General features: G+C 39.6%; 2 protein-coding genes, 1 long non-coding RNA gene and 1 pseudogene across 3 annotated transcripts; 3 read left to right on the plus strand and 1 right to left on the minus strand.

Annotated features, from left to right (window-relative positions):
* The first annotated feature begins 19,425 nt into the window (after positions 1-19,425).
* On the plus strand, positions 19,426-20,190 carry LOC113334617 (uncharacterized mitochondrial protein AtMg00310-like). Its single transcript, XM_026580831.1, has one exon. It carries the CDS (start codon positions 19,426-19,428, stop codon positions 20,188-20,190), a length of 765 nt encoding a protein of 254 aa, XP_026436616.1.
* Positions 20,191-20,212: 22 nt separating this feature from the next.
* Positions 20,213-21,382, plus strand: LOC113334619. Its single transcript, XM_026580832.1, has one exon. The coding sequence runs from the start codon at positions 20,213-20,215 to the stop codon at positions 21,380-21,382; it is 1,170 nt and encodes a 389-aa protein (XP_026436617.1).
* An 88-nt stretch (positions 21,383-21,470) lies between these two features.
* On the minus strand, positions 21,471-27,598 carry LOC113334467 (annotated as a pseudogene).
* An 8,638-nt stretch (positions 27,599-36,236) lies between these two features.
* On the plus strand, positions 36,237-39,154 carry LOC113334468. The gene is made up of 2 exons (XR_003352823.1): positions 36,237-36,306; positions 36,408-39,154. It is a non-coding gene; the product is annotated as an uncharacterized LOC113334468 (long non-coding RNA).
* Positions 39,155-72,089: the final 32,935 nt, after the last annotated feature.

Consider the following 72,089-nt stretch of genomic DNA (forward strand, 5'->3'; position numbering starts at 1 on the left):
AGCTTTCATTCCGCAAGCCAGATCCAAATTCTGATACAAGTCATAAAATAGCCACACCTTCAGAATTAACCATTCAGGTCTCAACACCTTCTTCGCTTCCCTCCCTAAGACCAACCCTTCTCCTTCATTTTGTGATCGAAGCAAGACTGGAACGACCAATTCTTGGTTTAGGCCAGTATTGTACAGATTGATCTCTCGAATCTAAAGTACATTGTACAGATTGATCTCTCGAATCTAAAGTACTCCCGTGCAGTGCATTTGTTTTAGGTTTAGATTTGTTTCTCATCCGCACACCCAAATGTACCAAAACCAGCAGAAACAATTTTTACCCATCAACAACTGGCGACCACAGTGGGAGGTTAATCTCTCGGTTACAATTTCAATTTTCAATTTCATTTTTTCATATCCATATTTCAAGATGGTAGAGCTCAGATCCGGATCAGAAACAAGCCCTGATGCCACCAGCGCTGAGAATGTCCCTGGTATCAACGTCCCTTCCAGTGGCATCAATGTACCACCTGTCAGCATGATCAGCACCGGCGGCACAGGAAGCATTCCCTCAGGCGTTACACCTCCAATCACCAGGGACAGAGCCGCTGCCGCCACCCCCAATATTTCTTCAATCATGACGCCCCCAGTTATCACCAGAGCCGCCGCCACTCCACCATCGGGACGAGAGACTGAAGGAACCAGAGGAGGCCAACCCCCTGTCACCATTGCTGATTTGATGGAAAGACAAGAAGTTCTTGATAAGGCTCAGGCGGACATGGCTTCAACTCAGAAGGAGGTAATTTACTCAAGACACTAACGGAGCGGTTACCGCAGGAACCACGCCCACCAGACCCAATGAGGAGCACTTTTAATACCCCTGGAGCCAGTACCTCAGCAGGGCGCACCCTTGTAGATGAAGAGGCCCGCCCATTGGAGAGGCATCAACCATCCAATTTCATCACACGTGAAGATTTGGAACGACTTCTCCGAAATTGATACAAAGAAAACCCGGTGTACATGCACCAGCATCAACCCCCGTATCCTCCTCATGTGCAAAGAGTTCCTCTTCCGAGGGGATATTCTTTGTGACGGACCGGAAAATTACGCCTTTGGCGCGTTGCCCCGCAGGCCGTAACTCCCCCGGTGCACGATGATGATGCTACGATCCGGGCCTCATCCCTAGGAAAATGCACATCCATCTGCCCTTGCAAGCATGCTCGTGGAGCATGATGCAGCTAACTTAGCTTCCACACCGTTCCAAAATCACCTTGTCCGCTAAAGGGTGTAAGGCCATAAGGCCAAGGCCAATGCATATCACATGCATTACTGGCTTGCCTCTACGTAGGAATTTCATCGCTAAATTTTCTATCTAGCTGAGCAACCGTCATACCACCGAGTCTTGTCCAGGCGTGAGCCTTGGACTTTGGCATAGGCCGCACCAATCCCTTGCCATTTCCTACCTTATCTCGCGTACCAACTCTTTGTAGCTTGATAGGAAGTATGAGCATCCATTCGATAGCATGCAACTAAGCCTCATCAAGCATGGCCGCAATCATCTCTTGTATCGAGCTACCGGTCTTAGATGATATGAGGGGACAACGTGCTGGACCGACAATGCTGCAAATCATTGCGGCTGCCTACGTACCCTTCCCTACTCTAAAGGGATCAAGCATAGACCGTAGTTCATCCTCGAATGGACCAAAACTTAACCAACTCGTTTGCAAGGCCGTAGCCTAGCAAAAATGGTAATGGCCTGGTCCGTAAGCCATTCCGTCAAAGATGCACAATGATTATGCATCATCTGGTCTGCAGCGTGGCATAGTGATGCCTAAGCAGCAAATGCCCTCTTCGCAAGGCTATGCAACTATAAATGAGCTTAGACATCATTTATACTCTTCTGGCTAAGATATGAATCTTACTTGGTACATAGTCCTCATATGGACCTTCAACCAAGTACCCCTCCCTATGTATGTCTTAATGGAATTTCTACAAGTATGTTTTAGGGAGCAAAATGACATGCCTGCTTCACTGTTCATCTCAATGATTGCGCAACATTCGTTCGGTCATCCTTCTCTGGCATGATGCATAATGATTACGCACCAGTCATTCTGTCGTATTGCATAATGATTATGTAATATTCTCTAGGCCAGCCCGCTCTCGCCTGATGCACAATGATTGTGCGATATTGGCTAATGCGCAATGATTACGCTGCGATATCGAGGCCACCTACCCAACTGGCCTAATGCATCGTGGTGATGCGAGATTTTTCTTGGCCAAATGCCACACATAATGCACCATTTTGGCGCGGTATTGGCCTCAAGCTAATCTACCTCTTACCGAGCATCAAAAGCTTTGGATGAAGCTTCATATCAGGCCATGGCGCATCGTTTAGCATGCGCCATGCTAAAAACACTGGGTGTTACATTCTTCTTCCCAATTATCCCTTTATGGCAGCACTGGTAATGCGCGTGAACATATCTCTCAATTTTTAGAATCCTTGGGTGAGTACGAATACAATCATGTCCTCCGCTTGAAAGAATTTTCAAAGTCACTTACTGGAAGAGCGTACACCTAGTAGAACAACATAACACCAACCCGCATATCCAACTGGTGTGAAGTGGTTGCAGCTTTCTACAAGAAGTATTTCTTTGTGTCTGAGCAAATCACCTTTTCAGACTTAGGAAGGATGTTCCAACGAAACAATGAACATCCAAATGATTACGTCAAAAGATTCAGAATTCAGGCACTAGATTGTCACGACCCAAACGTGACTGAGCAACAATTGTTGGAGTCTTTCATCAATGGCATGGTTCCCATTTACCGCGCCTTATTGGAGAATCTACGCTTCCAGACATTCTCTGAACTTCATGAAGCCGTTAAGCGGTCGTCCACAACAGTACCAACATTGTTAGAAAGAACCAGGCCGACCAAGAGTGAAGACGCACGCGAAACTCGAGGAAAAAGACGCCTCATCAACAAGCAATATAACACTGGCCACTCTGTAAGCGTGGTGGGTGAAGGAGGAAAAAGGAAAGTTCGAGCAGCAGAACAGCCACCCAAGCGTGCAACACCAACACATCAGGCGGCTCCACCTTGAAAGGGCGCGACTAAAGCTCCTTGCAACACCAAGAAGCCGAAGAAGCTTCCCTGGATTATGTATAGATATGATCAGGGTGAACCTGACAGAAACCTGATGATGAAAAGTAAAGATATCCGACAAACAAACGGTAAGAGAAGTAAAAAAAATAACACTCCTACACTCTAGTAATATCACTAAATAACTTTATCATTGTACAATTATGATATCATCATAATCATATATTCATTAGAGGAGGGGTCCATAAACAAACTCCTTATCTATCAAGATTTTATGACCATCGATGAGATGATACAAATGGTCCAGATTTTATATACACTAGTAAATGATATCTGGATAATTTAGGATATCCGCGACCCAGATTAAATATTTCATCATTTTTTTTCTCTGTCGGGATGATTCTCTTTGTTTTTTCTTCTACCGAGTTTATGTTCTAGCTGCATGGCTCTCACAAGTCAATTATATATCACATAGTTTTTCATGTAGGAGGAGTCGTATTTCTCCAGATGGAACTTACATAATTGGAACTTGAATGAATTAAAGTCTAAAGAGGTTGAGTTCGTAACGAGATTTTCTTTCTTGAATCTTATGAAATGCAAACAAAGCTTGACATAAAAGGTTTCCTCCTGTCTCCTTCCATACCTTAGGCTAAGAACTATGGTAATGCATTTTGTTTGTCTATAGCCACATTATAGCTAAGGCCAACCACCATGGGCCATCACTTAGCTAATGTTGCCATATCTATTAGCTTAGCTTAAGAGGAGAACCCCTATGTTCTTCCTAGTTGTCCTTCCGTCATAAAGTAAATTTTTGGTGTCCACAATTAAAATTATTTTTTGCGGTTTATTAGTTGTGGACCCAAAACCCATAAGAAAATATTTTTTGGTTAGATATTTCGTGGTTGTAACCAAGAAAAGCTGCTAATCATGGCCTTACAAACTTGACGTACGTAGATGCTAGGTCTAATCATCTCACCAGAATACTTCGGCAACAATGGTATGGTTTGGAACCATAACACCGTCATATAAACAAGTCTCTCAACCTTGCTTAAATCCAGTTGGTGGTCGATAATTAATGGCTCAATTGAACTCATTCAGGCGCCAATCACAAATTAATAGCAGCAACAACGACAAGAAAAAAATTGAATTTGTGATTTTGCATTTGAATACTACTCTTTATATCTGAGTAGTAGACATTGGATAACTATTAGAAATTACACAAAATTGGTTCAAAAGACCAAAATCAATAATTTCTGCGTGAAAAGGACATTTAGATTTTGATATTGTTTAAATGGACAAAAATGTAAAAATAGTCAGGACGTAACCAGTTTCATCCTGCCAATTTTCAAATGCTTTTTCTTATTTTCTAATTTACACAGGATGCATCCAGTTTCATCCTCGCTATTTTTTAAGTTTAAGCCAGAATGAATCCAGTTTCATCCTTGCTATTTTTTTTGTCCATTTCATCCATACTAATTTTTACTCGTTCATTTGAACCATGTTTTAAAAATATTTGGACAAATGACCCATTTCGGTAGAAATTAGTATGGGGGTTTTAAAAATGAAAACAGAAAAAGAAAAACTGATTAACTAGGAAACTACTACTTGATAATACGTGTTCGTGCACACTTAAATTAATTTTAATGTAATATTTTTAGAGTTTTAGATGGATTTTGAAAAATCCAAAAAAGTACAGTCTTAGAGGTTGGCAAATGAAAATCAGTTGAAAATTCTCTTGTTAACAAAAACGTTAAATTCTTAGCCAAATTAAACAAACATACCGAAAGGTTGTACTCGGAAACAGTAAGGGCAAATCTTGTGGTGAAAGAATTGCATATTTCAACGGTGACTTTAATGGTGGAGTCCAACAAAATGCAGAAAGATTAACACTTTATGCTTCAAATGGCGTTTTTTGAATTTATATACAACCTAAATTACCTTGGTACACACGTTTTTAACAACTTTTCAAGCAGTAAGAAGAATTGAGGCCCCACGTCTAACCAGTGGAAAATTTGAGTGTCCTTTTCTTTTATTTTCTACTAAGGTAGAGTAGGTTTTAGTTGTCTGATAATGTCATGAAATTGGTAAGCGACATTCAAATTTGTGTTTGAAGGTAATTCCGAATTGCGTTTTTGTTTTCTCCAAAAACATTGAGCGCAATTTCGTATTGCGATTTGCACGAATCGTATTACCACTTTCATTTGGATTCCACGGTCCACCCACGAAACCACGGAGCATGTTTTAGAAAAATTGCGGATGATCCCTATTTAAAGCTATCAGACTTGACATTTTACATTTTTTCCAAGCTTGAAATAGATTGGACTCCACCATAAAACTAGAAGAGAAACCGAAAAGAAAATTGAAGAAGAAATTAAATACTGAAAAGTCTATTGAGTTGCGCATCCCATTTTAGAAAATCTGAACCATCTCTGTCTTTTTGTCCGATGATAATACACCTTGGTAGATATTGTCAAATGAGATATCTCAATATATACTGCATTCACCAAAAAGATTTTTTATGACCGCATTCACAACCAATTTTTTTTATGACAATAACATTCACCAAAAAGAAAAGTTTTTTTATATTTCCACACTCACTTTTCCTATTTCTCATCCCCTTGTAATTTTATTCATTAATAATGATTTTTGTTAAAAGGAGAGCAAAAATGAATCCGAAGAGAGCAAAAATCGTAATCAACTCACTAACTAGGCCGATTCCTATATTGAGTTTTGACTCGGACAAGTTTACCCTTCACACGCTCCGCTTGCATGCTTACTGATCAAATCCAATTCAATCCAAAAATCAAGAAGTCGAACCCTTCTTTTCTTCTTTCTTCTTACTTCTTCTATACAGTGGACGTCTATAATTCACCATAAGAGAAATCCATGTTATGTACTGATCATTGAAACCAACATCCAATAAGTGGTTCACGTTTTAATAAGCTTTGACGAAATCTATGTATTTCAGTGAGTTAAAAACAAACATTTATAGCCAATTATGTAGTGATCATTGATCGATGCCAAAAAGTCATTACCAGAAAGAATGGGTTGGAAGCGCCTGTACGGTAAATGTTCTCATTGTAGAACAGACCTTCGTATTATCATTTTTGATATTAGTGAAAGTTTCCCGAGGTCAACAACCATATTTTTTTTGTTGTCAATTTTGATATATTTTCATATTTGATTCAGAAAGACTTAATTGTGTTGAAATGTTAAACGTACCTGAAATTATTGGTTCCCTGTAAAGTAACGCATATTTCAAGGCATAGATTCTTGGTTTGTGTCAATTAATTCCTAGTTTTCTACCAAATCACTGGTAGAAGTCATGACTTCGGATTTAGGGTTTAACTGTGTTTTTGGTTGTTGTTGATAATAACCGTTTCAGTAATAATACCTGGGGCTAACTTAATTAGATACGTTAGGTTAATAATAAGTGTGGTTAGGTTAAAGGGTATATTAGGCTAAAACTTGACTCAATATAGGAATCAGTTTGGTTAGTGAGTCAACTACGATTTTCTCTCTCCTCGGATCCAATTTTGCTCTCCCTTAAATAAAAATCTTAATAATATTTATTAACTAATTAAATAATAAAATTATTTAATATATTGCGACGGAATAGAGATTATAGTGGATGGAGAAGAAGAAGTAGTAAATTGCAACTAAGGGTTATTTCCTGTCCAAAGGACTCAATACTCCTGCAACCAGAGATCATCTTAGGGATTTAATTAGAACTCAAGACCCTGATATCATCTTTTTATGTGAAACTTGTTTTTGGGTAAAAACTGATTCTGATGTTTTTTGGTAATTTGGGGTGTGTTGATGAGAAACGAGTTCAAACCCTAAAAAAATGCACAACACGAGAATGCTTTTAGGTTCGAGAAATCAATATGTAAGACTCTGTCCTAAATCAAGAAATGGTCGTTCCAGATTCAATTCGGTCACAAGGTGAAGGAGAAGGGTTGATCTTAGGGAGGGAAGCGGAGAAGGTGTTTGAGATCAGATTGTTGAATTATGAAGGTGTGGCTGTTTATGACTTGTGTATCAGAAAATGGTTTCTGGCTACTTGTGTTGATAACACTTGTCCCCCTTTTTTTTTAAAATAGTTTGAAAATCTATTTATACAAGTCATTAGAGTGCAACCCTGATCTCGTAGGAAGTGGAAGAAGTTAAGTAGTGGAGTAATGGAGTTGTGTAAGAGGTAGTGATCATTGCGTGATCACACCTTCACCCACTACTCCATCATTGCTAACCGTCCGTCTTTTCCTAACATGTTCTCGTAATGGGTGTGTTGCACGCTGTAAAACGTCAGCCCAATACCCAAGTAAGCATCCCCCAGTTTGTGACATGTTTGATGTCTCGAATAAGTGGGTCAAGTCGTGGGACCCGCCGCGGATAATAGCATGCGCTATTAGGTGAAACAACTAAGTTGTTTATGAGGCCAATATAAAATATTGTATGTATTCGATGCATGTGAAACATCGCATTTAAGCAGCTCAAACTAATCGATGTGTATGAAACATCGTTTTTTTAGAGCCTGATTGAATAATTCGCGGATAGGAGTCTTAAAAAAGACAGCATGATCGACCACCTTTGGGTGATCGTTTGAGGACCCTACGGTCAAATCATCACTTGGCCGATCGCCTCATGTGGAAGAGGGAGTCTTCACAATGTTTCTTTGCTTGTTTTCGGAAAACAAATCCACACCATCCAACGAGGTTAGCAAAGTTGGATGGACGAGATGATTTGCGACAGTTGCATACTGCCATTGACGCAACTTTAGGGTTTAGGGAGCCGTGTGGCCCACCCCTCTTTGGGCGTGCGCTTCGAGGCATTGATCCCTAATTTGCGTAAGCCGGTCAATCACGTGTAAAGGTGGGTCCACCGTGATCACGTTGATATCTTCGGGGTCGTTTAAGATTAAATCTAAGCCACTCAAATCAGCTGGCGAAGATGAGTGGTCAAGATCGATTTGCGGCAGTAATGTGTCGCCGCAAAGTAATTTTAGGTTTCTGAAAACAGCTTGCTCACGCTACTTTGGGACGGCGATTTGGTGCGCCTTTGACTTGCTATGAGCAAGTCGATCAGCCATGTGTGGAGTGGTTCGATGGTGAACGCGTTGGCATCTCCTCGATCGTTTGAAACACGATCTAAGCCGTCCAACTAGGTTGGCGAAGTTGGACGGATATGATCGATTAGCGGCAGTTGTATAACGCTGCTTATTAAATTTAGGGTTTTCAAGGCTGCGCGATCATCCTAGTTTGGGTGAACGATTCTATACGTTCTCGGCTTGCTGTGAGCAAGTCGATCAATCATGGGTGTAGCTGTGTCGCAGGTGTACATGCCAGTACTTCTCTGGTCGTTCAAGATGCTATCTAATCCGTCCAACTAGGCCGACTAAGTTGGAAGGACGTGATGTGTTTTGAGACTGTCTTTGCTGGTCTCAATTCGTTTGAGCTATTTTACACAGCTTGAACGCCCATGTTTGGGTAAGAGATTGAGCACCCTATAGGTTTTCTGCATGCGAGTCGATCGACTAGGGCACTAGTGGGCCCGCTGATGATCTGCTTGCGCTTCCTTTACTTTTCGTAGGAGGATCCAAGCCATCCAACTAGGATGGCAATGTTGGACGTTCGTGATTCTTTCTAAGACCGTTTTGAACAGCCTAGTTCGTTCGAGCTTCTTCCAAACAACGCGATCAACCTACTTAGGGTTAGCGTTTGACAACGTTGGGATATACTTGGGCATGGTCCGATCGGTTGGGACGTTGGTGGGCCCACAACCGGTCAATACATTAATTACTTAGTTCTGCCAGGAGTGGTCTAGGTTTGTTGAATTATGCGGCCAAATTGTGTGATCGTTTCTGAGACTGATATAATCAGTCTAGATTTTTCTTTAAGGAATTCAAGCGCGATTAAGCTGACTTAAAAGCGCGTTGATATGAGATTCTCCTTGTCAGAGAGTGATGTAGCCCGTGGGGTATTTTCATGCAAATCTCAATACTGGCATTTCGGGAGATTAATGTTACTCTGCTGAGAGTGAACACTTCATCGTCATGTCATGTCAATAATGAGAGTTCGGCTGAGAACATAGCATAATAAAATATCAGGCATGTCAATGCATTAGTAACTAATGCGTTGAACTTTATAGAATATCTGAGATTGACGCACCATTCCAATAAATTTCACAAATATGTTGAATTGCTCAATACATATATAAGTAAAGAGACTTGAACACTCATCACTTTCAAGTGGCTTTTGTTCCTTTTTGCAGGATGACAGCGTATTAAACACAGGGTTTTACGGTTTTGACCCTGAACTAAAAACCACCATCAACATTAAATTCCCTGCTTAGCTCATAACAGTGACATTGTTGCGGGGTAAGCAATAGATGGTGACATACAAGATGGAATAGAGATGAAGAAGATAAGCTTACAAGAAAAGGCAGCATCGTCCCTTGAACCGAGGGCCGCATGACTAGCGATCTCGGTATTGGGGCGCCACTAGTCCCGTCCATAGAGTTTAGCTTGGCAGGTCCAGCTGCCTTCGTCCGTGCGCGAGTCCAAGATGGATTCCTTTTCCCGTTCGAACTTCCAACATGCTGCGTGTATAAAAGGGCATCGACTTCCTTTTTTTTTTTAATCTTTCGTTGGCTTCACTTCCGTGTCTTCGTGTTAGCAGCAAGGACATGTCGATCGAGACAACCAGCAGGAGAAACAACAACAATACGAGGAAGCAAGCGTTGTTCAGGTATGTACTCCACCGTTTCCTCTTTATCTCCGGCATTCTTCTTCTTTCTCTTCTTTCTCGTGTAGATGCAAACCCTAATATTAGGTTTATCCTTCATGAAAACTTGGAAATATTTTCTTTATGAAGGACATTTTCCCATTAATATTGTAATGAGCTTTTAGAGCAACAACAATGACAGTATTCTTAGAATTATGAACAAATAATCCTGTATGAATGCCACTGTTTTCTCCACCTCCCTCTTTGCATGCGAAATAAGTTCTAAATTTTGGTCGCGAATGCAACGTCCGCGGCAAGAATTTTGTGGACGAAAACCCTATTGGGCACGGTTGTGTGTGTTCGTTCCATAGCCAGCGCAATCGAGTAGGCCAAGAGAGTGACCGGGCATACCACGGTCGATAAAATGAACGAGCGTGCCATGGTGAATAGAGTGAACGAACAGGCTAAGGGGATGATCGAGCCTGCGTCGGTTCGACCCCGAACGTTCATCCCGCGGGCAATTTTTTTTCCGCCCTTAATAGCTCGCTTTATCTGTATGGGTCTTTGATCATTAACGGGTTGTGTAGCATGGAGTAATGACTCTTTTCCATTTTTCTTTATTGTAGTTATTTTAAAGTGAACAAAGAAGATCTCGTTAAGATGTCACCTGGATATAATCTTGCTGCCTAACCGAGAGGTGTTAATAACTCCAAAGACATGTCGAATATAGATGATGAGCTATTCACCGTGCCTTTCCCAAACGTTAGAACTTATCCTGGCCATAAGTGGGTCCTGCTCACAGGCTCAGAAAATGAAGTGACTGCTCCATCCGCTCCCCCAACACATGTGATGAGGTTCTGTCTTCGGAAAAATGAATATCCGGCTTCTCCTATTGATTTCAAGGTTTGACACAATCCACTGAAATCTTATGAAGGATGGATGAGGCATATGTTGAGTAATGAGCGCATCAGAGATAACTCGGCCAAGGCGCAAATTGTTGAAGCTATCATGGTGTCTGCAATACTTCACATCAATAAAGACGTTGTAGGTTTGATTACTTTCATTTATTGATGGCGTCCTTCCACACACACGACTATATGTAGATGGAGAGAAATGACTATTACTCTGGAAAGCGTAGCCGTGTTGCTGAATCTCCCCATTGCGGGAAGTTTCCACTATAAACTATCCACCAAAGAAAATTCCACCCTCGATGCTATACTTCAGAAGGCATAAGAGTATGATCAGCAGAAAAAGGACGAGAAATGCTTTTACACTTGGTGGGTGTCTCAATGGTTTCCTACAAAACCAAGGTCGGGACAAGCACTGGATGATGAACTCAGCGTGGCCGCATTTCTGTCTTTTTGGCTGTCTAGGTACATCTTTGATGATGGATCTGGGAAGAATACTATAAGACACGATCTTGTCATGTTTTCCACAAAGTTAGCGAAAGGCGTGGTTATCCCCTTAGGGAGTTTATTCCTTGGATCGCTGCACTCTCATCTAGATGCTTTGGCAGCAGACATGCACGCCTCCAACGGGTACAAGAAAGTGGAGTCGCATATTCACATAGCTTTCCTCTAAGCATGCTTATGGGAACATTTCAAAGATTATGCCCCCGTTCCTACAACTTCGTTTTCTAGCTTGTATGGTGGTTCGAGAATACTCAGTTGCAAAACAGACGACAAAAACCGGGGGTAAGGCTTGTCGATTTTCTCGATAACGTGTACGCCATAGATTTTCGTCCATGGGGACCGGTTCATTCTTCTGTGGTTCAACCAAAGACCTTCGACACTGCTTCTGACGCTGTGTTTCACCCCGATGGAAAGGATATGAGCTCTGGAGAGATTATATTTTTGCGAAGCTGTATTCTGGGATATGTTCCATCTTATTTTGATGAATTCCTCAATGCGGTTCCTTATAATATTGACAGAGCCTCCCGTCATATGGGATTTGATCAAGGCATCCCGTTTGATCGCCCGCCAATGCCCTCAAAGGGGCTTGTGTCGTCTGTTGTTGATGCTATCCTATTTGCAATGAAGCAGAGCCTTCCATTCATTCCTCTTGGAAGAAGACCAGCCCCGAATGGTAGGTATAAAATTTTTTGGCGAGAAGAGTTGCTAGCTTTTCAAAAATTCTCGAAAGAAATCGTGACAGTTCCTCGTGGTGAGCCCACCCTCACAATTTTGGAGAAGCGCAAACGATTGAAGCCACTTCCGGGCAAGCGAACCAGGGCTAGAGCTTCTAGTGACTGCAGTCCCCAGGATAAAGGAGCAATGTCTAAGAGGCAGGAAAATGGACCGATGGTTTTCAATTCTTCCCATATGCAGGTACTTTAAACTTTTCCTTTGATCTTCCGATGTTATCTATCTTGCGCCATTTCCATTAAACGTGATATTTATTCAAAATAAGGGCACCAAGAAGGAAAATGCTTTGACGAGGTTGGCACATAGTCGTAATGCGGCTTTAGAGAAATCCGGTGAGACCGAATCTCTCGAAGGGGATGACAATGATGATGCAAACTCGGTCGGCGATGAAGGAAGCGTCTTCCAGAGTGGCAAGGAGTCTGATCGTTTCAGTGAGCTTGTGGATGAGACCGTGGCAGAAATCAACCTCCAGGGTGAAGCGAACGACGTGGGGAATGCTGGAGAGGCTACATCTATGATTGTAGTGGCGCTTCCCTTTAAGGATCCCCTGTGACTGAAAAACATTGGTTGTGCACTCCGCTGTTGTTCACTCTGCTGCTGGGGTCACTTTTGACCCCCTTTTGATGTCCCTTTTGAGGATCATGTGCTGGTTGGAGGGTTCAGTGTGCCAGCTAAGTATTAAAAGTTATACACCAAGATATGGAAGAAGTACAGACACATAGATACTTCCAAGAAGCTTAAAAGTCGTTTTGCATTAGTCAATCGAGTCCAAGAAGCTTTATCCTCCATTTATGGTATGAGCATCGTGACTGGGAGCACCGTTTCCGAGGAAGTAATTGAAATCTGGAAGTTTCATCGAGACGTGTTCGTGCTGTATGAGTTTAATGCCTCCTGGTTCTGCAAAGGACTTTCTGAAATCCATAAGCTGCAAGGCAAAATGAATGAAGTTCCTTCCATGGATTGCATTGCTCTTCAGAAGGAAGATATCGATAGGTTTTCTAAGGAGTGGAAGCTGAAGCAAGCCGCCCTTAAAAACGTAAAAGATTCTCTTTCCAAAAAGAGCGAGTTGTTGCTGAAATACTTCCCTTGATACTTTGCGTCTTCTTTTCTTATACTTCTCTTTTAGATGTTTTGAGTGATGTGAGGAATTCCTTTCATGGTTTGATTTGATTTTTTTTTTGAACTAGCAAGTGATTGAAGATATTTGAATTTGATTTTGGGATAATTTACGAGTAGTTTTCTTTGAGAGGAATTATGAGCGGGTCAATAGAAATCCTCATTTTTGAATGCAGGTAATGTACCTTAGAAAATTGTGTATGTTGCATGAAAATTGCAAACATCACATGAAAGGAAACATGTAAAGTGAAACATAAGATGGAGATTGGGAAAGATAATGACTTCATCCTCAAAAAATGGGACGCGTGTGAGTCCCCAGTAAATTTCTAAAGATTTCTCATACAAATAATTGTTTTAACGAGACTTACTTGTTGACAAGGTTCCAACAGAATAAAATTGGGCTTTCCTAGATAATTGCTTAAAACGGGTTGTTGTAACACGCTTTTGCTAATGACTTCTTCTAATGAAAAGTCCCCAGCTAATTCGATCTCTCTTGTGAAACTGCACACGTCGGCTTGTGGAGAGAGGAAATATTGTCGATTCATAGGCGTAGCTCCCTTGAGTTGATTTTCTCCCAAACAATGCGTTTCAGGCCGTTGCATTCACTTGTGGGGTGATGGATGAATCTGTGGTAATGGCAATATCTCAGATCAATCATCTCTTGATCAGTTGGTGAACGCCATATAGGAGGTAGCTGAAATACTCCATCTTGCACCCAAGCTTCCAACAACTCCTGAATCTTACTCATTGGGAATGGGAAGTGTGGATACCCTGAGTTTATATCTTCTCGCGTTTGCAGCTGTTGTCGTGAGAATTCTTGCGGGCTTTGATACAAGGCTCGTTTGGAGAGTGCAGATGATGCATGTATTGACATAGACGCGGATCGTTTAGTTTGGCGGTTTTGCTGAAGTGCAACTTCTCTCGAGAGCCCTGTATCAGTGGATTTGCGACACGGTCGAACTAAGTACTGTTCATTAGTGAAGTTTTCGTCTTCGTGGTGGTCTTGCAAATTTATCCTTCTTCTGGCGCTTCTTTATTTGGTAAAGTCTTGGTAGTCGGGGCTGTGGATTGTTGGACAGCTCTCCGAACTTCTGCAAGCGCCTTGAGATATATATTCTCCAACAGAGTTTCATAAGCCGGGCCTTCGTTCTTATTCTTCGGGTATTACGACACTCCTGGCGAGTCTGTCTCCCTGTGAAACTGCCTCGACCCCTCATCGTTGGCTGAATTTTGTTGATTGTTTCCTTTCAGGTCATATCCGACGTGGCCACATATCCTGTCTGTATCACTGTTATCGGAAGCATGGACTTCATATAAAGACCCGGCATTATCTTTATCGTTAATGGTGTTCTCCGGGCGAGTGTTAGCCGTCTCCTTCCACAACCGGTTTACCATGCTCCTTAAAAGACAAAGAATCTCGTTCTGTCGTTTGGAGATATCAGCCTGACTTGTGAGGACATCTGTTAACACCCTAGCTATGTCATCCACGGTGATTGCGCTTCGATCATTCATGGATTTCGGAGAGCTTGGCTGACAAGGATGTATCACGGAGTGGAAGTTGATATTTGGTATTTGAAATGAAATTGGATTAACGAATGTTTTTAGACCTAAAATCCACCCTGACAAGATTGATATGAAATTGAAAATTGATTTTGCAACCGAGAGATTAATCTCCCGCTGTGGTCGCCAGTTGTTTTGGGGTAAAATCTGATTCTGTTGTTTTTTGGTAATTTGGGGTGTGTTGATGATAAACGAGTTCAAACCCTAAACAAATGCACTGAACGGGAATGCTTTTAGGTTCGAGAAATCAATCGGTAAGACTCTGTCCTAAACCAAGAAATGGTCTTTCCATATTCAATTCGGTCACAAGGTGAAGGAGAAGGGTTGATCTTAGGGAGGGAAGCGGAGAAGGTGTTTGAGATCAGAGTATTGAATTATGAAGGTGTGGCTGTTTATGACTTGTGTATCAGAAAATGGTTTCTGGCTACTTGTGTTGATAACACTTGTCCCCCTTTTTGAAATAGATTAAAAATCTATTTATACAAGTCATTAGAGCGCAACCCTGATCTCGTAGGAAGTGGAGGAAGTTAAGTAGTGGAGTAATGGAGTTGTGTAAGAGGTAGTGATCATTGCGTGATCACACCTTCACACACTACTCCATCATTATTAACTTTTTGTCTTTTCCTAACACGTTCTCGTAATGGGCGCGTTGCACGCCGCACGATGTAAACCGCCAGACCAATACCCCAGTAAGCATCCCCCAGTTTGTGACATGTTTGATGTATCGAATAAGTGGGTCAAGTCGTGGGACCCGCCGTGGAGAATAACATGGTACTATTAGGTGAAACAACTAAGTTGTTTATGAGGCCAATATAAAATATTGTATGTATTCGATGCATGTGAAACATCGCATTTAAGCAGCTCAAACTAATCGATGTGTATGAAGCATCGTTGTTTTAGAGCCTGATTGAATAAGTCGCGGATAGGCGTCTTAAAGAAGACAGCATGATCGACCACCTTTGGGTGATCGTTTGAGAACCCTACGGTCAAGTCATTACTTGGCCGATCGCCTCATGTGGAATAGGGATGGCCTGTCTTCACAATGTTGCTTTGCTTGTTTTCGAAAAACAAATCCACACCATCCAACTAGGTTAGCAAAGTTGGATGGACGAGATGATTTACGGCAGTTGCATACTGCCATTGACACAACTTTAGGGTTTATGGAGCCGTGTGGCCCACCCCTCTTTGGGCGTGCGTTTGAGGCATTGATCCCTAGTTTGCGTAAGCCGGTCAATCACGTGTAAAGGTGGGTCCACAGTGATCAAGTTGACATCTTCGGGGTCGTTTAAGATTAAATCTAAACCACTCAAATCAGATGGAGAAGATGAGTGGTCAAGATTGATTTGCGGCAGTATGTGTTGCCGCAAAGTAATTTTAGGTTTTTGAAAACAGCGTGCTCACGCTACTTTGGTACGGCGATTTGGTGCGCCTTGGACTTTCTATGAGCAAGTCGATCAGCCATGTGTGGAGTGGGTTGGACGATGAACGCGTTGGCATCTCCTCGATCGTTTGAAACACGATCTAAGCCGTCCAACTAGGCTGGAGAAGTTGGACGAATATGATCGATTAGAGGCAGTTGTATAAGCCGCTTATTAAATTTAGGGTATTCAAGGCTGCGCGATCATCCTAGTTTGGGTGAACGATTCTATACGTTCTAGGCTTGCTGTGAGAAAGTCGATCAATAATGGGTGTAGCTGGGTCTCCGGTCTACATGCTAGTACTTTTCTGGTCGCTCAAGATGCTATATAATCCGTACAACTAGGCCGGCTAAGTTGGACGGACGTGATGTGTTTTGAGACTGTCTTTGCTGGTCTCAATTCGTTTGAGCTATTTTACACAGCGTGAACGCCCATGTTTGGGTAAGCGATTGAGCACCTTGTAGGTTTTCCGCATGCGAGTCGATCGACTAGGGAACTAGTGGGCCCGCTGATGATCATGCTTGTGCTTCCTTAATTGTTCGTAGGAGGATCCAAGCCATCCAACCAGGATGGAAAAGTTGGACGTTCGTGATGCTTTATAAGACCGTTTTGAACAACCTAGTTCGTTCGATCTTCTTCCAAACAACGCGACCACCCTACTTAGGGTTAGCGTTTGACAACATTGGAATATACTTTGGCATGGTCCGATCGGTTGGGAAGTTGGTGGGACCACAGCCGGTCAATGCAGTAATTACCTAGTTCTGCCAGGAGTGGTCTAGGTTTGTTGAATTATGCTGCCAAATTGTGTGGCCGTGATCGTTTATGAGACTGATATAATCAGTCTAGATTTTCCTTTAAGGAATTCAAGCGCGATTAAGCTGACTTAAAAGCTCGTTGATATGAGATTCTCCTTGTCATAGAGTGATGTAGCCCGTGGGGTATTTTCATGCAGATCTCAATACTGGCATTTCGGGAGATTAATGCTACTCTACTGAGAGTGAACACTTCATCGTCATGTCATGTCAATAATGAGAGTTCGACTGAGAACATAGCATAAGAAAATATCAGGCAAGTCAATGCATTAGTAACTAATATGATAGGTTGAACTTTATAGAATATATCTGGGATTGATGCACCATTATGATAAATTTCATAAATATGTTGAATTGCTCAATACATATATAAGTAAATAGGATTGAACACTCATTACTTTAAAATGGCTTTTGTTCCTTTTTTGCAGGATGACAGCGTATTAAACACAGGGTTTTACGGTTTTGAACCTGAACTAAAAACCACCATTAACAAAACCAAAATCCATGAAGACAAGATGAAAACGTTATTAGCTCCACTTAAATTCCCTAATATGAAATTTCTTCAACCCATTGGCCTGTCTGGGGGATTAGCCCTTTTATGGAAGAATGGTTTTATTTGTGATGTGGTTAGCTGTGAAGATAACATGATTCATGCTGCAGTTCAATTTGATCCTAGTCAACCAGAATTGTTACTATCTTGTATGTATGGCTACTGTGACTATATAAAGAAGAAAGCTCAATGGGATTTTATCAAAGATATTGGACTCAATATTTCTCAACCATGGGTACTTCTGGGTGATCTTAATTTCCATATCTTAAATACTTCTTCAACAGCTTCTTCTTCAGGTGATGGCCTTGTTAATTCTATCATTCAGGAAGTGGGATTACAGGATTTGGGCTTCATAGGTAGAGAGCATACTTGGTCCAATAATAATTTGGGAACTGGGAAAAAGAGATCAAGACTAGATATGGCTCTCACTAATGGTTCTTGGAGTTTACATTTTCAAGACTCTAAACTTCTTCATTTAAATCAGAATGGAAGTGATCATTGCCCTGTGATGTTGGTGACTTATTACTCTCAACCAAAGCTTTGGAAGCCTTTTAAATTCTTTCATACTTGGCTTCAAGATAGAACTTGTGCAGCTGAAATTGCTAAGGCTTGGGAAAAATCAGTTCCAGGCTCACCAGGATACAAATTCATTAAAAGGCTCCAGTTCACTAGGATTACTTTATCTAAATGGAATAAAACTCATTTTAGAAACATTGATCAGAATGTGGATAATCTTCAACAAAAGTTATCTGAATTGCAAGCCATGTCTTTTTCTCCAGATAATACTTCAAAAGCTTTAGAAGTCAGTCAAGAGTTGGATAAATGACACAAAATACAACATGAGTTCTACAAGCAAAAGTCTAGAGACAACTTTTTAAAATATATGTATTACAATACTAAGTATTTCCATACTTTAACAAAGAGGAAGAGAGCTAGGAACAATATTGATTCTTTAAAAACAGATGATGGTACTTGGTTACAATCTAGAGAAGATATTTTTGTTTACTTACACAATATTTTAAGAACATAAGTACTTCTCAAAATATTATAATTGAAGAACAATACTATACTCATATTCCTACCTTAATCACAGAAGAAGATAACATATTACTTATTTTGCCTCCATCAGATGAAGAAATTCATAAGGTTCTCAAAAACATGGAGAGTTGGTCTGCCCCAGGGCCTGAAGGATTCCAAGATGGCTTTTAAAAGTCACAATGGAGTATAGTTGGTAGTGATGTTTGTGACATGGTTAAGAATTTTTTTCCCACTAAGTTCTTGCCCAAACAGCTCAACAAAACCTTCATCTCTTTAATTCCAAAGAAGAATAAACCTTGTACTCCTTCTGACTTCAGACGTATTGGGCTTTGTAATACTTCTTACAAAATCATTTCTAAGATTCTGGTGGCTATAATGAAGCCATTAATGGAAAGAATCATCTCTCCATATCAAGCTGCTTATGTTTCAGGAAGGCTTATCGATGATAACACCATTATAGCTCATGAAGTTATCCATTCAATGAAAAGAAAAGAAGGAGAAGGAGGTTGGCTAGCTTTAAAATTTGATATGTTTAAAGCTTTTGAAAGATTGGAATTGTCTTTTATTCTTAAAGTACTTCAAAGTTTTGGGTTTTGTGAAGATTGGTGTCATCTTATCAAGGAATGTATCAGTACTACTTCATTTTCTGTTATGCTTGATGGCTCTCCATGTGAAGAATTCTCACCTACTAGAGGAATTAGACATGGAGATCCCCTTTCCCCTTATCTCTTCATAATTGCAATGGAATGGTTCTCTAGAACTCTTTTAGAATCCCATAATTCAAAAGCAATAAAAGGAATCTCAATTACAAGAGGAGCACCACCTATAAATCATCTTCTTTTTGCAGATGATGGTCTCATTTTCACTCAAGCTAATTTAACCAGTATGAATAATCTACTTCAAGTTTTGAAGGATTTTAGTTCACAATCTGGTTAGGTCATAAACTTTGACAAATCTTCAGTTTTTTATAGTAACAACATGAATCCATCTGTGTGCAATACTCTCGGAAATATTTTGGGAGTTCAATGTATGAAGGAAAATGAGAAGTATCTAGGGTCTCCTCTGATTATTGGTAAATCTAAAGTGAAAGCTTTTGAAGACATTCAGTTGGCCTTTGAAAGAAGACTTGGAAATTGGCAAGGTATTAATCTACATGAAGTTGGCAGAACTACAATGGTTAAGGTTGTGCTTAATATTGTTCCCATGTATCAGATAAGTACATTCAAAATCCCTAATACTCTTATTAAGAAACTTGATACACTGCAAAGAAAATTTTGGTTGGGTTACAAGTCTAATAGAGGGTTAAATTTAATTGGTTGGCATAACTTGAGTATATCCAAGGATTTAGGAGGTTTGGAATTCAGGGATCTGGAAATGTTAAACCATGCACTACTCACTAAAATTCCATGGAGAATTTTTCAAAACTCTGATCACTTGATAACTAGAATTCTCAAAGCTAAGTATTTCAAGAAAGAAGAATTTTTACATATTGAAGGAGAAATAAATAACTCTTCATGGACTTGGAAAGGGATTAAACTTGGTCTTTCTATACTTCAACAACATTATAGTATGGAGGTCAACAATGGTAAGGGTACCAAAATATGGGTTGATAGATGGATTATTGGTCTGGACATCAAAGTGGAGCCACTTCACCCATCACACCTGCAGTATGTGTTTGTCAGTGAGTTGATTCTACCAGATTATAATACTTGGAATATGCCTCTTCTCAATACTTTCTTCTGATATTGTGGATAGAATTAAACATATGCAACTTTCGCTTGCTGAACAAGATATTGTTAGGTGGAATCCTTCAAAAGATGGAATTTTCTCAGTCAAGTCTGCCTACAATAAACTTACTGAAGCTAGAGTACAAAATCAAGCTACAGTTAATGATGTTCCAACAACAGTCTGGAAAGCGCTCTGGAAAATGAAGCTGCCTCATCGTGTCAAACTCTTCATATGGAAGTGCTTAAAGAATATTGTTCCTACAAGAGTGGGATTATCTCAGTCGTTGCAAGATATTGAAACTCACTGTGAAATCTGCAAGCAAGAGAATGAAACTCTTTTCCATATACTCATCAGTTGTTCTCATGCTAAGGCAGTTTGGCGAGATCTTAATATCAATATTGATCAGAGTATTACTCAGTGCCAGTCTGTAAAAGAATGGATTGTATCTTGGTTTCAAGATGTTCAGAATGCAGGAAGTGACGATGTTAATAATTGGCGGAATCTGTTAATGGTAGGAAGTTGGATAATATGGAAGGAGAGGTGTGACTGCGTTTTTCAAGATAAAACTCTCAATCCAATTCGTATTGCAGAAAGGATTCAACATCAGTTGATTAGTTATAGCTCCCCTACTCATGGAGCTTCAGATGATGCATTAATCAGCACCTCTACATTACCTGAGATTACTACTAACTCTACTATTTGCCTGCAGGATATTCTGAATGAAGCAACCACCTTGAAATTCTTTGTAGACACTTCATTTGATAAACTCACTAATGATTGTGGTTCTGACATTGTCTGTTATGATACTGCAGGTGCTTTCGTTGGGTTCAAGAGATCTCATGCAGCTGGAATAATCGATGCAGAAGCAGGAGAGCGTAGAGCTGTTCTTGAAGGACTGAGATGGGAAAAGGCAATGGACTTAGACAACATACACATCATATCTGATGCTGAGACAGTAGTTAACTCGATCAACAACATTTCTCTATCAGTTAGATGGGAGAATAGAAGGATTATTCAAGAGATTAAACAGTTGCTTATCACTTTTAATTTCTCTAAGCTGTCTTATGTTAGTAGGAATTTTAATTCTTTAGCTGATTCCATTTCTAAAGCAGTAAGGAGAGATAAACTTCTACTAAAAGAGTTTAGTCATGATGTTTCACAACTTCAAACAATGTTATACATGCTTTTAGATCCTGATATTTCTTAATAAAATCACTCCCTTTATGAGGATTTTTAAATATTCATGTGCAGAGGAATCCATGTGGATGAGAAATTGGAAAATTAGGGAAAACCAAAAAACAATTGCTTTTTTATTAAAAACCATTACTACACTTCTCGTAGAACGGTACAAAATTAAATTCTCACGGATCTATACAAAATTTAAAATTTCTGGAAAAACTAGTAAAGGAAAATAAAAGTTACATCACAAAAATTTGAAAAATATTGGAGAGAAAAATTACAGGGTGGTGATATGCTTAAAAATTACAGAGTGGTTAAGTATGCTTAAAAAAGAAAATTGTTTAAGTTGCACTCATGTGTGGAGCTACTAAAGAAGCATAAACTCCATTCTCAATTTTGATCAGATCATCATGCTTTCCTTTCTCTGCTATGACTCCATTTTTAACAACTGCAATTACGTCGGCGTTCTTAATTGTCGATAATCTGTGGGCTACTACAATTGTGGTTCTATGTACCATGACTCTGTCTAATGCATCTTGAACAACTCTTTCAGATTCTGCGTCCAGTGCACTGGTTGCTTCGTCTAATTGTAAAATCTTTGGTGTTTTTACTATTGCGCGTGCAATGGCCACCCTTTGTTTTTGCCCACCTGATAATTGAATTCCTCGCTCTCCTACTATTGTATCGTATCCCTGCATTTTTTTTCCCCATACTTGCAACCATGAGTTTTATAATCATAGAACCAAAGGAAAAACAAATAAAAGAACAAACATGGGTAAGCAGTGGCCAACCTGTTGTAGCGCACTAATGAAGCTATGGGCATTTGCTAACTCCGCTGCAGCCAAAATTTCAGCCTCAGTTGCATCTCCTTTCTTTCCGTAAGCAATGTTGGCTCGGATTGTGTCATTAAACAACACAGGTTCTTGGCTAACCAGACCCATTTGCTGCCTGAGCCACCTCAACTGAAACTTCTGAATCTCAGTTCCATCCAACGTTATGTGACCAGAATCGGGGTCATAAAATCTTTGCAACAACGACACAACAGTCGATTTTCCACACCCACTTTCTCCTACTAGAGCAACCGTCTGAAACAAAAGAACCATAGTGTCAAATGTGAAAGGTAACATAGATGTTTCAGAGACATCTGGTAATAGGTTACATTAAGAGTTACCTTGCCAGAACGAATACTCAAACAGAGGTCTCAGAAAATCTGAATGTCAGGTCTTGTTTGGTACTTAAAACTGATATGCCGAAACTCAATGTCACCCTTCACGTTATCTAATGTCATTCCGGATTCATCGCCTGCATCTATCTTTGATTCCCGGTCAAGAATAGCAAATATAGAGGCAGTAGAAGTTTTTGCTTTACTTGAATCTGGTGCAAAGGAGCTTGATTGAGAAATCCCAATTGCAGCCATTGTGAGAGCAAAGAAACCCTATGAAATAGCAACACATGAAAATGAGAACACATTTATTGTCTAAAATACTGGTGAATGGTTTAAGAGTTATGGAGGGAAGCCTTACTTGAAAAACGTCAAAAAACGATATCCTTTCAGCCTCCACAAACCGAGCTCCTGCATAGAAACTGGTTGCATATACAGCAAATAACAAGAAGAAAGAAAGCCCAAATCCGATCCCACTAATCATGCCAACCCTTATCCCAGATGAAACTGGACCTTCACATTTCTTTTTGTACAAGGCCATCACCTTTTCTTCAGCACAAAAGGAAGCGACTGTTCTTATACTTCCAACAGCTTCGTTAGCAACTTGACTTGCTTCCTCATACATCAGCTACAACCATTTCGAGTCTAACTTAGTAGAAGATAAATTTATTTTGCTTGAAATTTGAAAAGTATGCAGCGTAGGTAGAAGCATCATTTGTATAAAAGAGTATCTGAGTAATGAAATGAACCTTTGCATCTGCACTGAAACCCGTCATGAACTTCATTTGTACATATCCATTAACTCCTACTAGAGGTAGCATAACAAGAATTATGAGGGCCAATTCCCAGCTTGCTGTAAAGGCAATAATCAGACCGGATATTGCTGATGCCAAATTCTGAACAAGCAGAGCAAGGGTATCCCCAACAATGCCCCCGACAGCTGCTGCATCTGCAGAGAGCCTTGCACCAATTGCACCACTTGAGTTTTCGGGCTCATCAAACCAACCTACTTCCATGTAAAGCACCTTCTCAAAGCACATTGACCGGACTCTTTTGATTAACCTGCAACCGGCAACAGCAAAGAAATACATACTTGCTGAATTTGCGAAAAAAGAAACAGTGGCGAGGAGAACAAATATCAAAGCCCAAAACCTAGCATCCTTCTTAAGCTTCTCAGGGGGCTCGAAGAATGTTTTGATCATTTTCGAAAAGAGTATGCTGAATATTGGGAAGACGACTCCGCTGATCCCTGCAGCAATCACTCCAAGTAGTAGCGCGGGGATCTCATGCTTGTTGATATAAGCCAGGCGGCGCAGTGGAAAAGCGGCGCTTCTTCTGTTGGAGGGGTTGGAAGAGAAGGAGCATCTGTTGGTACAGTTTCATGTACATTTAGTCCTGCAGGTACACCAAATGAAACTTGGAATGAGTGCAGACTGCTGCTTCCAACTCCATAAGATCCACGACTTAATGATCCTTGAAGGGAGAGCCGTGGGCTTGATTGCCTGACAGAGTCGATTGAAAATTTTGGTTTTTCTGAATCATTTCGGTGATCTCCTACTTTGTTTATTTCTTGTAGGTGTATCAGCTGGCAATATGGTCCATTGTCGTTCTCTAAGAGCTCCGTGTGTGAACCTGGTCAGTTTGACGGAAAACGTGAAGTTAGTTTTTTTTCCACTTATAAGCACGTCAAGTTAGTTGTACGTTTGCACCCACTTGCTGCTCAACATAAAAAATGGAGCCCGAGGCTTAAAACAGGGTTATTATGATCAGAAACACCACTGCAGACCCTCTTTTTGTCCCTCAAACTCGGCAAATCAACAAATGTTAGCCATTTTACCCCAGAATAAGATACTGAAATTCTAACAGGTAACCAGTGGACATCCTATAGCAGGCTTTGAAACAGTATTCATGGTTGCCTTTGAGAGATGCAGACCTTTTTCAACAATCTTCCCTCTATGAATAACGGCTATCATATCGGCATTCCTGACAGTGCTTAGGCGATGAGCAACAACGACAGTTGTACGGTTGACCATGACTCTGTCCAGCGCTTCTTGCACAACATGCTCATACTCAGCATCAAGTGCACTTGTAGCTTCATCTAGAAGCAGGATTCTCGGGTCTTTCAATACAGCTCTAGCTATTGCCACTCTCTGCTTCTGTCCTCCTGACATCTGAGTACTGTATTCACCAACTAAGGTATCTAAACCCTGCAAATGTAAAATATACAATTATTAGCACTGCAGGTACTATAAAGTTCAATCCTATTGAATCAACTACAAGAGAATGATGAGAAGTGGTACCTGGGGTAGTTTATCTATGAATTTAGCAGCATTTGCTAGCTCAGCTGCAGCTCGGATTTCTTCAATAGTTGCACCCTCTTTCCCATAGGCGATATTTTCTTTAATGAAAGATGCAAACAACACTGGTTCCTGGCTGACGAGGCCAATTTTCCCTCTGATCCATTTCAGCTGGAACTCCTTGAGATTTATACCATCTATGAGAACTTCACCGGCTTGTGGGTCATAGAATCTCTCTATGAGACTGATCACCGTCGACTTCCCGCTTCCACTCTGCCCAACTAAAGCCGCAGTCGTCCCACTCGCTATAGAGAGTGAAAACCCACTGAAAATTTGCTCGTCTGCTCTGGCAGGATAACTGAAATGAACGTCTCTCAACTCGACATCTCCACGAATATCATCCAATTTGCGTCCATTGGGGTCATAAGAATCTATATCTGGCTTCCTATTAATTGTCTCAAACATTTTGTATGCCGCAGCTTGTCCGGAGGCAAACGCACCAAAGCATGGAGATGCCTGACCTAGAGACCTAAAAACATTGAAACAACAAAAGAATACGATCTGTACTTTTTCCAGTTTTCAACCATCACCAAAAATGTACAGAATGTTGTGAAAACGAGTGAAAGCAACATAGTGTAACTCACATGGAACCGGTCGTAACAGCAACAATAACATTAATAACATCTCCCCCGGTGTAGCCTTTGTCGACTATCAATTTTCCACCATACCAAACAGCCAAACCATAACTAGCGAACATGACAAACATAACTGCACCAAGGCCTAACCCAGTACCCAATCCCTCTTGAACACCAGATTTGTAAGCTTTCGTTATCGATTTGTTATAACTAGAGACTGCTTGTTTCTCCCCAGTAAATGATGCAACCTGTACTGAAACCACTTGTTTCACATATTAAAAGAAAATATGCAACAGAAAACTGATTATATCTAGTGGAGAATAGTTCTCACAGTTCTGATCGAGCCGATTGTTTGTTCTACAACATTCCCTGCTACTGAGTAAGCAGCTTGTCCTTGAGATGCCATCTTGGCAACAACAATCGATATAGCCGCAGCCGATGCCACCGTAGGCGGGATAGAGGCTAACATCACAAGGGTCAGGAGCCATCCCCCGACAAATGCAATTACAAAGCCTCCTATGAATGTTGCAATTATCTGTATAAACTTGCCGACCTGTAAAAGAATCAACAATAAATAAGTAAATCTTTATTGAATTTCAAACATTCTGCAAGCTTAACTACAGTTAGCAGTTTCAGATAGTCACCTTTTCACCCATAGCATCTTGAATAAGAACAGTATCACCAGACATCCTTCCAATGACTTCTCCCGTGTTTGTTTCCATATCAAAGAAAGCAACATCTTGCCTCAATATAGTTTTCAGGTATAAACTCCTAATTCGCGAAGCCTGCCTCTCCCCTGTAACCATCCAACAAGCGACCTCTGCACAACGACATGATTGTCAGTATACGATTACAGATTTCAATTTTAACAGATTGTGTTGTTAGTTGTTAGTTGTTACTGATTTCAAAGAAGTTCAATGTACTTACGGAAGAATGACACAACTCCAGCTCCTATACCCAAGTAGACAAAATTCAATGCTACCAGAAATATACAGTCAGAAAGTTGACACTAATTTTGAAACACATATGACCCGCAAATGAAATGGTACACAATCTAGCTAAAACCAGGTATGAGAAAGTTTCAGGCTATGACAAGTATGTACCTTGGAAACTACACGAACGGTATTTTTGTTGTCTGATTGTCCAAATGAATCAATCAAATCCCCAAGGAGAACAGTCATGAGGGGCATCGCTACTCCATCAACAATAGCAGCAATCGTCCCAACAACTATGAGAATGACATCTTTTGAATCGGCAAATGCAAACAGCTTGTAAAATGGAACAGTATTAACTTCACCCTTACTCTTCTCTTCACTTTGCTCACCCTTCCTGTCCATCTCTACTACTGGAGTCAGACTCGTCCATGCAGACTTTGAACCTTGCAGCCAGAATTGAAGGTACTTATGTCAGATATTCAGAATCAATGAGCAAGGGATCAAAGGGTTTGAATCAATTTACTAGTATAAACACAACCAAGTACATATTCAACTGAAACCACCACTGTAACTAAAAATCAAACAGTTAGAAAATAAGGAAAAATAAGAATAAACACAATAAGATCAAGAAACAAAGAAATTATAACTACATGAAACTAGAGCTGAAGAAGATCAATAGTTTCATAAAAACATGAAGTAACACCCCCACATAATTATGTCAAAATCACACTCAAATTCAGTACATCAAATGTGAATAAAGGGGTGTGAAGAGTTTTCAAACCTTTATGTAGCTTGTTAGGGTTCCACTTTGCTGTGTTAGAATGAATCTTTAGATTCCTAGCTAGTATCTTACTATGTTGCTGTTGAAACTTGAAATTACCCATTCAGCCATTCTTGTGTTGTTTATATAGTTGATTCCAAACACCAGCAAGGGATGAAGTTCCTTGCTCAAGAAGGAATTTTGAAAGCTCCATCTCCCTCTCTCCATAGACTGTAAATATTCTAGTTCAACTGGCCTTTAAATTTGTTTAAAATTAGTATTCAAAATGTTTATATTTTGAATACTAATTCGGGAGTTTTGGATTTTGGGAGGTTTTGAGTTCGGAAATTGACGAATTTGTTTAAAACAAAAATGATGCATGTTGCTTGAGACTTCTGGCTAATAGTACAAGTTCAAAGATGTCAATCGCGCATTACTGTCTCCAACAAGGAAAGGAGAAAGCTTGACGAACGTGAGAATTTAGCAAAAAATAAGTTTTTTTTATATCACTACCAAGCGTTTAAGTGTGCACACGGTACGGTTCGGCTCGGTTCTTGCCGAGGCCGAGTACCTGTACCTCCAGAGGTCGGTACTGAACTTTTGGACCGGTACCGTGTACCTCGGTTCCGGTACCATTCGGTTCCGGTCCGGGAGCGGTACAGGACCGGTACGGAACCGGTACCAGTCGGTACCTTTTCAGCGAAAAAACTGACTGCCTTTTCTTTTACCTGTTTTTTACATGTTTTTTATATATAACAAATTCTCATTCAAAGCAGCAACTAATAAGTAGCAATATTACTAACAAACCAAACAAACAATGTCTTGAAAATATGGAAAAAAAAAGTAGCAGTAGCCACAGACACACACACTAAGTCTTGAAAATGAGAAAATCTGAAAAAAGAACAACTAGCAGTGCAGCTAGTGCTGCAGTAGTCTTGAATCTTGATCTTTTAATCCATGTCAGCAGCACTTGTGGTGTCATCAGTGTTGATATGACCAAGTAACGCTGCAAAAAAAATAATAGCAGTTAGTAACTATTAGACTATATCTATTACTGCCAAACACAAATAATAATGTAATATGTTACCTTTTTCAACTTCAACATCATCATCTGGTATGTAATCAGATAGAAGATCAAGTTGTATTGGCTTCCTTAGCCAGCTTTGTGTGCAAAGCAATGCCTCAACTGTCCTTGTAGATAAAGAGCTTCTACAAGGACTTAAGACTCGCTTTCCTGTGCTACAAGCAGACTCAGAGGCAACAAAAGACACAGGAATGGCTAATATGTCCTTAGCCATATGTCCAAGTATCTTATACTTTGTACTGTTGGTCTTCCACCAACCCAATAAATCAAACTCCTCATCATCATCTTCTCCTTCACCTTCTTCATACTCGTCAATGAAATATTTATCCAACTCTGTTTTTCCCTCATCATCATTTGGGATTTTCTTGAACCTCTTACTCCTTGACATCAACTCTTTCATACGACTTGGCCCTGCCACTGGTTTACTTACCACTGCTTTGGCTTGTCCCTGGATAGAACTACTTGACTCCTCCTCATGAAATGAATAGGCATCCTTATATTCTTCAAATAGAATTCTTAAAATCCAACTTAACAAGCTTCATAACAGATAAAATTTAGACACATTTGGGTCATCGAACAACTTATGAAGTAAATGGCATAGCCCATAATTACTATCACACACACATTACACAAGCAAGCTGCTAGATTAAGTAGGAAGCACTATATATGCATGTTAATGTGAAAGAATGAAAGTTATGTAACTTTTTACACAGACAAATATGAGAAACATTTCAACCATCATAAAATTAAAAACTCATAACATCATAAAATTAAAAACTGAAAACAACAAAATTGGTTAGCTCCAAACATCTAAAAGAAGTTAATAGAACACTCAAACAGTATTAATTAAAAAAATTATAAAAAGCCTAAAGAAATACAAAGTACCTTAATGGGTTTCCTTCAGCTTCTTCCTTGAATCCTTTCCCTTCGTCTTCTCCCTGACGTGATTGATAACTTACCCTGTGAAACTGAAACCCTAAATTAAATTAATCAAAAGTCCTAGGATCATCCAGAACTCGACTTCATATAGAAATCCATGGTCCTAGGATTAAAATTGGAGAAGAAAAAAAGCAAAAAAAGTAAAAAACTTACACAAATCAAATCATTGAAATCACTGACTTTTTCTCCTTCTTCTTCTGGATCGAGAGGTGTTGTTCGGTGTTCCATGTTCACTGATTAATGGAGTTCACTTTCAGACTTCAGAGAATCAGAGGCTCAAGAACTCAGTTCTCTCTCTATATCAGTCTCTCAGAGGGAAGAGTCGAACTCGAAGACGGAAAAGAAAAGCGAAAATGAGAAAGAGAGAAACCCTATAGTTAAGGTACTATATATACCCCCCCTAATCTAACGGCTATATTTGTTCAGTACCCCTAAATCTAATGGCTACGAATGGTCGGTACTTTCGGTCCGGACAGTACGAGACTTATACAGGACCGTGTACCTGTACCTCATCAGCCTCAGTTCCTATTTTCTGGACCGGTACCTGTACCCCGTTCCTCGGTTCGGGACAAATATCGGCTCGGTTCCGCCGGCTCCAGGACGGTTCCTCGGTCCAGCTCGGTTCTTGTGCACCCTTAGTCAAGATGGAACTTTGTGAGAGTTTAACAAAATAAGGTTATTTTTATTTTACTATCAAACGTCAGCATGAAACTTTGGAAATGGAACTACCTTTAAAAAAAAAAAAATTATTTAAATACCCCACGTTTTTTCTTTCTTTGTAAAATTACCTTTAAGTATATATTTTAAGTGTATATTTTAAGTGGATCCACGTAGTAGACCCAGTAGGATTAGCAAGAGGCATAGCTTTAGCATGGCAGATGGTTTCTTTTTTGAAATTGTTTATTGGAATACTAACATGATTAACATATTAGTTCAAACTAACTCTGAATATAAGAAATGGTTGCTAACATGTTTTTATGACAGTCCCTACCCATCTAATAGAAACATTGCTTGGGATATTATTACTGAAATCTCGGAATAAGTGGACAAGCAGTCCATGCCTTGGGTTATTTTAGGAGATATGAATATGATCTTCAGTCAGGAGGAAAAATTAGGGGGTCTGTCATTTAAGAAATCTGATTGTGATTCCTATCATAATATCTTCAGTAATGCAGGTCTAATACATATAGGTTTTAGAAGAACCCACAACTGGGGGATATGAAAACTACTTGGGGGATATGAAAATTACTTGGGGGATATGAATTACTTTCCCCAACCAATAATGTTTGTTAAGGGGTGTTTTGGGGGAAAAAAAACTAAAATACCCTTCCTCAAAATAAAAATCAAAAAACAAAATCATATCCCCCATTTCCATCTTCACCTCTTATTAATCTCTTTTAGGGTTAAGGATTTGAAACCTAAAAATTCCCCATTCCCTTTCAAATTCTAGATTTTTCCCACTCCCTTTCAAATTCTCTTCTCCTTCTCTGCCGTCTCCTCGCTTTGAAATCGATTTTTTTTTTACATTCGGAAGTGATAAAGATCATGCCGGAAGTGATGAATACCATGCCAGAATTGATGAATATCATACCAGAAATGAAGAAGACCATGTCGGAAGTGATGAATATCATACCGAAAAAGATGAAGACCATGCTGGAAGTGATGAATATCATACCGGAAAAGATGAAGACCATTCCGGAAGTGATGGAGACCATGCCGGAAATAATTTTGTTTACATCGCCGGAAGTGATGAAGACCATGCCGGAATTGATGAAGACCATGCCGGAAAATGGTGTCGGCATGCTTGGTAACTATCATTCAATGCCGTAACTAAGTGCGGGCATGCTCGATAGAAATCTATCAATGCCGGTACTCAAGTGAAAAAAAAATCAAGTTTCTGGATACTTTACATCATGTGCCGGCAAAGAAATTCAAGCAACATACCATGCCGGTAGCTGTACCGGCATGCTCGAGAAGTAATATATTATGTGGGAAGTGGACTAAAGACCAGGTCGATCACCGAAAACTTTGCGTAGTGGCAAACATTTATGAAAATTTCCAACAATTGCCAGCATGGTTTTTTTATGGAATACTATGCTGGCACCGAGTTTTTTCAGCTGCAAAAATGGTGGGTTCAAAGAAAAAAAATCAAAATTTCAACCTCTTAGCAACAATTCTTTCTTCACAATCATCCTTTATTTACACCAAAAAAAGTTCCCTCTCAAATATTTTTTCCCTCCTTCTACTCTCACCTCACTCACCCAAATTCAAATAAAAATACACACTAATCATTTAACAAATACTTAGATTTTTACTAATTTTAATTAACCACTAAACCTGATTAGTGAGGGATAGATTAGGATTTAAAAAATATTTAGATAAGGGGTGACCCTGATTGGATATTTGGATCCAGTTTTTCTCCTTTTCCTCTATCCCCCAATTAGTTTTGATATCCCCCAATCGCGGGTTCTTTTAAAGGTTATGAATATACTTGGAATAATCATATGGATGATGTAGCTAATATCCAAGAAAGATTAGATAGACCAGTTGCAAAAGCTGAGTGGAATATTCAATTCCCAAAAGCATAATTTTCCCATTTAGTGGCAGTAGGTTCTGATCATAGCCCTATAGCCTTAAGCTTAGATACTAGTTTTATCATACTTGAATATACCTTTAAATTTTATGATACATGGCAAAAGGAAAGCTCTTGTGTCCAAACTATAAAAGATACCTGGACCCATGTTCTTAAGGAAAATCCAACAAATTCTTTGATATTTAATCTTCAAGCTCTCAAAACCAACTTAGATTACTGGAAAAAAACATATTTGGTTTACCTTCTAAAAAAATTAAAAGAATCATATCCCAAATAGATAATTTGAATGATTCTACCTATGTTTATACGAAAGAGGATAAGATAAAGGAAAAGCTAGCTCAACTAGAAAAACTTTATGATACCCAAGAAGCAATAGCAAAACAACAGTCTAGATATAATATGGTTCAATAAGGGGAAAAAAAATACAAAGTTCTTAAAAAGAAGGAAATGGAACAACATAAAATCTCTAAAAATGAACAATAATGAAATTACTTTCAAGAGATCAGAAATGCAGGAAACTCTCCAATTATTTTTTTTTTAAAATCTCTTCTCAGCCCCTCTTGTCCCTCCTCCTCCCAATCCTAATCTATTTCAAAATAATCAACCTAGTATCTCCATAGAGGAAAATGTTATCCTAAATTCCATTCTTTCAGCTGAGGAAATTTGGTTAGTCATTGAAAAATTAAAACCTAACAAGTCTCCAGGACTTGATAGACAACTAGTTTCTTCAAACTCAATTGGAAAACTGTAGGTGAATAAGTTACAGCTGCCATTCAACATTTTTTCAAAATAGGAGAACTTCATCCAGAACTCAACAAAACTTTTGTTTTTCTAATACCCAAAAGTAGGCACCCTAAAGACCCTAGTAACTTTAGACCAATTGGCCTCTTCAATACCATTTATAAGATTATAGCAAAAATCTTAACTAATAGGATGAAAACCATCCTAAATTTTATAATCTCCCCTTTCCAGACAACCTTTATTTCCAAAAGACAAATCTCAGATAATATAGTCATTGCTCAGGAACTTATTCACTCTTTTAAGAAAAAGAAGGTGAAACATATGCTGGTATGGGAATAAAAATTGATATGTCTAAGGCTTTTGATAGAGTTAATTGGGAGCTTTTAATCTCAGCAATGAAGGCTTTTGGTTTTGACAAGGATTTTTGTATCCTAATATATCAATGCATTTCAACTTCCACCATAGCAGTCTTACTCAATGGTAGTCCAAAGAGTTATTTTAAACCAACTAGAGGCCTTAGACAAGGAGATCCTCTTTCCCCTTACTTATTCATAATATGCATGGAAATATTCTCTAGACTTCTCTTATCCAGTGAAGAAGAGAATATTATAAATGATATTAAGTTAACTCCGAAAAATAGTCCCATTTCACACCTTTTCTTTGTTGATGATTGTCTCCTTTTCGTTAGGGCAGATCTCAAGGAATGTCATAATATCCTGCAACTTATAGACACCTTTAGTAAAGCTTCAGGGAAGTTAATTAACTTTGATAAATCAAGAGTCTTTTTCAGTAAAAAAGTTCAATCTAAACATCAGAGAATGATTAGTAAATTACTCAAAATAAAAAAAATTGATTTAAAGGACTCTTATTTAGGAACTCCTATCTTTATAAATAAAGCGAAAATAAAACTCTTTGAAGGAATAATAGAAAAGATGGAACACAAAGTGCAAGGTTGGATAGGTAAAGTCTTAGCTCAAGCTAGTAAAATGGTCCTTAAAGCAACTCTGGCCAGTTATCAGATGAGTTGCTTTATTCTTCCAAAAAAAATTACAAAAAAAGTTGATCCTTCACAAAGGGACTTCTGGTGGGGAAAATTAACTACTCCCTCGGTTTCAAAATAATAGGCAGGTTTGTGTGTAAATTTACCCACAAACCTGCCTATTATTTTGAAACAGAGGTAGTAATTATAAAGGATATTATCCTAAATCCTATTCCTGTTTATGTAAACCAATTAGCAAGGGAGGTCTAGGTTTCAGGAATGCGCATAAGTTAAACTAGCTTAGAGACTTTTGACTGAGCCTAAGGCTCTTTGGGTGTATCAGCTTAAACCTAGATATTTATGGAACTCCTGAGCTTTTAAGGCTAAAATCCCATCTACTAGCTCTTGGATTTGGAAATGTATAAGTAAGGGGATTAAGTTAGTAGAACAAAACAGCATATGGGAAGTAGGATATGGAAATAACATTAATATTTGGGAAGATAATTGGATTCCTAACTTGGTAGAAAACCTTAGTATCTACAAAACTATTACTAACTCTCATTTAACGCTTGTGAAGGATCCAATTGATCAAATCACCAAAAAAGTGGAATTCTTCTTTAATTATTGAATTCTTTCCAGGTCCTATTGCTAGACAAATCTGCAACATTAGTATTGTTATAGATAGTAATTTGGAAGCTAAACTAGATACTCTTAGATGGCTCCTTACCAATTCAGGGAAATTTACAGTCAAATCCATGTATAACAAGTTAAATGAAAGAACAATTAACAATTATAACCTAGGGCAGCCAGATTCTTTTTGGAAGGGTTTATGGGATTTAGATGTATCTCAATGAATTAAGATTTTTACCTGGAAGTGTCTGCAACCTAACTGTACATTTGGATGTCTGGAACATGAATCCATAAATCTCTTTCTTCACTCTACTTATGCTAAGTCAGTTTGGCCATCGGAGCCACACCCAGTTGATTTAAATTTTGATAGATCCATCACCTTTTTAGAGGTCTGAAAGACTGGATAGGAAAGGAAAATCCAATTATTCCCATAGAAATAATCATGACAAAAGTTTGGTTTATATGGAAGGAAAGATGTAACAGATCCCTTGAAAAACAACAACAAACACATACTCAATTAGCTTTAGAAATACAAAGACATTTAAATTTCTGCTACAAGGACAAATACTTGACCAAACAAGTCTCGACCGGTATAGTAGAAAAACCTAGATGGACAACTCCCAGATTTTCACAAAAGAAACTTAACTTAGATGCATCCTGGATTTCTATGAATGCACCAGCAGGTTTTTATTTAATTTTCAGAAAAGATGTAGGGAATTTCGAACAGGGCAAAGCAGGACCCCTCATAGCCTCATCCCTAGAAGAATCAGAAGTTTTAGAGCTTTTGCAGGCAGCTAAATGGGAAACAGATGAGGTATTATTGAATTTCAGTATGGAAGGAGACTGTAAGAACCTTTTTGACTACTTGAATGGAAAATCATCTCAAATTACTTGGCAGAACCAGACGATCATGGATGAAGTAAAAAGAGAATTTAATCTTTTTCAGAATTTTTTAGGTTTTTCTTATATTCCTAGATCAGCAAACAATGTAGCTGATATCCTTGCTAAGGAGGCTAAATCCTTTAGAACTAGGGTTAATTGGAGGAATGAACCTCCATCTTGTATTTTGCAAGCCTTAGAAGTAGACAAATCTAATGTTCGAGTTAGAGTTAATAGCACAACATTAGATGGCTCTACTATTACTGATGTAAGGGTTACTAAATCCCTAAGTTAGTCTGTTTTGAATGCATTTTAACTACAAAAAAAAAAAACTTAAATAGTACTTTTATGGATATTGATCAACCGAACTAGTATGTTCTTGATGTGTGAAAACGTCAAGTGAACCTCCTTCGGAGGTTAAATTGTTAGATTTGCCAAAAACTAGACCCTAAAAATTTAGAAAATACTCTCTATGGGTGTTTATGAAGAATGCAGCCTTGAATCTTTTTAGAGAATTTGTGAAACTTTTGTTTGGTTGATGTGTTATCTTGAATACATTCGCCAATATATCTACTTGCCTAATATATTGCACGAGTAGTTGAATAAACACAATTCTGATATCTTGAAAGTTTTGAACTGAGTTGAATGGCAAGCATCGATACCATACTAAGAGCTTCTCCAATGGTTGTTGTATGTATTTGCTATGTGGCAACACAAACAAGACATCTTTATTCCAAATTTTTCTTAAGTTTAGGTGCAAAAAGTTATTCATCTCCAATGGTGTTGTTTGTGATCATTTTCTTATTAAATGTAAATTTTATGTTTAGTAATTTTAAGATTTTATTAGATTTAAAATTATTATTTATTGTATTAGAATTAATTTTAGTAAATAAAATATATTTTTAATTAAAAAAGGCTGACTAGGATAGTAGACAATGTCAAGGGGAATGCGGGAAACTAGACATTCCCTTTGATATTTTCTACCTAAAGTCATGCATATATTGATTTATGACATCCGGGTTGGAGAATGATTTTAGAGAAAATGGATGTGCATCCTAGGTGGATTTTGACATTTATCTCCACACACATGCCATTGGAGAAGCTCTAAAACATCATCTTTCAAACTGTTTGGAAAAACCGTGTCATGATATACACGTGTTTTCCATATAGAGCGCCACCTGATGTTCATAATTATAAACATGATTGCTTGGGTCGATATCCCACTGAATCCTTTAAAGTTTGGGAGATGGAATTTTTCGGGGAGACAACACTCCCTTATTTCCTTTGACAATTGCTCATCCTTGAACGTATAAGTCAGGTCAGTCCTTCGCTTATCGTTTAAGATCTTGAATCTATCTTCATGTTCGTTAAACATTCTCTTCAATTTAGAATCCACTGAATTATGGATGGTGTTTGTAGGGACAATCAGACCAGGTTCAGAGATGCATCATAGGAGTTGACAGATACTGGTTCGTTAACGGATATTGGTTCTCTAACCGTTGCCTTAGCTGCTCTTATGAATGACTCATTAAGATTGTCCCAGGTAGATGAAATGATTTAGAGTTGGAGATGACCGCATATATGAGGTGTTTGTACTTCCATTGTAGATACCATAATCTCCACCATACACGTGGCGACCATCAACAACTGAAACATGATAATATGAAGCAACGCAGTGTACCGTATCAAGCGCAAGACTGCTTCAGTGTGACGCCAAGGTCACTTTAGTAATGAACAAAACATCCCTCCCGTTTATAAGCAGATGCGATTAGGTTTAGGGAGGGGGCGGCTTCGGCTTTCTCTCTCTACCTCTCTGAATTTCATCAATGGAGTTTTTCTTCATACCAGATGTAACGGATTTAATACTTAATAAACTATCCCATTAGCCCCGTGGATGTAGACAATCCGTCGAACCACGTATATTGCTGTGTTAATTTCTATTTTATTTTACTGCACTTAAACTTGTTCATGATTTGATTTTGTATCTTGTTTTTATTTATTACTTTATCATATGATTCAATTGATTGTGATACTGGATGAATGGTATTCACAATTTGGCGCTAGAAACAGGAAATGGGTAAAGAATTTATTCTACCTGTTCTACATCTATTACTTTTCAATCTTTTCTTTTTGAAATTGGTATTCAATTTCACAAGTTTTCAATCTACTGTCCTTAAAAATGATTCAATAATCCCTTCTTTAGGACTTGTTTTCTGTAAAAAAAAAAAAAACATATTCTACTTAAGCCTATTATCTGTGCAGATTTTATAAGCCTTTTGAAACATATTGATGAAACCCCTCATCTTCCTGAGTCTTTAAAAGGGGTCTTCACCTTTTTAATACATTTTATCCAGAAACAGCATTTATCTGAAGTTTTCTTAGATGCAGCGCCTTGTTCCTGTGCATTGAATGGTTCTTGAGGTGCTAAAATGTTACATAGACTTATGAGATTTGTTCCCTAATGATAAAGGAGCTTTGTATTCAGTTTTTGAACATACCTTTGACCTGTTTGGGAAAATGGTTCAATGAACCATAGTGTTAAGATTTGATCTGTACCGGATCTATTTCTACTAGTTTGGATTTGTTTATAGCAGCGGTGTTGATCTCTAACCCAACACTTTGGTTTCATTGTTTTATCCAGACCCTATTGTTTTCATGATGTGATCGGCAAAGCTACTCTTTGATTCTCAACCTATAATAACTTACGTTTCAGTTCTTAGTGTCTTGTTTACAAATACACTTCATTTTACAGGGATTAAGCACATACTAGTCTAATATAATGCTATATGTTGTCAGTTTAATCTAATTCTATATGTTGTCGATTTTTGTTGACTTTATTTAATGTAGTGAACTGCTTGATTGTGATTTTGTTCCCGGCAAAAAGATACCTACGATCACCCAAAACCCGTGCAGTGGTGATGTGGTTGCTGCGTACAAGTTGCTGTCGACAGTCAATGGTTAGATGGGTCACTCGACAAAGCCGCTGCCTACCCGCTGGAGATTTGTGCAGCTAACACAACAAAGGGGAGCAGATGCAGACCAGTTCATTTGGAGAAAGGGGGACTTTTGGGGTCAAGAAGAGAGGGAGGAGTAAGAAATCCACTACCTCTCAAGAGAGGAATAAGAGTTGGGTTGTTTCGCTACCTTCGTTCCATCAAGAACTTTGGCTACTAAATACTCTCAATGGACTTCATTATCATTAATTGAGATTTCAAACTGTACACAAAGGAGCAACGATGATAACTCCCCTATTCCGTCGTCGCAGTCACGATCCCAGCCGGATTGCCAAGCTAGAATAACAGTGGAAGGCAACTAAAAGGGCGTGGCTCAAGCTCAGTTAAAAGCTATTGCTGGAATACGGCTAAAAGCTATGGTTTATCTCAAGCTCCGCTCCTCAACCTGATGATGCCAAGTTTTCTGACGAGGCGCCAAAGTCCAAACTCTACGGTGGACCGAAGCCAAATTCTGCTGGCAATGACGATTGCTCCCGACGTACAAGCTACCTGACGGGAAGGTTCTCCAAAGCTCCTAGAAAGGACCATGAGAGTTTACAAACCCAAAGTCGAAGTTAACCAAAGTCATGGTACCATCTCTTTCGAAACAGTATTGCAGCCAGGGTGCCCTATCTTACGATGCCGACGATGATACAAACCGACGTGCAAACCCAATGATAGCTCCTGTCCTTATGCCGATGATCATGTGCACGACGATGATGCAAGGTCCCGTGATGATCATGCCAAGCCCTGCAACGAAGGTAATATGTTCAACGACGATGATGAAAGCAAATTGGAGCATAGTTCACCCGGCGCTCATCTCAGTCCCCATGTTGCGTACAAGCTCTACTCCGACATGCCAATCGGAAGAGAGCGCCAAAACTCAATTCAAAGACTACTTCGATGGGGGAATGGTGACTGGACAAGAAGAGTTAAGAGAATATGCAGTTCAGCTCACAAATCGTTCTTTGTTTCTCCTTCTTTATTATTGGAGTAGTGTTACTGATGTTATTTATTTGAGTAGCGGATTTAGCTTTGTTTCTTCTACTAACGAGTACAAAGTGATACACATAATGGTGGATATAGAGTTTGTACAAGTCCTGTACTTATTACTTCTTATACTTCATGCTTCTTGTCGAAGAAGAGTACTTACTCTGGTGTTCTTTTGTTATACTTCTATTCTTTAGTGACCATTGCTTACTTCATATACTTCTAGACTCCTTATACTTCATATGATCCAAGCACCCAGCTAAAGAAATGAAAAAATTTCAATAAAACCCAAAGTACAACACGAGGATGTTGCTACAGAATCCAAAGTACAAATTCCAACGCCGATGATCAAAGTACACAAAGTTTGATTCTGCTGGCCCGAGGTACAACACGATGGTGCAAATCCTAGCGGCGAAGGTTCAAAGTAGATGAAGACCCAAGATAGATGACGATGATAAGTCCGACGTGGATGGCGAAGAAGCAAGCAACCCGATGATCCAAATCCTGATGCATACAAAGCAAAGTCAGCCGATGATACAAGGTTATACGTAGATGAACCAAAGTTGGAGGCCGGTGATAACGATGGGACAAAGACCAATCGCAAGGATGAGATTCCAACGACGACACTGAAGTACAATATTGATAGCTTCCGTCCAGAAAAAGATGCTTAATACAAGGACGATGAGGAAAGCAACACGAAGCAGTCCGCGGATGCAGCTTCATTCCGCAGAAAAAGATCCATGGTCCGGCGATGATCTTCGAAAACGAAGATCTAGAGTCTTGTTACAATGCCCAAAGTCCGACGATGCAAAGCTAAAGATGGCGGTGGTGTAGAATCTAGCAACAACGATAGGGCAAAGCCGCTGCCGACGATGATATAGTTCCAATATGCAACTTGGATACAAGCTGGATTACCAAGCTAAAAGACCACATTCACAATGCTGAAAATAGAACGCCAAGCTAAAATAATGGAGGCTAAGAGGAGGTGCAGCTCAACTTGGAGAACGATCCCCCATCTTCCTCTTTATGCAGGTATTCGTTGCCACGAAGAATCTACGCCAGCTCACACTTGAGGAAGGAGAGCAGCAGTTTGAAGTGGATATTGCACCAACAGCAAACAACGATGTTAATTCAACTCCCCCAATACGTGATGCTTGATGCCGATGATCCAAGTGAGCTAAAGTCTCGTAGTTCAAAGCCCGAAAACGGCGAGCCGAAGCCCAAAATGACGAGCCAAAGCACCAACAGAGAAGCATACCAGGGCAATCTATTTCAGAAGCATCGATAAAAAGCCAATGGAGTGCAATCATTGTCCCATGACGATGATTGCTGAGTCCATCCGGTGCCCATGTTCATCCCGATGATTGCTCTCAGTCCGATGAAGTCCGAAGCTCGATACAGTCCAAGCTCGATGCTATAAAGCCATACGATGATGCATGATGATATTATGCCCAACGATGACATCAAATCTTAGGACGATGAAGCAACTAATTCGAAGCACATTCCAGCCAACGAACAGCTCCAACCCTCATTCTAATGTGATGATGACGAAGATAAATCTCCAGTCCTCCACTCTGATGATGCAACCCCAGTTTTTCCGAAGATGCAGTCCCGATCATCCACTCGATGCAAAGGCCAACGATGACGAAGGTGCAAAGACCGACGACGACTGCACAGACTGACAACGACGAAGGTGCAAAGTATGATCATAAGGATGAAAGCCGAAAGAGCATGCTGAACCCAACGACGATGAAAGGAGCTCAGTTTAATAAAGCTTGCAATACAGTGATGTCAAAGTTGGGAAACTTCGAAGGAGAAACCCCCTCAAAACGTGCTATCCACAGGAGAATTTCTTCGTTTTGCTTATGTGCAGGTTCATATGGAGTTATGTGACGGCTGCAGTGCATGAGTCACGTTACTTTGATGCGTCAAAAGAACCAAAAGAATACAGCGTCCGATATTGCTGTCAAGGTTCTCCAAGGATCCAACGATGTTGCAATCGAACCATGCAGTCCGATATTGATGTCAAGAGTAACATTTCAAGAGTGCTATCCACGGAAGAATTTCTTTGTATCTGTACAGGTTCATGACCTAGGAGAGGCAGTCTCATACGAGCAGTAGAAGTGAGGATGTGAGCGCTCCAACAGTTCAAGTAAAGATAATCGCTCCCCGCGGCATAGCACAACCCATTGTCGATATCCGAACGCTATGTAGCTGCAGCGTAACCCAGTGCAAGATTGCAAAAAAAAAGGGGCAACTACTTTTACTTTCACAAGCTTCCACAACCAGCTTCCGAAACTTAAAGGGGGCATACACACAAATACTATTAATATTTCTGATAACATTTCATACATTCTCATAAATACATTTTTGGATACTGATGCATACAATGGAGAACCGGGGCAAGCACCACCGGTCTCATATAATCATACTGGGGAAAGCACTTGTGTGCAATCTCTCCGGACTCCCTCGTAAGCATCTATGAATGTATGAACAGGGGAAGGCTTTCATAAGAAAAAGATATCCAATATGGCATGTTTTGGACAACTCAGCGGAACGGGTATTTGGAAAACATTCAGTTTTACACCACGTTTCCGGGAGATCTTCAAACCCCCACTGTTCGGCAATCTCCTGGCCCGAAATTGGTCAATGGGGTGACAGGTTCAAACACTCATCTTACCTCTGCGGCAATGGATTTACAAATCCGCACAATGCAGGGGCAAGACCAACCATACACAAGCACTAAATGAATATGTTATTACTTAGAACATTTTACATTTATTCAATAATGTATACTACTTAAAATACTTATGTTATCCCGTGAAGATGATTTTACACATCACAATGCAGGGGCAAGAGCAACCATATGAACTCATAACAAGCGTGAAGCTGAGCAGTAATTCCAAGAAATTCCGCATTATCATGAGCAATGAGGATTCTGCAGCTCAAGCCTGACACCACTGACGCCACCTGCTGCCGCGCATTTGCTATGTTACTGCTCACTCGACGATCCAATACGGAGTCTCAATGGCCATTGTCACTCCCAACCAACCAAGAAAATACGATAGTTAACCTGCACATAACACTCCTGGAGTTTACCCATGCCAGAAGCTGCTGCAGATCGATCCAAAGAGGATGATGCCTAAAGCTGCGGCATATGTGCTGTTGTTGGGCCAGCGCGCCCAAAGCTTCTGTAGATTGCAAACTGACCATTGCTGTTGTTGGGGCATACTCGGTGTCGCTGATGCGTGAAAGATATGCTAAAAGTTACTGATGTTGCTGCACACTTCCCTTCTCTGGATCGTTTCATGGACATTCCAATTACTGCAGACACCCCGATGATGCCGCCGTTATAAATTTGACACTACATAATCTCCACGATGCCCTACCAACCCGATGAAGATCCACTTGTGTTGTTGAGACGCACCTGTGTTGTGGTTGCTGGGGCGTACCCAACCCTGCTGTAAGAATGGAGGCACTGCTGATCCTTGATACCTGCTACCGCGGTACCGATGCTGCGATCAAGTTGCTGCCACTGTGTAATGGACGTAGGCAGCTACTACTCGACAGAGTTGTCAAACTGTCGTTGCTGCTCACCTGATGATGATCCGACGTGAGACTCACCTTCAACATGGAGCACATGCAGAGAATACAACCAATGAAAACTTTCACATTAATGCCGATAGGGACGGAGACTCAACTAAAATCAACTGTCATTATCATCGTTGCCAACAATTAAACAGAGAAATCAAAGGAGCGATGTCACGCTAACGCCGTAATCCCCACGAAGCTGATGATATAGATAACTTTCTTTACGTACCTAAGGATCGGTTGTGAATAACTCATGCTGCTGCTGTACACGCTATCGTCGCTGCTCCACTGAAGTTGTTCTGATACTCAATTTGTGCTACAAAGGAAGTCAGTTTATGAAGATGAACTGATGACCAGAGAAAGCTCATTTTCAACACGGAACACGCAAGGGGCAAGCTGACAACCAAGCACCGAAAACCACATCCCGACACAAAAAGTACCTCCTCCAAGAGCAACAAATGAAGTATAGACAAACAAGACGGAAACGATTTTTCTTAAGGATCGTTCATTGAACCCGAAGCTGCCGCAAACATGATGCTGTTGTCGACACGTTGTTACCGTGACAAACCAGACGTCTGATGATACTGTAGGGCTGAAGAGCTGATGCTGCTGTAAGGTTGAAGCGATGTTGCTGTCCTGGAGCGCGTCCAGCTATCACGACCCATGGCTCACAATGAAAGCAGACTGCTAATGCTAGTGAATACCGATGGACCATGAAAAGACGATCATGTTCTTGAAGCTTCAACTGCCACAACATATGATTCAATATGAAGCAGACGAGACATAAAGTGGCTGCATACAGAGCTGATGATGAACAAGCTGTTGCTGCTGCCGCCAATTAATTAATGATCCTGCCATGACGTATACTTCTATGAGAATGGGGCATCGTTGTCCACCTGCCAACTGGTACTATGGTGAACAACTACGGGCGATTACATCGAACATACCTGCTGCAGAAATGACGTTTAAAAGCTGTGCATTTGCCGCTGCTGCACGTGCCGCCATCGCTGAATGTTGATACAGCTAAACTGGTGCCATGGAGTATTTTCAACTCGAAGCATACATGGGGCAAGCCATGTAAGAGAAATCACTTATCAAAGAGGAAGGGTAAGATACTTTTGAATTCTTTGCCTGCAGGAACATTTCATAATTTCGGTAAAGAATAGGGGCAAGTAGGGGCAAGTATTAATACTTCGACGTAGTTTATTCTTTACCGAAATTTCTTCGCAAAGAGCACAAAAGCCAGACGAAGGATGAACTGACCAAGGCATGGAAGAGCAAGGCGAAAGAGATTTTTCTCAAGGATCGTTCACCCACAACCCTCAAGAAAAGGGGAAAATTGTAGATACCATAATCTCCATCATACACGTGGCGACCATCAACAACTGAAGAAGGATAATATGAAGCAGCACAGTGTACCATATCAAGCCCAAGACTGCTTCAGTGTGACGCCAAGGTCACTTTAGTAATGAACCAAACATCCCTCCCCTTTATAAGCAGATGCGATTAGGTTTAGGGAGGGGGCGGCTTCGCTTTCTCTCTCTACCTCTCTGAACTTCATCAATGGAGTTTTCTTCATACCAGATGTAACAGATTTAATACTTAATAAACTATCCATTTACCCCCGTGGACGTAGACAATCCGTCGAACCACGTATATTCTTGTGTTAATTTTATTTTATTTCATTTTATTGCACTTAAACTTGTTCATTATTTGATTTTGTATCTTGTTTTTAGTTATTACTTTATCATATGATTCAATTGATTGTGATACTAGATGAATGGTGTTCACATCCATCTTAGACGTTGGCGAAGTCATCTGATTGACTTTGTTAGTCAAGTTGGTAATCGTCTTCATCAAGTCTTAGAATATGTCATGTGGAATCTTTACCATTGGAATCTGTCCCATTGATCTTGAGAGATTTCTCATTGCTCCAGGTTGCCCCACAAAAACTACTATCGGTTGACCATTTGGGCCTAACACGTGGATTGTACATGTGACTGGTGTTGCACCTTGAGAACTAGCTGGTTAAGGTGGAGGTTCAGCTGAGGTTTTAGCCTGACCTGAAGGTGTCATTAGTACTTTAGGTTTATTTTATAGCTATTCACCCTGGTGATGTTTCACCAGGTCGAGGTGGTAACACTCTTCTTGGAGTTGAGTCTGACATTTACTTGTACTACACAAGTTAACAATCAACACGTGAGAGTTCAAATATGACATCCTGTGGATATTTTTTGATATTAGGTATTTTTACCCAAATCAATAAGATTCTCCGGGATGTAGTTAATCAATTATACTAATTTGACAGTTGAATTTAGATTTCTTTATGTTAGAGCATTGCTTGGTTGAAACCACCAGGCGTTGGTATGTCAAGGTTGGTTGTCATACTTCAGTTCTAAAACTCAAGGTCGCTTGATTATATTACTAGAGACAACTTCGTTAGGTTGGAATAGGAAGTCTAGAAATGTTGAGACATATAAGTATAACTCTGAAGACCTGGAGAATCCGAAGACTATCGACAACGATGAACACATAATCCTCCTGCTCAAGGTTAGTAATACAATATTTGACTTGTTTATGGTTCTATCTACGTTAATTTCAAGTCATTTAGATTGAATACATAACATTCGAGACTTGATCATTTTATTATGATCAAAGCGTCAAGGAAGAATATACAAGTTGCTTCACAACTTTGGTATATTGAATTACGAAGTATAACGCTTATCTTCTGAACTTTGCAAATGTGACATGGACACCATCTTTTTTGTTACCGGATTGTGTAATGAACTTAGGATTGATTGTATACCTAGAAAACTATATTTAACTACATGAACTTGTGAAACTTGTTTCATAATTGAAAGGAATTAATGGAAAAGGTGGTCCGATCCATATTGGGGATCTATAGTAAAACTGATCCCCATTAGGGATCTATAGCAGGATCGATTCCTACCTATTGAGGATCTATATAAGAATCGATGCATATTGGGGATCTCTAGAAGGACCGATCCCCATAGCAAAGTTATATTTCCGGTATCACGTATTATTTGTGTGATATTCGAAATATAGGTTTGCTATTCAAGAAAGTTCAAGATGTCAACATAGTGAGTAATTTCAACACATATAAAATCTTAACTTTTATTGTTCAAAGATATTCCTTGATACTCAAGGTGAGATCCCAAACCGAAATGTTTGAGAATCTTTTTGTTAAGATTTTAGAATTTATATGTTTTATTTTTTTCTAGCAAGTAAAATACATGTCTGGAAGATATATTAGTGAAGTATACTTGTATGTTAGCTAATACTGAGTTGTCATCCATGAGGGATTCAGTATATTAGTTGGAATCAGAGAAAACAGAAAATAGGTGTTTATTGCATATCTTTAGAATATTTTCGGTTATGGAAATTTATTGTTGTTAAAAATACCTTGGTCTATAAACAGTGAAGTTTGTTCCTCTTACAAACTTATCCTGACGCAGGAAATTCAAAATTTGCATTATTTTTAGTACTCGATTACTAATTTGATTGACTATTGGTGGTTAAATCTTGTTTGCACATAGTTTGACTATTCTTGAGAGCCTTCTCTTCTGATATAAGGTCACTCAAACTAGATCAAGATTTGATGGTGGTTCAGATCTTTTTTTAGATCTGACAATATACTTGTGATCATCCATTGTTAATAAATTCTCCTCTGTGTGTGATCAATCATAAGTGGAATCAAGTTTATTTGTGCATGTACATTGAAGACATTAGAGATTTAAACACAATAAAATTCCTTACTGGTTTCCAATCTTTATGATTTAGTTCGTGCACATACTTTATCGGCTGCGATCCGGCTCAGCGTTGTTTATCTTTTGATAGACATCTTATTGCTAGTCATATTAGATCGACAAGATATCATTTGGTGGTATTTTTCAATATCCAAATCTGATAATTTGTATGCCTAGATCTGGTTATCTTGATAATCTAAATCCTGGTTGATCTAACCAAACAAAGGAGTTTATTAGATTAAACAGAAGAGACTTTGTTTGACTTAACATAAATCTCTGATTTACTTCTTGAGATTGATAGAGCAGTTACCAAATAAAGTTTGGTCATTTACTATTCCGGAATACTATCCTAAGGAGTTCAGTGCAAGAAATTTTCACGATAGGTTAAGCAACTTAAGCTAGTGGACTTTATCTTAAGAATCACGTGCGTTGGCCAGATTGGTTGAAGGCACGGGGATATTGAGAAAACTAGGTAAATAAGGGTGGTTTACTTAGTCTCAGTTATAATAAGTTGGTAGTGGTCTTCGTATAAAAACTTAATTCTGAGAGTATTCAAAGCTGAACTAGGTCCAGGGGTTTTTCATCATTTGCAGTTTCCTCATTAACTAAATCTTGTTGTTTGCTTTTACTTTACTTTCCACATTGTAATTATTTTCTTAGTTATAATAAAGTAATTGCACATCTACGTTATTCAAAACACTTATATTGATCCCTATACTTAGGTTTGGTTTCATATTTGTACTATATACCAAGTGAATACCTTGTGGTTGTTGTCTTATTGACAACCTCTGTTTATATTAGATCATGCAAGGTATCCATCATATAGGTTGATATCAAAAAGATTTTAGTGTACTTTGTACCCTCGTCACTTTTATCGGTATCAGAGCAGGCAAAACACAAAACGATCCAAGGATCTGTGTTTGGTGAGATCCAACCTATAAGAAAATGAGTCAAACTAAAGGTAAGGGAAGGCCTACATACTCGATTGACGTGTCATGAGAGTTTGGTGAATAAGTCTATGGTTTTGATTTTAGCAAATATTTGGAAGGGGATTGTTCTTAAGTTCTACTTGCTCTTTTGAAATTATTTCTTAATATTCTGAAGACGGGATTAAGCTAAGTCTTGTATTCATGAATAATGATTCTGATTCTGAGAAACCCCCTCAAGGATATGAAAGATCCATTGATCATATAAATATAAAAACATCAGATTTAAAAGAATTAAGCGAACAATTCCTCTCTTGTGTGAAATAACTTAATCTTGCACTAGAATGAGAAGGTAATCTTCTTACCTGCTTAGATTCTAAGCAACTGCAAAATGATCAACTCATTTTTTATCTATCCACCTTAGAAACAGAGCTTCTTTCTCAAAAGGATGTTTCTTTCTTGAAGATACAATCTCGTGAAGAGAAACTAAGAAAAAATATTTATTTATCAAGAAAAAGAGACTGATTTTTTGAGAATCTTAGTGGAGCTTCGAGATGATAAAGAATTTTTCAAAGAGTAAGTACTAAGAAACTTCTTATAGGAATTTATTCTTATTTTAAGAAGGATAACTAGGATTTGATATCGCAAAAAATGTGATTACACAAAGCTATTTCCAACGTTTTTCATCTTCCATGTTTTTAGATTTATTTATTTAAATTCTAGAGTTGTTGGAAGATGAACTTGCAGTATGTAATCATTATTGGTTTAATTATTATAAAAGTATTATGAAATATTTATGCTTTTACGTTTTCATGAATCTGCTTATATTTCATATATGCTTAGAAGTTAAATCTATTACGTTATTTATAAGCGGAGAATAAAACAAACTCTTTGAGAATTTTCACGCAGTATCTATCTACTTGTGATCACACTCTTGTGTTTGTTGCTGCTAGACACACTCCCGTAAGATTTTCTTATGTTGAGTCATATCGATCAAAAAATTATCTTCTGTCCGTAATAGGTGTTTGTGGGTAAAAACTGTTTCTGCTGTTTTTGGTCAATTTGGGTGTGTGGATGAGAAACGAGCCTAAACCTTAAACAAATGCATTGCACGAGAGTACTTTGGATTCGAGAGATCAATATGTACAATCCTGGCCTAAACCAAGAAATGGTCGTCCCGGGCTTGCTTCAGTCACAAAGTGAAGGAGAAGGGTTGGTCTTAGGGAGGGAAGCGAAGAAGGTGTTGAGACCAGTATGGTTAATTTTGAAGGTGTGGCTATTTTATGACTTGTATCAGACTGTGGAACTGTCTTGCGGAATGCAAGCTATCAGTTCTTTGGTGTTTTCTGGATACTGTGTTGTTGTTAACAAAAAACTTGTTTTTTGGTCGAAATAGGTGAAACCTATTTATACAAGTCATAACTGAACACACCCTGGTCTTGTAGGAAGTGGGAGTCGTTGAGTGATGGAGAAGTAGGGTAATGTGTAAATGCCAAAAGCCACGTTCCCACTATGAAGCAAACGGGTTTGTTTACACCCACTACTTCTTGCCGCCACTAACTGCCCTGTTTTCCTGACACTTTATTATGATGGACGTGTTGCACGCTGCACGCTGTAAACCGCCAGACCAATACCCTGATGAGCATCCCCCAGTTTGTGACATGTTTGATGTCTTAAATATGGAAAAGTGTAGCAGATTGCTGAGTGGGTCTTGTGTAAAATACCTGGATACTCTGATTAATTATACGCCAACTAAGTAGTAGATAGCCATGTGTGGCAAGTCAAAGTCAGGAGACTTGCCGCAAGAGAATAGCGTGTGATGCTATTAGGCTTGCTGGTCGCCTAAAACTTTCCATAGGCCTGTCAATTCTGTGGCGAATTTGGACGGCTGGGATTGTAATTTATGTGAGAGGGTGGCCATTGATTATGGCCGCATTCCATTGGCATCTTTTAATAGCATAGTAGAGCCATTGGCACACGCCAGTGACATGGTGGCATGGCCAAATCTAAGATTAGGCGACGTGGCCAAAATTAGGGCTTGGCGGCATGGCCAAGGCTAGAATTTGGCATATTGGTGTTAGACCCAAATATGGCTTCGACAACATTGACTCAAGTTTCCACATCAATACCAATGATATGGGTAGCATTACTTGGCTTGGTTGGTGCAACAACTTTACCTAAATTAAGGTTTGGCATGCCGAAACCCTAATTAGTGCGTGTGGCATGTGGTCGCGGCATAGTGACGTTTTTTGTGAAACGGTGCCATAGCCATGAAAAATGAACTATAACAAAGCCATAATGTGGAAACAACCACAGGAGCAAGGGTTGCTATGAGTGGCTATGGTATGGCACCATTCTTAGGGTTTTCTGGGTCCCACATGGCTCGTGGCATGTTGTGGGGCCCGAAGTGGCGTAATTTGGGCCACGAATGGAAATTAGGGTTTCGACTAACGCCACTAAAGCAAGGTCGTGTTTCTGATTAGGATACCCTAATTGAAGTCTGTTATGGTGTTGGCCACGAACAGAAGGTAGGTTCACGCATAGGCGCACTATTCATGGCACGTTCGGCATGCTGCTTCCGCAAAGTGGAACGTTTGGCATGTTTTCCTTGCACGTTTAGTGCATTGACGCGGCATGGCATGTTTGGCATGCCATTAGCATGCGAAGCGGGATGACACATTTGGCATGTAAGTTTGGTATGCCATTGGCGCGGTTTTGGAAAGCCAATTTGGCATTGTGACCATCTGGCGCAATTTTGCCTCTTTTAATACTGTGGCAGGTTTAGAGCAACCTGATTGGTCGATAAAAAGAGGTGCCGGCCAAGCATGGGCGTGGCGACACTTCCAGCGCGCGTGGCGAATTTAAAGCAACCTGATTGGTCGATGGGAAATAGGGCCGGCAAGTATGGGCCCATCCACAACTCATGTGCGTGTGGCGGGTTTAAGGCGACCGGTCAACGGGGAACCGGGGCCGTTCGGGAAACATGGGGTGTGGCCACTTGAAAGTGGCGCCGACTGGCCTATGGTATGGACACACCTCCCTTTGTTGCTGCTCCTATTCTGCGGCTCCTTTTATTCCTTGTTTTCTAATTTTGGGTAGGATTTTGCACCTACTACCTAGTTCGCCTAAGCTTGATTTCGACCGGCGTGGTCTAATATACTGCGCATGGCGCAAAAAGCTAATTTTTGCAAATTAGTCAGGGTAATATATGAATCTTGTTAATTATCACAAAATTGATCGAATTCCATGTGCTGACACAGAGTTCCTTAAGTTTATTTCCAGAGAGCAGTATGCTTTCCGATTGAGTACTTTTATGCAAGGACCTTAACCTTGATACTTGGAAATTCGTGCTACTCTGCTGCGAGTGAACACAAATTTTCATGCCATATCAATATTAAGGGTTCGGTCTGGGAACATATCATATGAAAAATACTCGGTAGGCTCCGACATTAGTGAGTAATGCAGCTAGGAGCTTATATACTCATTAGGATCTATACTAGTGAACAATTCATTTAGGAGCTTGAGTTTCAATATAATATGAAGAGAGACATGAGCACTCATCATATTTTGATATATTCTCCAAATTCCCTGCGGAATATAGACATATCAATGTCTATTACATCTGATGTCGGGTCAGGTAGATAGACTTTTACAGTTTTCGCCCTATACTAAAAACCACCATCAACATTAAGTCCCCTGCTTAGCACATAACAGTGGCATTGTTGCGGGGTAAGCATGAGATGGTGACAGACAAGGATAACAAATCGAAAGGGTAGAACATGAAGAGGTTATCAGAAAAAAATCTGACTGACCTTTGGCAAGAGGCATGAACATTCCGTGATCTTTGTGTTAACGCACCTCTGGCTTGGCCACGGAGTATTGGTGTTACAGAGTGTTGGCGCCGCAGAGCATTGCAGGTTGAGCGGCTGGTGTTCCTCGTGCTGGCGTGCTGGTTCAGTCATGGAGGTTGGTGCCATGGAACGTTGGCGCTACGGGCCCAACTTCCTTCTTCCGTGCATGGTCCAAAAGGAAAAATCTTCCTTTACTCGAATTCCAAAAGCGATATGCATATAAAAGGGCGTGCTAACTTCCCCTCTTTTCATTATTCGCTCGTGTGCTTCGTGCGTTCGTTTGCAGCAGCTCGATCATAGGCGTGCCAATCGTCTTCGTATTTAGCCCCAAGTGTAATATCCATGAGTAGTTGGTCAAACTTGGACATTTAGCTCGGTATGAATGACTTTCTTTGTTAGAGGCGGTAAAGCGAGCGTCAAAGGAAACAAAGAAATCTCCAATAGTTATAATCATCAACAAGGCGAGCCAGGAGAACTCAAGGTAGGTTCTCTTTTCTATTTTGTGCATGTAGCCACCCAACAGTACCATCGATCTTCTCCAGAATGTGTTATAAGGTTCTGATTCCAGAAGAATGAGCATCTAACCTCTCCAGTATATTTCAAAATTTACCAAACTCCATTGCAATCCTGGGATGGATGGATGAAACATATGCTCGGCAATGATCATGTCAGGGATAATCTTGGAGAGTGTAGCTGTGTTGTTGATTCGTCCTTTACTTTAAGTTATTTGGTATATGGACTGCTGATCCGGTGTCTAGAAGGCTTATTCTTGCCTTTCTGATTGCGGTGATGATATGCTGTGGATGCTTGTATGGTTGAAATCTTCAGGAACCGCTGGGTGAAGTAGACGAGCTGAGAGGCGTTGCTTTGCCGACTTGCTGCTATCAAGTCTCCAAGGACTTCATGCCAAGCGACATCCTTCGAACCATCTTCTGAGTCTTGGAATATTGTATCGAATGGGATGGGATGAACAGTTCCCAGTTACACTTCGGTCTAGCTTGGCCGGATATGTGAATACATCCGCGGTGTGCTTTTGGAGTCTTTGACGCACATGTATGGCTTCATGTTGAGGAATTCTTCTATTGCATTTGCAGGTAAGGTGGTTGACGAATTGATGAAGGCGGCAATCTTTTGGATTCGTCATTTGTTGATCAATGGGAGGGAGTCGCACTTGATAGATCTGCATTGTATCCAACTTCTAGTAGCCCACGCACCTCTTCCATAGGAAATTGGAAATCTAGAAACACCGAATTTGGCTTTGTCGGTGATATGCGGCTTCATGCAGGCCTTGGGTAGGCGGTGCTGAGTTCTGATTTGGTGATGTCGAATACATAATGTAGTTGGTATGTATGGATTGCTGAGGAACGACTTTCCTCTTTGATTCTTCACTAACAAAAACGCTTATGAATGGCCGAGCCAAATACTGCTTGTTGGTCAGGCGCCTTCCAGACAAGGAGGTGGTGATATCCGCTACATCTTTGAAGAATGGTGACCTTGTCACGGTTATGACTTCTTGTGTGACTGTGTTACGATTATGACTTCATGTGTGACCATCTCTTCTGACTTGAAGAGGTCCTTGACAATGAAGGGATCTTGTGTTGAGCCTCAGTCCCCAAGGGTGGTTAACGTGGTTCTATCTTGTATGGTCGGTGGGTTTACCATGATAAAGGTATCACCATCTTGCCTCCATACTGGTGACTCTATTACTTCCTCTATGAGAAACTAAAATATGCAGAAGTTCGGATTACCTCTGTCTGTAGTGGTTGTTACTATGGTGAAGCTCTGGATGGTATCAACATACGAGCAGCAATGGCAGCAGATATGATTAGAAGAAACTATATTGTCATGGGAAAAGAATAGGTTGGCTTGGCTGGCTGCGATCACGATCATTGACAGGGAGGAGTGTGGCGGCTATGACACGATCCTTGGCGGGAAAGAGTGGCGGCTACGGCACGATGAAGGAAGGAGTGACGGTTACGGGAATGAACCTTGGCAGGAAGGGGTAGTTGAAGCGGCTTCGGATTCTGGAGAGAACGTTGAAGCGGATCCTGGAGCGAAACGTTGAAGCGAGGCGTCTCCTGGAGAGAAACGTTGAAGCGTCTTCTAGAGAGAACGTTGAAGCGGCTCTGGAGCGAAACATTGAAGCGGAGCGGCTCCTGGAAACATTGAAGCAGCTCCTGGAGCGAACTCTAGTGAGGGTGCCATTAACCCTTGACTTTGAAAGACGAGTTGACACGATATGACAGATGGAAAAACGGTGCACAGATAGTGCTGGTCGACAAGTCATTTTTTCTCCTCCTGGGAAAGAATACGCTACTTCTGTTTGATTTTCCCTTGCAACTCTCAGAGTATTGATGGTTACAATGTTGAAGTCGGAGGCCGCGTCAATCAGTGCGCTTTCAAACTCGATACCTTTCAGGTGAGTAGTGGTTAAGTTACATTTACCAGTCGTATCTTCCAAGAGATACTGGGATTTCGGGGTAGCTTCTCCAATTGAAGACAATCGTCTGCCCGACGCAACATGGTTAAGGGCTGAAAATACATGCTCCATCATAGATTACACGGTTTTGTGAACAGAGTCCCCAGAAAGCGTTAATGCACAACTACACCAATTTATGTTCAATCACATTTGGATCATGACAATTTAACGCCCGAATTCTGAATCGCTTGACATAATCACTCGGATGTTAGTTGCTTCGCTCCCTTTGAGTTGTGGCCATGTTTTTCTGAGTTTTGGAAAGAACTTCCCGTCTCTCCATTAAATCGACAATGGTAATGGGAGGTTGGTTTCCTCTATCTTCTCCAGTCTCTCGTCCTGACAAAGAAGTGGTAGCAGCCGTGGTGATGATTGGAGGCATCATGCTCAAAGGAATATTAGGAGTAGCGGTGGCTCTGTCTCTGGTAATAGGAGGTGTCACGCCAGAGGGGATGCTTCCGGTGTTGCTGGTTTTGGTGCTAAACGGTGTAACACCATGGGATGTGTTAACTGCGCTTGCGGACGACACATTGGTGGTGGTCGTTCCCTTTTTCTCTCGTTGGATACGTCCACATACTCTGTCTGCAACGTCGTTGGCGGGGGTACAGACCTCAGATAAGGATTCAACATTTTTTGTGCCATCTCTGAAAATGGTGGTGTTCTCTGAGCGAATGTTTGCTGGATTTTGCAATAGCCGGTTTGCCATACTCTTTAAGAGACAAAATATCTCATTTTGAGGCTTGACAATATCAGCTTGATTTGCGATAACATCTTCTAATATTTTTTCCATACCTTCCATGGTGATTGGATTTCGAGTATCAGCGGCTTTGGAAGTGTTTGGGATTGGTGATTGAAGTGAATTTTGGTTAATGATTGAATTTAGACCTAAGATCCACCTTCTTGATTTTGGGAAGATTGGAATGAAAATTGAGAAATTGGCTTCGCAACCGAGAGATTAATCTCCCACTATAGTCGCCAATTGTTTGTGAGTGTTTGAGAGTAAAAACTGGTTCTGCCGTTTTTGGTAAATTTGGGGTGTGATGATGAGAAGCAAATTCAAACCCTAAACAAATGCACTTAACGGGAGTACTTTTGAGTTCGAGAGATCAATCTGTAAGACTCTGGCATAAACCAAGAAATGGTTGTTCTAGATTCAATTGGGTCACAAGGTGAAGGAGAAGGGTTGATCTTAGGGGGGGAAGCGGAGAAGGTGTTTGAGATCGGAATGTTGAATTATGAAGGTGCGGCTGTTTTATGACTTGTATCAGAAAATGGTTTCTAGTTATTGTGTTGATAACACTTGTGTCTTCTGTTCGTTTGAATAAGTTTAAAACCTATTTATACAAGTCATTGAGCGTACCCTGATCTCTTAGGAAGTGGAGGAAGTTAAGTAGGGGAGAAGTGGGTTTGTGCGGAAGGTGGTGATCATCATGTTTCCGTTATGAGGGAGGACTGATCATACGTTCACCCACTACTCTCATTACTGTTAACCTTCCTTCTTTTCTGACACTTTCTCGTAATGGGCGCATTGCACGCTGCATGTTGTAAGCCTCCAGACCAATACCCTAGTAAGCATCCCCCAGTTTGTGACATGTTTGATGTCTCGAGTGAATGGGTCAAGTCATGTGACTTGCCGCAAATCAGCACGTAGTGCTTTTAGGTTAAATAATAAATTATTTGTAAAACCGATATTTATAAAGCATAACTTATAATCGATGTATGTAAAGCATCGCTTTCGAATAAGCAGCTGAAAATAATCGATGTGTTAGAAGCATCGCTATTTTTGAGCTCGATCGAATCAGTCACGGATTGAGCATCTTAAAAGTAGCACGACCGACCATTTTTGGGTAATCGTTTGAGGACCCTATGGTCGAGATGTCTCTTGGTCGATCGCTCCCTGTGGAGGAGGTATGTCCGGCGATCACAATGCTACTTTGCTAGTTTTCTAAAAATAAATCTACACCATCCAACTAGGCTAGCAAAGTTGGATGAACGAGATGATTTGCGGCAGTTGTATACTGCTAGTGACGCAACCTTAGGGTTTAGATGCCATTCGACCAACTCTCTTTTGGGCGAGCGATTCAACGCATCAAGCGCTAGTTCGAGAATATCGTTCGTCCACGTGTAGACGTGGGCCGACGGTGATCACATTGACATCTTCGGGGCCACCTGAAATTAAATCTAAGCCTCTCAACTAGGCCGACGAAGATGGATGGTTGTGATCAATTTGCGACAGTAGGGCGTTGCCGCAAACACAATTTTAGGGTTTTCAAAACAGTCGTTCACCCTACTTTGGGCAAGTGTTTTGATGCGCTCTGGTTTTGCCATGGACAGGTCGATCGACCATATTCAAAGGTGGGTTTCCGGTGAGCATGCTGACATCTCCTGAGCCATCTAAAATTAGATCTAAGCCACTCGATTCAGCCGGCGAAGATGAATGGTCGTGATCGATTTGCGGCAGTAACATATTGCCGCAAATACCAATTAGGGTTTTAAAGCGGTTGCGCCTACCCTAGTTCAATCGAACGATTTGGTGTGCGATTGACTTCCCATGAGCAAGTCGATTGGTCAGGGATAATATTGGGCCGGTGGTGAACACGCCGGCACTTCCTTAATTGCTTGTGGGAAAAATCCAAACCGTCCAAATAGGACAGCGAAGTTGGACGGTCGTGGAGCTTCTGAGACCGTTTTGGGGGGTCTAGCTCGTTTGAGTTCTCTTTTGACAATGCGATCATCCATGGTGGTCACTATGGTGATCGCGCGTCCAAATCGTGTGACCGCAATTATTTTTGAGACTGATATGGACAGTCTAAATTCCCCTTAAGGAATTTAAACGCATTTGATCGCGCTAACTTTTAATCAAAAGGTGTGTAAACACGCTAATCCCTTTGTCATAGGGTGGTGTAGCCTACGCGAGTGTTTTCATGCAGATTTCAATACTGACACTTCACGAGATTCGTGCTACTCTGCTGTGAGTGAACATCAATCGTCATGTCATGCCAACATTGAAAGTTCAGCTGGGGAACATAGCATAGGAAAATACTAGGCGGGCCATGCATTAGTAAATAATGCGATGGGTTGAAATTTATAGAATATTTGGGGTCGCTGCTTCATGCACCATTCCGATAAATTTCATAAATATGTTGAATTGCTCGATACGTAATAAAGTAAAGAAGTTTGAGCACTCATTACTTTGAAATATCTTTTATTCCTTTGCAGGATGACAACGCATTAAATACAGGATTTTACAGTTTTGACTCTGAACTGAAAACCACCATCTACAGTGGGTAAAAACTGTTTCTGCTGGTTTTGGTCAATTTGGATGTGTGGATGAGAAACGAGCCTAAACCTTAAACAAATGCATTGCATGGGAGTACTTTATATTCGAGAGATCAATTTGTACAATCCTGGACTAAACCAAGAAATGGTCGTTCCAGGCTTTCTTCGGTCACAAAGTGAAGGAGAAGGATTGGTCTTAGGAAGGGAAGCGAAGAAGTTGTTGAGACCATAATGGTTAATTCTGAAGGTGTGGCTATTTTATGACTTGTATCAGAATGTGGAACTGGCTTGCCGAATGTAAGCTATCAGTTCTTTGATATTTTCTGGATACCGTGCTGTTGTTAACCAAAAACTTATTTTTTGGTCGAAATAGGTGAAACCTATTTATACAAGTCATAATTGAACGCAACCTGGTATCCTAGGAAGTAGGAGTCGTTGAGTGATGGATAAGTAGGGTAAGGTGTAAATGTCAGAAGCCACGTTCCCACTATGAAGGAAACGGGTTTGTTTACACCCCACTACTTCTTTCCGCCACTAACTGCCATGTTTTCCTAACACTTTCTTATGATGGACGTGTTGCACGTCGTATGTTGTAAACCGCCAGACCAATACCCTGATGAGCATCCCCCAGTTTGTGACATGTTTGATGTCTCGAATATGGAAAAGTGTAACAGATTGCTGAGTGGGTCTTGTGTACAAGACCTGGCTACTCTGATTAATTGTACGCCAACTAAGTAGCAGATAGCCATGTGTGGCGAGTCAAAGTCAGGAGACTTGCTGCAAGAGATAAGCGTGTGATGCTATTAGGCTTGCTGGTCGCCTAAAACTCGCTATAGGCCTGTCAATTCTGTGTCGAATTTGAACGACTGAGATTGTAATTTATGTGAGAGGGTGGCCATTGATTATGGCCGCATTCCGTTGGCATCTTTTAATAGCATAGTAGAGCCATTGGCACATGCCAGTGATATGGTGGCATGGTCAAATCTAGGATTTGGCGTCGCGGCCAAAATTAGGGATTGGAGGCATTGCCAAGGCTAGAATTTGGCGTCGTGGCCAAAATTAGGGCTTGGCGGCATGGCCAAGGCTAGAATTTGGCATATTGGTGTTAGACCCAAATATGGCTTCAACAACATTGGCTAAAGTTGCCACATCAATCCCAATGCTCTGGGTAGCATTACTTAGCTTGGTTGCCGCAACAACTTTACCTAAATTAGGGTTTGGCATGCCGAAACCCTAATTAGTGCGTGTGGCATGTGGCCGCGGCACAGTGACGGTTTTTGTGCAAACGGTGCCATAGCCATGCCAAAGGAACTATAACAAAGCCATAATGTGGAAACGACCACAGGAGTAAGGGTTGCTATGAGTGGCTATGGTATGGCGCCATTCTTAGGGTTTCCTGGGTGCCACATGGCTCGTGGCATGTTGTTGGGTCTGAAGTGGCGTAATTTGGGACACCACTGGAAATTAGGGTTTCGACTAACACCACTAAAGCAAGGTCGTGTTTATGATTAGGATAACCTAATTGAAGTCTGTTATGGCGTTGGCCACGAACAGAAGGTGGGTTAGCGCATATGCGCGTTATTCATGGAACGTTGGCACGTTCAACATGCTGCTGCTGCGACAAAGTGGCACGGTTGGCATGTTTGGATTGCACGTTTATTCCATTGACGCGACATGGAATGTTTGGCATGCCATTAGCATGCGGAGCAGGATGGCACGTTTGGCATGCCATTAGCATGTTGGCGCGGTTTTGGAAAGCCAATTTGGCATTGTGACCATATGGCGCAATTTTGCCTCTTTTAATACTATGGAAGGTTTTGAGCGACCTGATTGCTCGATAAAAAGAGGGACCGGACAAGCATGGGGGTGATCACACTTCCAGCGTGCGTGGAGAATTTAAATCAACCTTAATGGTCGATGGGAAATAGGACCGGCAAGTATGGGCCCAGCCACAACTCATGTGCGTGTGGCGGGTTTAAGGCGACCTGATTGGTCAACGGGAAAAAGGGCCGGTCGGGCAACATGGGGGGTGGCCACTTGCAAGTGGCGCCGACTGGCTTATGGTATGGCACACCTCCCTTTGTTGCTGCTCCTATTCTGCGGCTCCTTTTATTCCTTGTTTTCTGATTTTGGGTAGGATTTTGCACCTACTAATCTATGGAGGACTAATTTCCTAGTTCGCCTAAGCTTAATTTTGACCGGCGGGGTCTAATATACTGCGCAGGGTGCAAACCCCTAATTTTTGCAAATTAGTCAGAGTAATATATAAATCTTGTTAATTCTCACAAAATTCATTGAATTCCATGTGCTGAAACAGAGTTCTTTAAGTTTATTGCCAGAGAGCAGTATGCTTCCCGATTGAGTACTTTTATGCAAGGACCTTAACCTTGATAATTGGTGTTAGAGCATTGCTCGGTCTAAATCGCATGCGTTGCTATCTCAATCATGTTTGTCAATGTTAGTGATCAAAACTATAAGTCTTGATTTCTAGTCTACTATAGCTAAGTCTCGGACTAGGATAGAAAGTGTAGTTGAGCTCAATGACTTCATGGAGATTCATCATACAAGTAGAAGAACTACTCAAGGAACCGGTGGAACTTCTCGACAAAAAGTTATGTTCAGACTTAAACTTATCTGTCACTTAAAAGTCTATCTACTCTATCTCCTACTCTTTAAGACAAGAAGTCGTATGCTATATATATAGACTTTGATTATACACATTTGGTATTTCGAGCCGAGTATACCTCGCCTATCTATATCTCGAAATATGAGTTGGTAAGCGTTTCGTTTCGACCGTGTTTATCTTTACCTAGTGACGAAAGTCATGATATGTTTCAATCACTTTGAAAATTGCTTTGACGAGAAATGGTGTAACAACTATACAACGTCCTCTAAGGATGTTTCAATGATTGGAATGAGAGTTTAGATTACATAACCAATGATGGACATAAGTATTATTGTGGAAACACATATGTGCATAATCCCTATCCCTTGAACAAAATTTTGCGAACTTTGTTGATCAAGAGAAACCGGAAGAATGCTTGTTGCCAAGTCCGCGAACTGCCGAACTTCTCATCCAGAGAAATTCTGCTGGAGTTGACAAACTTGTTGCGTGAGTACCAGTCTGTGAACCCAGTCTACGAACCGGCGGAAAGTCTTTGCCGAGATTTTCCGCTGGAGTTTGTAAACTCGGCCCGGTTGCTTAAGTCCGCGAACCTAGTGTACGAACTTAAGAAGGTTATATATCTAAAGATGACTAAGGAATGCAGTTTGTAAACCGTGGCTATAAAAGTTCATGAACCGATTCAAGTGAATCAAATCATCTTTGCTTCAATTGTGTCTTGTGTAGTACATAAAATTTTCTTGCAATTGAACAACTCTATAACTAGTTCATTTGAAGTCATTCGAACTAGTTACGGTGAAGAAGAATATGGTTGGTATGAAATGCTCATATGGCTAACCTTTTGGTTAACTAATGTTGAACCAACAAATGTACACGTTTGGGTACGGTTAACAAACTTAGAAGCGTGCATTTTATTTGTGTATAATGTTATGAGTATAATTTCGGTAAGTAAGAATTCGTTGCTCGGACTTGAATAGATTTTAAAACGAAAATATATGTACAAATTTGTCACAAGATGTTCGAGAGGTACTGGGATTAAAGATTCGGCAATTTTTCATTTTCAAGTGGTTCAGAATTTAATTCTAGGCGATTATAGTTCAAAACAAAACAAATATTAACTCTAGTTTATTGCCAAGATAGATTTTATAAAATATTACTTGTATTTCTTAAGCATGGCATATCAAAAATCCCTAGGACTAAGCATACTCCATCAAATGAAATCACAAGTAATTAATTTAAAATCTTAATTCAATTAAAATTAGTGCAAAAAGTAAATAAAAGAATTAATGAAATTACCCCAAGTATGAAGTTTGGCCTCCTCCGTCGTCCCAGTGTTGGGTTTTAGCTCATCATAGTAAAAATGCTCTCAAAATAATTATTTATTGCTCAAAAAGTGGTTTACAAATGATGAAAAAGTGTAAAACAATTGAACAGAAAAATCGCAACAGAAATAACTGTTGCAAAGGCGCTGTTCAACTGTTACAAGAAGAACGATACAAATGTTATGATGTTGCAAGACCCAAATTATGACCCACACTACGACCCACTGCTCTGCGTCGTAAACACTGTTGGAGAACGACTGTCTATGCCAGTCCGTTCTTCGTGTTCTTGGCCTTCATCAATGGCAGCAGCAGCAGAAACTCAACTCGTGATTTCTGCTTCCTGCGCTCTCCTATCTTCTCCCAACTCTCGACAGCCCTTCCAATCAACAACAATAGACTTTTATACACAGCAGGACTTCGAATCTCCTCTAATAACTCCAAAAATCTCCGTGATAAATAAAAAATATTTTCACGGGATTATTCCCTTTTTTTTTTTTTTTTTTTTCTGATCACGCATCTGCAGCATTCAAAACTTTCCTAAACTCTGTGGATGTGATATATATGATTACCCTGTGAATATATTCTTTCCCTGTTCTCACAAGATACGTATTCTCTGCTTTAACTTCAAAATTTTCCATTCCCTATGTCACTTAGAATCGTATCATATCTTCCCTTTAATACGTGCATGAGTCAACTACCTTCCCTGTTTGAGTGAAACAGGCTGTTTGTAATCTAATCCCGTGAAAAAAACTCACATAAAATCTCGTCCAATTCTGCTCCACAAAATGCTGCAGACGATAACTAAATTTCCCGCCAATTCGAATTTTCAAATGATGAAGAAGGGTTGCCCCTTAACCAAAGCTGGGGTGCGAATAGCAGATGCCTTGGGGGTGACCTGGGGTGCCCCTTAGTAATTAGGTTACCCCTTATCCAAACTTGGGAGTCCGAATAACACGTGTCCTCCGGGTGCCAAAATCAACTTTTCGAGCCGAGTTTTCCAAAAATATTTATTTCCAAAAAAATACCTACAAATACATAAAATAACAAAATTAGTACAAAATCGAGTGCCAACAATATATAGTATTGAGATCAAATTAGACACAAAAATGTGTCTATCATATAACAAGCTAATTTTTCGATCTAACGGTTGAGAAATATTAGCTTGAATCTAAATCAGGTTTTCATCTAATGGTGGATATTGTTTGGTTTATGAACAAGGTGAAACCCTGATTTGAAAGACTATATAAAGGAGACATCTAGTATTGTGCAAAACTAATTCCCACACTTCACGTGTGATACTAGTTTGTGTGATAGAGTTGATTCCCCTTTAACCTTTGGTTTTCTTCTTCTAAAACCAGGTTAACGACTTAAAGACTTCATTGGGATTATGAAGCCAGACCGATACTACTTTTATCGTAGTTGTGTAATCTGATCTTGCATCTTCTATCGTACGAGTATAATCAGGTTGATTGGCTTGATATTTTAATATCTCCAATAGGCAAGATATAAAAAGTAGTCACAAACATCTTCGTCTCATTGTTTTTGATTCAGCAACATCTTGTTTCGCTACCATACGATTAAGATTGTTGTGAGGTGATTGATTTATCTAGGATGTTCTTCGGGAATACGAGACCGGATTATCAATTGGTTCATGTTCACCTTGATTATTATCAAAAGACGGAACAAAAACTTTAGGGTTTTTCTGTGGGAGACAGATTGATCCTTTGATAGACTTGTCTGTGTGAGACAGATTTGTTTATCGTAAAAGCCTGCGATTTTGGGTCGTAGCAACTTTTAGTTGTGGGTGAGATCATCTAAGGGAATCAAGTGCGCAGTATCCTGCTGGGATCAGAGGCGTAGGGAGTACAACTGTATCTTGGATCAGTGGGGGACTGATTGGGGTTCAACTACAGTCTAGTCCGAAGTTAGCTTGGAGTAGGCTAGTGTTTGTAGCGGCTTAATACAGTGTGTGTTGAATCTGGACTAGGTCCTGGGGTTTTTCTGCATTTGCGGTTTCTTCGTTAACAAAATTTCTGGTGTCTGTGTTATTTCAGTTTCCGCATTATATTGTTTTATCTTTATAATTGAAATAATACAGGTTGTGCGTTAGATCATCAATTAGAGTAATCCAACCTTTGGTTGTTGATTGTCATTGATTGATCCTTGGATATTGGTCTTTGGTACCATCCAAGTTATTCCTTGTATTTGATTAGTACTCACAGTTTCCGTTTGAGGAAATCAAATCAAGAGATAGAGATATAAACTCGTTGATGTACTTTTAATTGATTGAGTCTTGTTGATTATCTTAAAAGTATATTCGAGTTTGTCCATACAGATTGATAAGAGAAATATTGGGTGGTGTTGTTAGACCCCCACTTTTTCAATTGGTATCAGAGCAGGCAAACACGTTTCAGACCTTAAAATTATGTGTTTGTAGCGATCTGACTCTATGGACAAGAGTACTATCTCTGATAAACGCTTTACCGGAAATAAAAGTTCTATCTCGTCTAACTCTACTGAAGATAAGGGTTCTACAATCTCGAATATAGATGAACCTTCTGTACTGACGAGACAGACTAACACTGACATGTGTACTTCCGATTACCCTTCAAATGTGAGCCTCTCCATTAATGAACGAGATTCGGCTGAAGAGAGTAAACTGATTTTAAATCTTGTTAGAATCCAAGCTGATAGATTCAATCGGTTGAAGCACCATGTCAATGTTCTACTTGGTGTAATAATAGATTACAAATCCAAAGGTAATACTGAAGTCCATTATTCGTGTATGTCTCTTAAATCTAGCCTTCTAAGAGATGCCTTGGAAATTGAACATCGCCTGAGTAAGATCTCTATTCAAGGATGCTCAAAGCAATCTAATATTCCAAGTACTTCTGACACAACTAAAGATGGTTCATGCTCATAAGTAAAAATGAAAGTCCCTTCTAGTAAAACAGATGTGCCTGAAGTCACCATTACTCAAGGATGTTGCATATCAAATGGAGGTAAGAAATCTTCTAACGATAATATTAAGACTGTACTATCTAATCATTCTGATGATCAGAAAGTATGTCTTGTCTGTGAGACAAAGAGTTCTGTTAAACGAAAGGTAACCTCTAGGTTGAAGAAAAACTCTTTGGTTCAACTTCAACACACCTTAGACTTAATTCTTAAAGGTGTAACTAACATTCGTATGACTAAACCAATCAGTTTTCGTACCTACCCTGTGTATGTTACCAGGAAAGTCATTTCAATGAGTTCCTCGAACACTCAAGAACAAAACAGACGTCTTAATAAACATCGTCTAAAAGAATACCGTGTCGTCGTCTCTGGAAACAACGTTGTTCCTGCTGAGAAAGGAAGTTCAGAAGAAAGAAGACAAGTTGATGAAATGAGAGAGAATATGAAAAAAATAATTGAAGGGTATAAAAAATTTGTCAACAGGTTGTCTTCCTCCTCAAACCAAAAATCTTCTAGTAAGAACTCAAAATATGTCTCGTATTTTGATGACAGTAAGTTTTATGATAATTTCTCACATAAAAAGGAGACCCTCTCTAGATTCAGAAGGAAAAAGAGGCTTGACCATAGACACAAATCTCTTGATGAGCTTGTGGCTCATACTTGTGCTAATTAATCACAAGGGTTGAAGAGCTTACTCATAAAAACCCTGTTGACTAAGATATGTTAATTTTCAGGTATACTTTTGGCATTTGCATCTGTTAAGTTGAGCTATCTTCTTATCGTCCATAGCTAAGCTTTTTAATTGCAAACTTTCTATGCTTAAAGTATTGTTTGTGTCTAAAATGTCTTCTCATTTTCGTTAGGAAGTCGTCTTTTGATTATTATTTTTTTGCAACAACTTTGCTCAAAATTGCTTTCCTGAGTGATAGAATTTTTCGCGGCTTTTGTTGCAAAAATCCCTCTTGGGATTTATTTTCGGGGGTCAGGTTGTACTCGAACGGATATCCGTTTTCTGAGACGAGTCAACTGTTTAAAAAAAACCCTAGAATCCCTTCCCTAAGAGACCCTTAAATATCAACCTATTGAGTTGCAAAAGTCACGTACACATACTCTAGGTTGGTTTATGGGTTGTCAAGAATATCTTCTTCTTCATCTTGCTATGGTGGTTTTGTAAGAGGATTCCTTGATAAAGCTGTTGTTGAGTCCAAGAAGAAAAGAACTCTTGTAAATGAAGATCATCCTAATGCTTCATGTTATTTTGACTATGTTCATGAGGATGATGAAAAGGATGATATGATTTCTGCTGAAGTTGTTCATGACTTTCTTAAGTACTTTGGGGAAGAAAAACAACATCTCATTGCTACTCTGAAAAGTGTTGATGCGCTGAAAACTGAGTTGGAAAATGTTACCCTTGACCTTGGTCTCATAAAATCTCACATCAATGATTTTCGTAAAGAGAATCACCTCTCCGATGATGCAATGGATGATGTCTATATCAAGCTCAAAGACCAGTTGTCTCATGAGGATTCTGAACCGTCCATATGATCTTAGTTCGTGTTCAGAAGGTACTTTATGTTGAGAATTCTTGAACTAAATTAATCATCTTGTTTGGTTATTTAGTTATTGCTCCATAAGTCTTTTTATGTCGAGCAAAAAAAATGACAATTAAATTGATTACTTTTGTAATTAGTTTGGTTGTGTATTCCAATTAGATTAATTATGGGTTCTCTTGTAATTCATCTAGTTGAGTATTTTCATACTCCGTAAGATTCCTCTTATGTTGAGTATATGAACGACTATCCTAATTCATTTTCTAATGGTTATGTTAGTCGTATGCTCCGTAAGTTCTCTTATGTCGAGCATAATCAATTAAGTTGATCACTTTTGTGTTTAATTTGATTGCCTATTCCGATTAAATTAATCATGGGTTTACTTGTGATTAATTTGATTGAGTGTTTGGATATAAAAAATCATTCTCATGGTTTTTGGGGCCAATCAAAATCCTTCTTTTCTTTTGAAATTAAGGTCGCTCTTGTTGTTACTTGGGAATGACATCTAATGGGGGAGAGTTCTTTTGAACTTGTGCTTAATGGTCATATCTTGAGGGGTATGCGGCTGTGGAATTTTAAAGGGGTTATCTTGTATCTTTAAACTCCTTGATGAATGCTATTAGCTTTGGCTATATGATTGCATCTAAATTAGATGGTATGTATTTTCTTAGTCATGAAATGTCTCTTACGGAAATTTCATTATGATCAAGTTCTTGTACCTTTGCCAATTTTATTGACAAAAATGGGGAGAATTAATATGTAGTTCACATTACAAATACATATGATTTTCGGATCATTATGTAAGGGGGAGTGGTTTCCATGTGAGATGGAGTATTGACTAAGGAGGAGTGATACATATCACCATAGTATTATTATTGAAGTTGTGATACAATTGGACTTTGACACTGTGTAATAATACTATGACACTGTATAACAATGATCGAGACCGATGCTTTCTCATTGTTATAGCTACGGATCTTCAACAACGGTGATGCTAAACTTACAACCTTTGGGATCATTGGAGTACTTGGAAGTGACAAAGATTTCGAGGAATGTTGAAGATTAGACATGTGGAATAGGATCTACTAAAGTTTCTCTATCTTTTTTGTATTCCATATGTATTGATAGTTTTTCACTAAAATTTACAAAGGGGGAGATTGTTAGATCATTGCTCGGTCAAACTCGCATGCGTTGCTATCTCAATCATGTTTGTCAATGTTAGTGATCAAAACTATAAGTCTTGATTTCTAGTCTATTATAGCTAAGTCTCGGACTAGGATAAAAAGTGTAGTTGAGCTCAAGGACTTCATGGAGATTCATCATACAAGTAGAAGAACTACTCAAGGAACCGGTGGAACTTCTCGACAAAAAGTTATGTTCAGACTTAAACTTATCTATCACCAAAAAGTCTATCTACTATATCTCCTACTCTTTGAGACAAGAAGTCGTATGCTATATATATAGACTTTGATTATACACATTTGATATTTCGATCCGAGTATACCTCGCCTATATATATCTCGAAATATGAGTTGGTAAGCGTTTCGTTTCGACCGTGTTTATCTTTACCTAGTGACGAAAGTCATGATATGTTTCAATCACTTTGAAAATTGCTTTGTCGAGAAATGGTATAACAACTATATAACGTCCTCTAAAAATGTTTCAATGATTGGAATGACAGTTTAGATTACATAACCAATGATGGACATAAGTGTTATTGTGGAAACACATATGTGCATAAGTCTTATCCCTTGAACCAAAGTTTGTGAACTTTGTTGATCAAGAGAAACCGGAAGAATGGCTTGTTGCCAAGTCCGTAAACTGCCGAACTTCTCATCCCGAGAAATTCTACTGGAGTTTACAAACTTGTTGCGTGAGTACCAGTCCGCGAACCCAGTCCGCAAACCTAGTCCGCTAACCGGCGAAAAGTCTTTGCCGAGATTTTCTGTCGGAGTTTGTAAACTCTGCCCGGTTTCTTAAGTCTGCGAACCTAGAGTGCGAACTTAAGAAGGTTATATATCTAAAGATGATTTCTGAACTTAAACTTATAAAGACTAAGGAATGCAGTTTGCAAACCGTGGCTATAAAAGTTCATGAACCGATTCAAGTGAATCAAATCATCTTTGCTTCAATTGTGTCTTGTGGAGTACATAAGATTTTCTTGCTATTGAACAACTCTCTAACTAGTTAATTTGAAGTTATTTGAACTAGTTACGGTGAAGAATAATATGGTTGGTATGAAATGCTCATATGGCTAACCTTTTGATTAACTATTGTTGAACTAACAAATATACATGTTTGGGTACTGATAGACACATTTTTCTGTCTGAATGATCCTCAGTGTCTCTATTGTTAGTGATTGATTGTGTGCTTATTATGGTGTTTTATGTGTTTGTAGGTGTTTTTAGAGAAATAAACTTATGTGGAAAAAGTTGCTCGAAAAGTGCTATTTGGACCCTGGAGGAGATTTGCTATTCGGATCCCAGTTTTGGCTAAGGGGCACTCAATTACTAAGGGGCACCTCTTTCGATAAAAGCCACCTTCTTTACTATTCACACCCCAGGGCGTCACCTATTAAGGGCACCCCTACTCTGGATAGGGTCACCCTTCTTCATCGTTTAAACATTGCAAAATGGCGGGAACATATTTCAGTTTGTTGTGTATTATTCTGTTGGATTTTCGGAGGGATTACAGTGAGATTCGATCACTGATTTCAATTGGGATGATCTTGATAGGCCCAGACAATGTTGGTATGGGTGTTCGAATCAATTTATTTGGTCCGTATAATCATTGTAACTTACACAGGATAATACGTGACCGGAGGAGATAACCATGGATTACAGCAAGGAAAGACCTGTTTTGCTTGTGTTTGGATCAAGTTGGAATGCTGAAGAAACATGCAGCAATATTTTTGCACGAATCATACAGTTGCAGACGCATGAAGAGGCGAGAAAGGAAAGAAACTTGTCCGAGATTATTTTTTATTTACTGCCGAGCTATGGAAAGATTTTTCGGAGTAATGAGCAAAGATTCTTGTCGTTGTTGGGTATATAAAGGGTCTACGGGAGCCAGTAAGGGTTACACAGTGATCGGGGGAGAAACCAGAGAAAAGAAACGTGAGTTTGAGAGATTTGCTGTTGCTGCCATTGAAGAACATAAGATCACAAGGAGAAGTCGTAATTGCTACAGTGATTGCGACACATATTTGACAGTCGTACAAGCTACAGACAACGACAATTCCCTTTTATCGTTCTCTGTAACAATGTTTTGCAACAATTAAAAACGTTGCAAACACCCGATTTTCATTATTTTCTCTTCATTTCATCTTTGTAAACAATTTTTGAAGCAATGAACAAATATTTTGAGCGTGTTTACACAATGATGAGCTAAACCCATCCTCTGGGGCGAAGGAGGAAGCTATTTCACCAATGAAAAGTGGTAATCTCTAATTTATGCAATTATTATATGATAATTTGCCTAGATAAATAAATTGATAAAATGGTTTTTGTTAAACAATTGTTATTTCAATTGATGGAGCATGCTAGCCTAGGGTTTTGATGTCCCATACATTCGATCTACAATTTTTATTTCTAAAAAATCAATTATTGCAATATTAAGAATCAATTTGAATGCATGATTTGCATGATTATAATTAGAGAATATAAATTACTTTGATATTGGTAAATAGTGGATTCCATAGCCCCAGTCTTCTCCATATTTTTCATATCACTTTTATTTAAGTTTGCTATATTTTTAGTCTTAAAAATTAAATCTAAAATCTATTGCTTTCACAAGTCTCAATGAACCTATTACTACAACTCAATTTGAAATCACATCAATTTTTGGCGCCACCGATGCGGACTTATCTTTAGGCTAGAGTTTTTAGATTATTTTTTTGTAGGTTTTTATTTGTTTTTCATTTTTATTTTATTTGTTCTTCTTTACGTTTCTGGATTTTTGTCTTTTCCTTACAGATTTTGGAATTTGGAGCGACAGAAAAATTTGCCAAAGCTTTTGGTGAATATTTAAAGATTTGGAGTAAAAGCAAAGCGAAAGGAGCGAAAGAAAAGGAGAATAAAAATTAATAAAAAAGATAGAGAGAGAGACAAAAAAAAATTAGAATTTATTTTTTACATTATCTTTTTCTTTTGCACTTTATTTTTGGACTTTGGACTGTGGACTTTGGGACTTTATTTTTTCTAAACCCTACGGAAGGGTAGTTTAAATATAAATTGTTTGCAGAGAAGGACGGCGATTACGATATCTCCTCGGCCCCTAGGGTTCGTACATGACATAGGAGTCGTGGCCCGAGTCGAGTTCAGCGGTTCATCCTCCATATGGTATGGGAGGTAAGTTTGTCGAAACACTCGCGAATCTCCTGTCAGCGAGTTATTGTATTCCTTCGTTTGCATATATGTTGAGGATTTGAAAACGGCTGCTTTAATTTCCTAGTAAAGGGCAAGAACTTGCCATACAAGATAAGGGTTCGGATTTCATCACCGTTCCCTTCTTGCCCGCCTTAGGAAAACGAAACCAAACGCGAACCTAAGCCTAAAATTTGACTAGAACGAGACCTATAGGGTAACGAGCTTAATAGGAAAGTCATTCGAAAAATATTGGTTACTCTTTTAAGCATGCTTCAAAGTTCGTGATGGTTTCTGCGAGTTGAATACGCCGCCTTGTAACGCCGGTGAGGCCTTGGGTATCAAAGCTCCATTGAGCTTCCCTCGTCTTGATTCAACTTACTTAAACTCGGATTGATTCCAGAGGAGTTTTCTTAAATTGTAACAAATTCCCTTTCGAAGGATTAGAAGTTGGTCTAGAAACAATCTAAGTGGAGCCATCATGCTTTTTGTTTGTTAGAAATCTTTAGGTTTGCTTTGGTGGAGTCAGCCTGCTTTTTGTATGCATAGAACTTCCCTTCCTTTTAGGATTTCTTTCTTTTTCTTTTGTTTTTCTAGTGTATTCCCAAGGTTATTAAAGAGCGGGCTTGGAAAATAAACACTCTAGGTCGATTGATTAGTGATAAACCTAATAGTTCTTCTTGTGAAGGCGGGGAGCTCGAATACTCTTCTTTTGAGAGCCCTGTTTTTGGAAACTTCAGTTTTGAGAATCTGTCTCTTCGTGAGGAAAATACCCCTAGTACTTCAGTTGTGCCAGCGATGGCAACTTTGAAAGATTACATGTTCCCAACTAGGTCCACCCGAGCTTCGTGCATTAAATTGCCAGCCACTACGGCTAATTTCGAGATAAAACCTAGTATTCTGCAGATGATCCCTATATTCTTAGGAAAAGATGATGAGAACCCTTATTTTCATATTAGGGACTTTGAGGAAATTTGTGGCACAATTAGAATAAAAGACCTTACTGATGAAGTCTTGAAATTCTACCCTAAGCATAAAACTGCGTCTGTTAGGCAGAAAATTAGTGCTAGTGTGCAACAAGAGGGAGAGTCTCTTTATAGGTTTTTAGAGAGATTCAATGATCTCCTATCCCAGTGTCCTCACCATGGATTTGATAAGATGAAACTAGTAGATATTATTTATGATGATTTAGACTATTCAACAAAAGCCATGGTTGAGTCTATGTGCGTTGGTGAGTTCACTAGTAAAAGTGTTGATGATGCTTTTACCTTCTTAGGAGTTGTCGCTGAAAAATCCCAACAGTGGGAGTCTTGTGTTGAACCCCCCAAAAGACTCTTGGTCAATAGGGGTAGCACCAATGTGGTAGATACAAGCTTCGGGTCTGATGCTAAGTTTGTTGCTTTGTCTAGAAGGTTAGAAGCTTTGGAATTGAATCATCCTAAACATAGGTCTCTTGTTGAACCTGATTATAGGTTTAGAGCCTATCAAGTGTCTAGTTGTGGAGTAGAACCCAATAACTCGTTTTTGGAAGGTCAGGTTAGTGAAGAGCAAGCCCATGCTGTCTATAACAATGCTAGGTTTGAGAACCGTCAGAAGTTTGACCCATACTCAGAGATTTACAACCCTGGTTGGAAAAACCATCTTAATTTTTCTTGGTCTAAGGGTCAGAATCAAGGACAATCTAGTAATTCTCAGCCTCCCCCAAGTTTTTGTTATGCTAAGAACTCTTCATGTCAACCACATTTTCAGAATGAGAAAAAGATCTCCACCTTAGAAGAAACCCTTACTATGTTAGCAAAGAACCATGAGATGTTATCAAAGAACCACTGTGGTTTTTAAGAAGAAATCAGGCAGAATTTTAAGAATAATTCCAAGTCTCTTGCTAACTTAGAACTTCAAGTCGGCCAAATAGCTAAGTTTCTTAGTGAAAGAGAAGATGGAAGATTCCCTAGTCAAACTGATCCTAACCCTAAAGGAGAGAAATCGTACAATCATGTGAATTCTATAACAACCCTTAGGAGTGGAAAGAAAGTTGACAACAAGGTTGCCATGCCTGATAGTGAACATGCTGTAGTTCACCCTTCTCAGCCATAAAATGAGGAGACTGATAGAGTCTCCAAAGAGATCAATGAGGGTCATGCTGAGCCCAGATTTGTTCCCAGAGCCCCGTTCCCCCAGCTTCTAGTTCCAACTAAGAGGGAGTCCAACTTTAATGATATATTAAAGTTTTTTAAGCAGGTTACTATCAACCTCCCATTGTTAGATGTGATTAAGCAGATTCCCGCTTATGCCAAGTTTCTTAAGGATACGTGTACAAGAAAGCGAAAACTTAGTGTCCAGAATAAATACTTCCTAGATAGTCATGTGAGTTCTATTATTCAGAATACCACTACTTCTAAGTATCAAGACCC

The sequence above is a fragment of the Papaver somniferum genome, unplaced genomic scaffold (assembly GCF_003573695.1).
Source record: "Papaver somniferum cultivar HN1 unplaced genomic scaffold, ASM357369v1 unplaced-scaffold_137, whole genome shotgun sequence".
Taxonomy (NCBI): domain Eukaryota; kingdom Viridiplantae; phylum Streptophyta; class Magnoliopsida; order Ranunculales; family Papaveraceae; genus Papaver; species Papaver somniferum.

Coding starts and splice junctions, on each gene's coding strand:
- LOC113334617 (XM_026580831.1), top strand. CDS start 19,426: ATGAATCCATCTGTGTGCAATACTCTCGGAAATATTTTGGGAGTTCAA.
- LOC113334619 (XM_026580832.1), top strand. CDS start 20,213: ATGCAACTTTCGCTTGCTGAACAAGATATTGTTAGGTGGAATCCTTCA.